General features: G+C 29.7%; 3 protein-coding genes across 3 annotated transcripts in view; 2 read left to right on the plus strand and 1 right to left on the minus strand.

Annotated features, from left to right (window-relative positions):
- LOC111037164 (platelet-activating factor acetylhydrolase-like) overlaps positions 1 to 2363 on the minus strand; it is a 2921-nt gene extending 558 nt beyond the window's left edge. The window contains exons 1-6 of the mRNA XM_022319553.1: positions 1920 to 2363; positions 1488 to 1620; positions 1301 to 1414; positions 1023 to 1114; positions 84 to 397; positions 1 to 5 (exon numbers count right to left, since the gene is read on the minus strand). The exon at positions 1 to 5 is cut by the window's left edge and continues 558 nt beyond it. Of these exons, the coding sequence (XP_022175245.1) occupies positions 1 to 5; positions 84 to 397; positions 1023 to 1114; positions 1301 to 1414; positions 1488 to 1620; positions 1920 to 2170 (909 nt within the window). The 5' untranslated portion in view covers positions 2171 to 2363. The remainder of the gene's footprint in view (positions 6 to 83; positions 398 to 1022; positions 1115 to 1300; positions 1415 to 1487; positions 1621 to 1919) is intronic.
- Positions 2364 to 8382: 6019 nt separating this feature from the next.
- On the plus strand, positions 8383 to 16867 carry LOC111037158. Its single transcript, XM_022319540.1, has 8 exons — positions 8383 to 9300; positions 10434 to 10653; positions 10754 to 10973; positions 11038 to 11320; positions 13168 to 13992; positions 14437 to 14656; positions 14774 to 14993; positions 16047 to 16867. The coding sequence occupies exons 1-8, from the start codon at positions 8479 to 8481 to the stop codon at positions 16330 to 16332; spliced, it is 3096 nt and encodes a 1031-aa protein (XP_022175232.1). The 5' UTR covers positions 8383 to 8478; the 3' UTR covers positions 16333 to 16867.
- A 27966-nt stretch (positions 16868 to 44833) lies between these two features.
- Positions 44834 to 46968, plus strand: LOC111037159 (KRAB-A domain-containing protein 2-like). Its single transcript, XM_022319541.1, has 4 exons — positions 44834 to 45673; positions 45758 to 45964; positions 46312 to 46533; positions 46598 to 46968. Exons 1-4 carry the CDS (start codon positions 44932 to 44934, stop codon positions 46870 to 46872), a joined length of 1446 nt encoding a protein of 481 aa, XP_022175233.1. The 5' UTR covers positions 44834 to 44931; the 3' UTR covers positions 46873 to 46968.
- Positions 46969 to 72089: the final 25121 nt, after the last annotated feature.

Genomic DNA, 72089 nt, shown 5'->3' on the forward strand with positions numbered 1-72089 from the left:
ACAACCTGTACAAAACAAAATATATAGGCTAGTTAAATAAAAAAATAAAATCTTTAAATAGCTATGCACGTGGATACACGCACCTATCGTGTCTCGTAGAAATTGTACTACTAGACTACTCTGTAGATTTAATGCCGTCTGAGCATCCAACTTCTTCAGCATTTGCAAGTCTAACCAATAACCATGTATGAAAGGTGTATCTGTCGGACTTTCGTGAGTGGTATTCTTCAATGTGTACATTTTCCGAATACCTTTGGAACAGAAATACTGACGAATCAATCTTAGATTGGCTGGTATGTGGAATGTGTGAGTGTTGATGAACAACATTGGTTGTTGAATGTTCAAAAATGACTCTGATTTTATCGGAAACATCCAACCGTCGATAATTATAACAGCTCTAGATTTAAACAAATAATTTGTATTTATATTTTTAACACTAAAATAACATTTAATATATTATGAAATTAAGGAAGATATAGATTATAGGTGCATACCAACCTAATGTTGAGCTATGTTTAAAAAGTTGTGTATAAATTATAATTTAATTTACTTAATAATGGTATGTACTAGGTGTTTATGATATAATACTGATCATCATATTTTTTTTAAATGTAAATAAAATTTAAAAATAGTCATTATTTGCCTGAGTTATTTTAGTTGATACTATAATTTTGTAGAGAAGTTAAAGCTATTGAGAACTTATCACATTAATTAATATTTTTTTAAGTTGGTATACTCATACCTATCTTCCTAAAATGTTTTTTAAATTTTATATTGCACTAGTAGGTACTTATTAAGATCATATTTTTGGATTTAGAATATATTTTGTGAACCACCGTAAAATTTGTGGTCTTAGATAATTAATAGTTTAAGATAAAAATGATAGTTATAAATAATAATAATAATAATAATAATAATAATAATAATATAAATAAATAAATGAAATCGAATGATGACTTTCTTTGTGTAGTAATTTATATCTATATAATACTTAGGTAGGTATTACATAATAATACACTTACTGATAGCGAGAGTCATAACATGCATTATACATTGCGGTTGCGCCTCCAAATGAAAATCCAGATGTTATTATTTTGTTTACATTAATCTTACCCTAACACAAATGACAATCACACAATAAAATATAATACATTAAAAATTAAAATAATGATTTAAGCAAATTTGTGTTTGTAAATGCATAAATCTGTACTTAGATAGGTACTATATATTACTATAATAGGTATACCTACTGCAGTTACATCATCTATAAAACACTAATATATTGTAGTATAGTACTTACATTGAATTGATTCAAATCAAACGATGACTTGAGTACGTTCTTCACGTAACCACCTGCATTAATGTCTAAAAATGTATTCAGAAGTTTAGTGCATTCTCTATGCCGAACTTTCAACTAAATGAACATACCGACATGTTGGATTTTACATTATAGAACATATTTAAGATGATTTATAATATAATATTACTTGGCTATTTTTTAGGATATAATTATCCGTGTTGTAGGTTTTATGAAAAAGTCGATGTTTGACCCACGTGGGATTATCCTGCTCTGCGCTTTCTGGAGAATCATAGTAATAGGTAGCAGGCGATGATTTGTCTCTAACCCAAAATAAAATGTCACAGGGTGTTAAACACAATTTATTCCAACAAGATAATATTTTTGAAAAATGTAAACAAGATAGGTAGGTAAACTCGACTTTAATATGTTCAAAAACACAAAAGCTTACTTTGTAATAAGTGTTTACTGTTAAATTAATTGAAAAAATTGACATTTAAAATTTTGAAAGCGTTACTGGATGTTCCAATTGGACTTTTCCAAACTTTTTCCATATTTCCATACATTCATAAGTATTCAAAGTCTTAAAAATGGGTTACTTTAATTTTATTGAATAACTAACCTGTGTTCAATGGCAGCGACTATAAATCCGTGTGACGCCAAAGTGTTACAAAATTCCGAGCAAACGAATCTCGTCGCTGCATAACCGTGTGAAAAGATGAGAAAGGGATACGATTGTTCTTTATCCGATAACGGTGCATCACTAATAGTCGGTATGTAATAGGGTGCTGTAACGCCGAAATTAATAATATTATTTAAAAATAATTTTTTGACATAGCCGCCTTTGGCGCCTCTGTTATTCAATATATTCATACGACAGTGATAATTTGGTTTAGCCACTTCCCACCCATCATTATAATAAATTCAATGTTATAAAATTAAAAATGAATTTTCATTCGTGTTATAATGTTAAACGAATAATTAAGAACAATAAATTCAACAATTACTAATAAACATAATACATTATAAATAAACTTAAAAATCCTAGTTCCAGCACTGTCTACATATTAGTAATACCTAAACCTAAATATACTAAAATATATGAATATAATATAATTAATTAATATAAATAGTTATATTAAAAAATAAAAAGTCATTGCTGACAAGGTCATCATAATCCTATTAAAAAAGAAACTATTTAAAAGAAATTATTTTATTGCTCTTTTAAGTCACAGAAAATGTGAAATACACACTAGTGCTGAACTACTACTATACTCCTGCCCCTTCGAGAGCTCTACTTTGCGGCGACCAAAATTCGTCCAATCTCGTGCATTCCCATCGCTAAACCTGCCGGCTAGGTGGTAGAGTGGGAGAAATTTGAGAACGAAAACGCGGAGCTCTTTCATTTGGATGCGCGAACGAGTAGTGCTCTCTCAGTGGCACGAGTATACAAAAGTACCACCTACTTATATGTTCTAAACTTCTAAGCTCTAAAGCCTATATAATATATACATAGTCTATAGAACCCGAGATACCTATTAGACATATTGGTATTTATATTCAATACTATAACGATAATGTATTTTCGATCGCAAGAGGAGAGAGAACCCTTTTGACTTTATATTGGTGTTATATTGGTAGTAATTGTAAACTTTTAGATTCTGAGTGGTACAATAAATGTCAGCTGCGTGATACATGTTTGAAATATTCAGTTCAAAAGCCACATCACTAATTGTATTGTTATACAATTTGTAACCACAATTAAAAACGGCCATGAACTTGGCCCACCGACATAGGCATATCAATCTGAAATTGGTACAAAAATTTTGCGAGTAATTTGCGAGAATTTGCGAGTATACTCCTAGAATTTGCGAGTCACGTTTACACATACCAATGCCGAGTGGGCCAACTTCATGTGGCCCACCCACTTCGCCCGATTTACACCAAACCGGTGTCCAAAGCTTCGTTTTGATTTGCGAGAATTTGCGAGTTTGGTCCCCGAATTTGCGAGTTGCCCAAAGCTCAGATACGAGCTTTCAAAGTTCTGAAGTTGGCCCACCCACTTCGCCCGATTTACACCAAACCGGTGTCCAAAGCTTCGTTTTGATTTGCGAGAATTTGCGAGTTTGGTCCCCGAATTTGCGAGTTGCCCAAAGCTCAGATACGAGCTTTCAAAGTTCTGAAGTTGGCCCACCCACTTCGCCCGATTTACACCAAACCGGTGTCCAAAGCTTCGTTTTGATTTGCGAGAATCTGCGAGTGTGGTCATCGAATTAGCAAGTTTATATATATATTTATAAAACGATAATTTAAAAAAAATAAAAAATAAAAAATAAAAAAATAATAACAACACGTAGTCCACTACGCTGAATCCCGCAAAAATAAATTATATCCCCAACAAAAACATAACAGTGAAAAAAGGCCAAGTTCCAAACTCCCTCCCAAAAAAGTCGGCCTAGTCTGCTTTTTTTTAAATTCATAACCTCAATGCACTCCTACATTAAAGAGCAACACTTCTCTTTTATTTGTATTGTTTAACACTTGGTCAGTTTCTGAATAAACTTATGACTTACGAGGGTGATGGGGAGAAGAAGATTCAGAAAAAAGTAAAAGGTTTAGATTTCTTCTCAAAAAAGAAAGCAAATCATAGTAAGTAGTGGTATCTACATTGCGGCCAAGTCTAGTTTATTCCTCATTTAGATTTTTGATATTTTAATTTATTATACCAATTATTCACAAATCAAAAAAACAAAAGGTGGGCAGTGGATGTACAAATTAATTATTGAATTTGAAATTTGAAAAATTTTGTCAAAGTTTGAACTTTAAATGCTTATAAAAAAAATTTGTACCTATGTTTTTTTTATATTTTTCAACTGCTATTGTAACATTATATCAGGAGCCTTGCATTAAATTTTCATGCTTTTTTTATCCAACAAATAAAATTGCATTGATATTTATAGAAAAAAAAACTAAAAACATTGAAAACTGACAATGTTCTTAAACAGCTCAAAAAGTGTCAAATTATTTTCAAAATTTTATCGTGTATACAAAATGCTAATATAAAAATTCAGTCAAAATTTCATATACCTACGGTAATTTGTTAAGAGTTGCACCAAAAACCAAAATCGATTTTTTGAAAACAGATTTTGTGTGAAAATAACCGTTTTTCCTTAATTTTTCTTTTTTTTTCACGGCGCTTTTGAACATTACTGAAAAAATTTTACTTTTAACCTTTCAAAGTACCAACTAGATTCACTTTCCTATCAAAAAAGATACTGTTGAAGAAAACCCAAGCACTTTTACTGTTCTAAAAGGTGATGACAAACATAAAAAAAATAAAAAAACTCACATCATTGTAAAATCAACATTAAATAACCATGGATATTTTACTTATTAATTACTTTATTATTGTCTATATAAGAACTAACAATAGTGATAGTTGTAACATTTTCAAAATATTTTGAGTTTTTTTATGGGCGTTTTAAATTTATTAGTTTTTTTTTTTCTATTAGTGCCAATAAAATGTTATTCATTGGGTCAAAAAGCTTGAAAATGTAATACAAGGCTCTTTGTAAATTGTTACGATATCATGGCAGTTAAAAATATTAAAATACACATGCAAAATTTTTTTTTATATGCATTTAAAGTTTAAATTTTGATAAAATTTATCAAATTGAAAATTCACAAATTATTTTCAATTTTAATAGCTTAGAATTATAAAATTAAAACAAGATTCCACGTAAGTATTTAAAATGTTTATTGATATTATATGAATGTCATCAATGAATAATATAAATAATAATAAAATTGTAATAAATTCGAAAATATTGGTAAGTATAAAAATAAATACATAATAGGTATGTATCTATTGATATTTTTACAAACTAAATGTAAATCGTAAGTTATTGTACGTAAAATATTGTTAACTCGAATAGGTACTTAAAATGTTTGTACAACAATTAAAGGTACGATAAAAACTAGATTTCCTAGCCTACATAATATTGTTATATACAAATAGGTATACTATTGGGCAAACAGTGGCTTTAATTAAAAAATGGTTAGTGTATAGCGCTAGAAAATATTTAAAATATTATGGCGGCAATGCATTTATGTGTATGAATTTTATTTCGACGGAATACGTCACGGACGAACGTTCAAAAGATAATAAACAACGCTCCCGAACTCGACAACTCGTCGGTCGGTACACGGCTATGAGTAGTGGGCGCGGCTTAAACGTCGCGTGCTTGCGGACCGCGAAAACGCCTAACAGCGCATTCTCTTGGCCATTGCATGGTTTCATTTGCCCGTGTGGCGTCCTCTTAATACTGAAATTCTAGCATGCAAACGGTTATGCACCCATGCCGCTTTACAGGTCCGTGCCTGCATTATTTTTAAATGGTTCATTATACATATATATTTTCAATACTAATATTACGATACGAAAGATTTATAATTTACAATAGAGATATTATCCATATTGTTTAGTATTATTACTGTTTAGTGAGACATAATACGTCAGTGTTAAGCCGTTAAGCATTTTATTTTGATTACAGTTAGACGTTGGTGTTATAATTAACATCCATTTAAAATGGAGACTAATAAGGTAAGTTATTTATTATAATCTATATAGTTGCTCGACAATTTGTAACATTAATGTTTTGCATAGGTCATTCACCATCAAATACAATAGAGGTTTCTAGAGAAGAAGAAACTGTAGATTTGGATGATAACATATGTGATGGTGAATATGATGACGATGAAGAAGAAGGAAGCTGTTGTTTGGACGAGTTTTTTCAAGCAATTGAATTTGAAATTAGAATTCGTTCTTCAGTAGAAGGAGATCGTTTAAATGCTTATTATGTGCCCGATATTCACGTGCCATTAATGAGAATCTGTAAAAAATTTCCCATGTGGACAAATGTAATGGTAGGGTTTTTCAAGTCTCCGTATCTCACGGCTACTTCTGCTTCTGTAGAAGGTGAATTTTCACAGTTAAAAAATTCTATATTAAGACACGAATCTCGTCTATTATCAGTTGATCGATTTGTTGTCACACATTTACGAAGTTTAGAAAATACGATGAAATTCGCGAGAAGTGAACAACTGTTTCCTTCAAAGAAATTTAATATTGACAGTGACTCAGAAAATAATCGTTATCAGGTCAACTACTGCACTTCGTATGAGTCACCTAGCCGTAGAACAGAAGAAATATTAGAAAGATCCACTGAAGCTAGTCATATTATTAACAGCGGAATAATTTCTAGTCCTGGAAAGCTTTTGTCTATCAATTACTCTTCTTCAAGTAGTGATGATTCATTAAATAAAGTAGAAAGTTGGAGAGGCTTAAAGGATATAAGAACCGGGCCTCTTATAAACTCAGAAAATCGAGTGAGAACTTCTAAAAAATCATTAACAATAGATACAGGTATTTCAGGAGAACCCGTAAACAATACTAAAAAAAGAAGAACTAAATATTTAGAAGCATTTCCAGAAATTGAACGAGTTATAAGTAGAACATGTACAAGATCGTCGAAAACAGTACTTTTACGAAATGGAAATCTGACAACTCCATGCAGCCTGAAAAAAAAAAAATATATTATCAGCAACACGTGTGCATTTGATTCATTGGTGTTTGGAATCGCAATGGCTTCTACAGACTTTCCATCATATCATTCGTATATAAATTCAAAAAATATTGAATTTTTAAACTTTGTCGTTGACATTGCTAATCATGGAACTTCAACAAAAATGTACAATAGAAGATTGCAATTACTCAACACTATATTTACCTCAGATAGTTGTGTTGATAATGTCCATTTAATCAATGCAGAGTGCAATGTAAGCTTTATAATTCATGGTCTGTTGAAAGAAGCGCCTAGCTGTGTTGAAGATATAAGTTGCAGTAATCAAAAATGCCGAAATTATAAAAAAAGCCGATCATCGCCTACAATAATGATGAGTCCAACAGATGGTGTTCGAGTTATAGCTGAAGGTATATCTATTTTACCTCAAGTGATACAAAAATATGTAAAAAGTGGACCTGAAATATGTATGCTGCCTAACAATTCATTGCCTTGTGGTGGAGAAAAAAATATACAACGAAAACTTCAAGAGCATATATTTATTGAACTCGATTCATTGGTCTTCCAATCAGACAATATTTTATCATGCCAACTAACAGATATTCCACAGGAAATCAGTGTAGATAATAAACAGTAAGCAAACTAAATTAATTAAAAACTCATATTATATGATTAATTTTAAAACATAACATAATTGGATTTTATTATAGGTACATATTAGTTGCAGCAATAGCATACAGTAGTAACCATTATATGACGTTTATAAAGAGAGCAAACAATATTTGGGAATTACACAATGATCTAGAAAAACAAACTAAACGTGTATACCAACAAAAAATAACTCCACATATTTTAATGTACATACAAGAGTAAGGTTATAACTTGTACAAGTTTTTATTGTATATAATTATTTATAAAATCAAAAAATGGTAAGGATAACCTATTATGCAGTTGTGTGCTAATTAATTAACAAGGATATTTTTTTTGTTATAATTTCTTAAGTATTTTTTTTTTTAATATTTGAATTACATTTTTTTATCTGAACATATGTGTAAGTGTAATAATTTAATGCCTTCATACAACATAACATACAATATAATAAAAATAATCGTATAGGTGAGCCAAATTAAGAATTAGAAAGGTATATTTAATTTTTGGCTATAAATAACGACTACAATATGTAAGTACAATGTACATACAATATAATATATTAATATGTATATATGTATGTTGTGTTTTTAGATAATAAAATTAAGTGAAATAAAACATAACAATTTATGTGAATCTCACAAATTTTTAGGCTTATGATTTAGTGGACACTGATATAAAATATAAATAGTTCGTAAGTCACACATTATTATTCAATATTATAACAATCATTAATATAGGTACGTGAACAATTATTATTGTAGTTTGTATCTAGTATGCAAGTCAATGAAAACAAAATANAAAAGTTGTCCGTTTGAAATCCCCTTAAGATATTACGTTATGGAATATGTTATTCTTTGTAAATGTAGTTTTTTCCTCAGCAAATATTATTATTGACATATACCTAGTCAAAAATATATTATATCGTGTCACAGAAAATTGTGAAAAACCATGTCGAATTTCGTGGCGGTGTTGATTGCGTTTTCCACATTTTCCGCACTGATCCAGTGGACGCCGGTCGGTGCCGCGAACATCCTGGCGGTGCCCACGGTGCCGGACAAGAGTCACTGGAACGTGATGCGATTCGTGCTGCGAGCGTTGACGGACCGCGGCCACAACGTGACAGTGTTCACTTCGTCTCTGGACGGTGACCGGGAGGGTTACACGGAGGTGGACGTGTCTGCAGAGCAAAGGCCACCGCTCGTCGACGTGGATGCGACATACCTGATCGAAACGATCGGTAACACGTGGCAACTGTTGCCGATCATGGAGAACATCAGCCGAGTGGCCTGCGACGCGATTTACGGACACCCACTAATGGCGGACATCATGAACGGGGCGGCCCAACAATTCGACTTGGTCATCACCGAACCGTTCATGTCGAAGTGCGTGGCGTACGTGGCCACCGTTCTCCGCGTGCCAATGGTGTACGTGTTCCCACCGCCGATGGCCACGTTCCTTGAACGTCCGCTGACCGGTCACATCCCAAACCCGGCGGACGCGGGGCACGTGCTGTCCGGCCACGGAACTCCCAAAACGTTTTCCGAACGATTCGCCAATGCTGTGCTGACTGCGTACTGTTCGGCATTGACGTGGTACTCCGAGTGGAAGATGCAGCGCACCAACCCTCGACCTTACGACGCCGTGGATCTGGTCAAACCGTCGGTGATTTTCGCCAACTCACATTTTATCACCGAACCGTCTAGGCCTCTGACTCCGGACGTCGTCCAAATCGGCGGCATACATCTAACCCCACCCAAATCGATACCAAAGGTAATTAAGAAGACTCCACGCCCACATTGTTATCAAACTTAAAGGTAAGAACGTTATCAGTTTTTATTGATTTCTAGTAGTTGTACGAGTGTGTACATAATTCTTTACAGTATGCAATTATTCATAGTTCGTGAAAATATGTAAATATTCAAATGTACAAACACAGATAATAATGTTCTTAACTTTGAGTTGAATAATACTTGTAAATTCATAATGACATAAACAGATGTCTGCGGACTGTTATATTGTTTCCCCCCTCCGACCCAAGTGCAACAAAGGTAAAATAAATTTACTCAAAATCATTTTTTTTTTTTTTTTTGAGTAATTTCTGTTATCAAAAATATTGTGAATCATATTTTTGAGGGTAGACAATAGACATATATGGATATGACAAATATTGTTTTAAAACAATTTAAACATCATTAAAATGTACGACATTTTTTTCATTTTGAAAATCAAATAATAATAAAATACAAAACCGATATGTGAAACCTTCAAAAATATTTCCTTCTATAATTTTTATAATAGGCGATTTTACTCTAAGATTGCCTGCTCAAAAATCACAAAAACGATTTTATTTGAAAGGCGAAATTATCTGTCTTGTGCTTGGGCCTGAGAAAAAAAAATACTGCGCAGACATCATCTTAAAGTTAGCAAAATAATCACGGTATTGCAAATGCAGTGGTTCTCATAAGTGCTCCACGGAGCTACGTAAGAGTAACCCATGTGCCCGCGGACGTATCGGAATTAAATTGAAATAAAATAATATTTATTTTAACATATTTATTTCATAAATAATAATCCGATTATTTTGTTTCGTAGTCAAAGACTATATTAGATGCAAAATGGTTGAAACTTATAATGCTTTTATTATCTGTAATTATAATACAGAAACGAATTAATAACATATCATTCAAAAATCATTTTTATGAGTTATGTATATTTCATGAGCATTAAAAATTTTTGGGGTTCCGTATAATTTTTTTAGCAACATAAGGTCTTTATAATTTTGAGAACCATTGTGCTAATGTGTATAAATGCATCAATTTGTCATACTATAGTGTTGCATGTCTATAAGATGGAGAAAACTCATATAATTTTCCTTTTTTATACAAATAGCTTACTTGTTAAAGGATATTTTGGAATTCATCGAAGACTCGGCACACGGAGTGATTTACTTCACATTCGGATCTATAGTTTCAATGTCATCGTTTCCAGAACACATTCAAAGCGCATTCCGGGAGGCGCTCTCCAGGGTTCCGCAGAAGGTGTTGTGGAAATATGACGGTGAAATGAAAGACAAACCGAAGAACGTTATGACTCGTAAATGGTTTCCTCAACGTGACATACTTTGTAAGAGCGGAATTACTAAAATCAGGCCATATATATACAGCTACTATTAATATTGGACTATATAATAATATTATAATTTTAATGCGACCTTAATTTTTAGTGCATCCTAATGTAAAGCTGTTTATCAGTCATGGAGGAATATCTGGAGTGTACGAAGCAGTGGACGCGGGTGTGCCTGTACTTGGATTTCCGTTTTTTTACGATCAACCGAGAAATGTTGACAATTTGGTAGCCTCGGGGATGGCGATCAGGATGGACCTGTTATCCATCACCGAAAAGACATTGTTCAACGCTGTTTTTGAGATTATAAACAACGATAAGTAAGCATCTGTATGTCTTTTATTAAAACTTATAAACAATTCTCACTCAAGTCTATGTGTATAGGTTTCAAAAAAACGCCAAAATTGTTTCCACACGGTTCAAAGACCGACCCATGTCACCCGCAGAATCTGTGGTCTATTGGACGGAGTACGTCTTGCGTCATAAAGGAGCTCCACATTTAAAGTATCACGCTCTGAATCTGACATGGTATCAATACTTTTTGATTGATGTAATCAGCACATTTTTGTTTATTGGGTCTGTCCTATTTTTCATAATGTATTATGGCCTAAAAATGATTTGGAAGCACAGTTATACATTTTTCCAAGCTGTCAAAGCAAAACGTGAATAAAATAATATGACACAAATAATAAATGTTTTAATATTCTTCAAAATACTTCAAAGATACAGCAGTCATTGTAATCGTTTTATTGTCAAAGTTATTGGTTGTCATGCGTATTGAGTATAGTGAATACTATACTTAAGATTCATTGTACTGAGATTTTCTAAACTTAAATATTGAATAAAGAGTTAGGTATTTATGTAAATCTGTTATAGTAAGTTATTAATAAATTGCGGTACATCTTTTTAATATTTATTTATTTTTATTAATTAACTCGCTGAAACATAGTCTGTTGGTTGATTTTTTAGTAGATTTTTAACTGTAGGGGAGTGTATCGTGTATGGTTGGTTTTTAATCCGTATATATGTAGCAAGGATATATATAGCACATATAGCACACTCGAGTATTTACTACCTTCTTCGAGAATTTACTATTTAATTATATAATAAAATATAAATTATCTTACCCTAATTCATCTGGAGACTTGTCATATATTCGATGATCGAAGGATGAAGAAATAGTTTTAATATTGATCAATTTATAATTAAATAAAAGATAAGAATACAATTTGTACATTAGTCATATTTGAAAGAATGTATTTATCATTGGAAAATACAAAATATTGTACTGATTACTGAATATATAAAAGTATGACGTAATAAATATATTAAAATTACGAGTATAAAATACACATCTAAGTATACATACAATAATCATGATACCTCATACATATGTATAATGTACAATGTATAAAAATCAAGCATACAACTAGTTTACGTGTAATACACTCCAAAACTACTTAACCGATTTCGATAAGATTAAGCTCAATGTGAGTATTTTGATCCTACTTAAAATATAAAATATAGTTGTCATCTCAATAAGTGGCCATTATTTTTTTTATTGAACATTTAAGAAATGATTTTGAGATTTATGATGGCAATTTTAGTTTATAAATGGGTGTTATTGGTTACATATTTTATAATTTGTCATGGGAAGTTTGAACATCACAACGCAGGGTATTAAATGATGAATTGAACACAAATCTTGAATCATATTGAGATGGTATTTTAATGGGCAACGAAATGCACGGTATCAGCTAGTATATTATAACAAAGATTATGGTGATGCCACTTTATTGTTATCCGTTAATTATAAAGAGTGACTTACATTATCCATTACAGTACTTCTAAACAAATTATTTGTGAAAGATTAAAAAAATCAATTATCTTTTCATAAGTGGTCTAAAGTTTGCATGGTTATAATAAAGCGTAGTGGCTTGAATTTGTCATAGTTATATGCGGTTCATGAAATCGCTCTCATTATTGTGTTACTTTTATGTTTTGTATGTAAATTGTATGTGCTTACGATCATTTTTGCTTTAGTGCTCGAGTAAATAATATTCAATATTTTATAGGTGAGTAAAGAATCAATTACATTATATAGATAAAATCTGATGTCGTGCATATTTTAAATCACAACACACCAATACTACGGTAAAATATTATTGAAACAGTGGAAACAAGTAAAGAACAGTAAAAATAGTTTGAAAACTATTAAGAAACCTTTCTTAATAGTTTTCATAAACTTACATTACGACTTCAGAAAAATTATTAATGTCAGCGTACTAATCACAATTTCTTAGAAAAATCGATTTTGGATCTTATTTCATGATGACATTATTGTGTTATTTGAAATTTGAATCCAAAAATGTTAATCCGAAAGAGAGAAATTTCGAAATACCATTGTAAATATTAATCAAATCAAACCCGACACATTCACCGAATACCGATTACCCGGTCATTCCAGACACATTATCTATAGTTAAATAATTTTATATTGTACTTCAGAATTAACTGGAAAAAAACATGTCAAATTTCGTGGAGGTGTTGATTGCGTTTTTCACATTTTCGTCACTGATCCATTGGACGCCAGTTGGTGCCGCCAACATACTGGCAGTGGAGTCGGTCGCGGGCAAGAGCCACTGGAACGTGATGCGATCTGTGCTGCAGGCTCTGACGGATCGCGGCCACACGGTTACCGTGTTTACACAGTTTGTGGACGGTGACCGGGATGGTTACACGGAAATAGACGTGTCCGAGCAAATGGCACCGATTGTTAGCTTGGACGTGAGATACGTGATCGAAATATTCGGGAAAAAGGGTACATTGATACCGATTATGGTCAACGCTACTCGGTCGGGCTGTGACACGATTTACGGACACCGAATTATGGCGGACATCATGAATGGAGAAGTGGAGCGAAAATTCGACTTGGTCGTCACCGAACCGTTTATGTCAGAGTGCGTGGCTTACGTGGCCACTGTGCTCAGGGTGCCCTTAGTTTACGTGGTACCGACGCCAATCTCCACGTTCCTGGAACGTCCACTCACAGGACACATCCCAAACCCGTCGGCCACCAGCCACGTGCTGTCCCACCGAGGCATTCCCAAAACTTTTATCGAGCGTTTCGCCAACTCGATGCTGACAGTGTACTGTTCGATGCTGACCTGGTACGCTAACCTGATGCCCGACCCTCGACCGTACGATGCAGTGGCATTGGTAAAACCGTCGGTGATTTTCACCAACACGCACTTCATCACTGAACCGGCTCGGCCGCTGACGCCGGACGTTGTCGAAATCGGTGGCATACATCTGACCCCTCCCGAACCGATACCGAAGGTAATATTAGAAGGACCTCACTCTCGCATTACCGGCTCTGCAATAATGTTAGCTTCAACAGGCCAGTTACTAATATAAACATAAGAAAATGTTTGATTTACACAATATAAAAATGCTCGAGATTTTTAAAAAAAAAACCAACGTGCACACACACCCTGCAAAATGTTTTTACATTTGAGGTTTATAAATTATAATAGTTTCTAATTATTCACGGTTATACTTATTTAAGGTAACAACAAAATATTGCAGACTTTGGTATTGCAAAATTGCAATGGTTTACGTTTATAAGACGGAAAAAAACTCATAAATCTGTGATGACACAGCTTGATAAGTAGATCGAGAAGTCTTCTGATCACACTGCGTATATTCAAACTATGATGTTTATCATTGTTAATTAAACTTTCATTTTTGTACAACTTAGTGTATAGGTTTGATTGTTCCCAGGATATATTAGAATTTATCAACGACGCTCCTCACGGGGTGATTTACTTCACGTTCGGGTCGGTGGTTAAGATGTCGTCGTTACCGGAAAACGTACTGAGCGCGTTCCGAGAGGTGCTCGCTAGGGTTCCACAGAAGGTGTTGTGGAAATACGAAGGTGAAATGAAAAACAAACCGAACAATGTGATGACGAGGAAATGGTTTCCGCAGCGTGACATACTCTGTACGTGCCCAAATATTATTATAACTCTCTATTTATGACAAAACGTTTAACTTTTAAGTTGTACCATTTATGGTTAATCGATTTTAAAACTTAACGTAACCTTTCTCGGTTGTGTAGTGCACCCCAATGTGAAACTTTTCATCAGCCATGGAGGTATATCTGGAGTATACGAAGCTGTGGACGGAGGAGTACCGGTGATAGGATTTCCTATTTTTTTTGACCAACCGAGAAATATTGACAATCTAGTCGATGCTGGAATGGCGATATCTATGGACCTTTTTTCTGTTACTAAAGAAACGTTTTTAAACGCCATTTTGGACATTGTTAACAACGATAGGTGAGCAATTTTTTATCTTAAACAAAAAATAAAAATAACTATGTACAAGAACTGTAACCCGAAATGGTAGCTGCTAAATATTCATCTATTATTGATTTGTGGCCAGACCTCTGTTATGGTTGAATTCGTACGCTGTTAACTTTTCAAATTCATTCTTTGCTTCTAATCAAAGACGTCTCCGGACAATTGGTAGTAGGAAAATACTAAACTTATAGTTATGGTAGTCATAATTAACATTTTCTAAGATAAAATTCTTAATAGCAGGTGGTATTCGTAAAAGTACACCATAAGTCAAGACACGCGTTTTTGGTTTTATTGTAATAAATTAATTTGTCCTTCATTGATTTGAATGATAAAATATTTTAGATTTATATAAAGTATAATTTTAAAAATGATTAAATTCGTCTAACTACACAGAAATCTAAGGAAGTTAGATTCGAATTCAAATACGTTAATGAATACAATGGTTTTACATGGACCATACTCGGTGGGTGGGGCATTATTGTGCTGTTTTTGTAGTAATAAGTCGATTTTATTGAAACGATTAATTAGGTATCATTCTGCTAGGGATGGCTATTCTTAGTATCAAATATATGATCTTATAACATGGTCGAAGCATGATACTAATTTGTCAAAATTAACTGAAAAAAAGCATAGCAATTAATTGATATTAAGAACGGAGTGTATCTACCTAAATTATAATTCATTAATTATTTTTATATCAATTTTTTCTTCTTATGATATGCAATATGCATCATCAATAATAGTTTTATCATATGTATTATTTAATTATTTATAAATGTACGTAACTTGGATTTGATAAACAAGTAACTCGTTGCTTATTAAGTTTACACCAATTAAAACTAGTTATGTTTAAAATTAAGTTAATGAAAATTGAATTAAAAAAAGTTAATTAAAAGGTTAGAATTAACTTAAATTTAACATTTTAACCTGTTTATGTCCATGCTTGTCTATTTTTACAATTTGTTTAAGGGAACAATTTAAGTGCAACCAAAATATAATACACACCACTATATGTTTTCAATTTTGCAGGTATCAAAAAAATGCCAAAATAGTATCTAAACGGTTCAAAGACCGACCTATGTCACCCGCTGAATCGGTGGCTTACTGGACAGAGTATGTTTTACGTCACAACGGAGCGCCACATTTAAAATCTCACGCTTTGAAACTGCCGTGGTATAAATATTTTTTAGTCGATGTAATTAGCACATTTTTGTTCATTGCGTTTGTCCTTATTTTCATAATTTATTATTTCATAAATGCGATTTATAAACTCATATTTAAATATTTCCATATAGTTAAAGTAAAACAAGAATAAAATAAAATGATATTGTACGATTATAATTTATAAATAATAAATATTGTACTTATTATGAATAATAGTAGGGACAGAAAGACTTAGACTCAATTGTTATCAACTCCTACTCGATATGTTGTTTATTTTCGTTTAGTATGCACTTAAATCAGCATCAGTCTCGAATAAAAATACATTTTATGAGTTAAAAAACCAAAAAACTGTTGTATGATTATGAAATACATACACAATTTCATTACAATTTAGAAATGTACCTACCTAAAGTTAGCAGTGAGCACTAGTATCGAAAATGAACTCATTATGTGGCCTGGTGTTTGGCCTCAGCCAATAATTTGCTCTGAAATCAAGCATCAGCCTATGTCATTAGTCGCCGGATGGGTGACCACCAGGGTTTTTAGTGACAAACCCTCGGCCAATACACACGTGTTCTAAACAACGGTACCCTCCGTTACAGCATGAAACCTATTAAAATAACCCGGGTAATGACCCTAGATCAGTGGTTCTTAACCTTTCTCACACATGTCCTGATATTGAGGTACAGGAGTTAATGGTATAAATTCATCATTCACATAATAATACACCTGCCTCGTTTATTGTGCTGCTAACGTGGTTCCACTACCTTTCAAAGTGCTCAATGCTCAATTATGATTATTAAATCGTTTGAATTATATCGCAGCTCCACAATCCACATTCCAGAAAATCATACATACGTTCATGAATTGTGCTAGTTGCTCTATCTTGATGATATTCTTTCGTACATGTTATACGCATCGCGGGTCGAGAATGAAAAGGTTTATAGGCCACTATTGTCAAAAATAGTTTTTTTTTGCATAAATTTGTTTAATTTTCAACTGTGTATTTTTTTAATTAAAAAACGGTGTTTCTAATTAGTGAGATACAGAAAATGAAAAGGCTCCATTTCATGAAAAATTACTGAATTGTTATTATAGTTGTAGTTTGACAGAACTCTTTTATTCTGATAAGTTTACGTAAGTATGAGAAGGTTCTATCGTCATGTTATTTAATGTTGGTTAGTATTAAAAGGTTTTATCAATAATGCACGACGTTTAAAATGTATATAAAGATAACTAAGAAAAATGATTTAGCTCTAGTAAATATTTAATTCAACTATTTCAATTTTAAGTATTAATCTATTTACTTATATAGTTAATAAACTACTAACTAGTGAATCAAAATAGTTGATTTGACTATCAACATTTTCAGAAAAAAAGTTTTACTATAATCCATTAAAAATATAGTTTCATAAAAAGGTTGGTTAGTTGTTGAAAAAATAAAATTGATTCGGATATTGGTATAACTGCATGTTTACAAAATGTGTTTAAATTTTTCGAAAAAATTGCCTGTTAAAAATAAAGAAACTTCATCAAACATTCAAGAAAATCATATCATCGATCCATAATCGTTAAACAAAATACGAGTACAATGACCTAAGATGTACCCGATAATCGATATTATCTTTATAAGTACATATAATTCTACTGTACGTGTACATGTCACTGAACTCCTCCTCAACGACTTGACCGATTTGAATGAATTTTTTTGTATGCTTTTGGGTGACGCCCTGGATGATTTAGATTCACAATTGGACCCGATAGGTTGGACCCGGAGAGTTGCTCAAACAGGGATTTTAAGATTTACGAAGTAAATATTTGTTTATATACGGTTGCCATTGGTTACGTGAGAAATATAAATATATTTAGTAGAAATTGGTAGTTTTTTTTTTTGTTTTTTTGATTGCATACAGTGATTCATCGGGCAGATCAGGTATGAGCATGCGTACAGTTGAATTTTCGTACATTGCCTATTAAGGTGGCTGAGTTGCACTTATAGCCGCTCATCGGCTCGTCCTAAATCAAAATCAAAATAAAACATATTATTTATGTAAAATACTCATCAAGCGGGGTCCGCAATCCACAGCAGGTAGGCATAAATATACTGCTCGCATTACACCATCGATTCTTATATAGAGTTGGCATTTTTAACGGGCAACAAAGTGCACGGGATCAGCTAGTATTTTATATAATACATTAGCAATGTATATTATTAGCAACGTTCGGTACAGGATAAAATATTATTAATGTAACATTTATTTTAGTTTGAATTGTTATAATAGATATATTTATAATTATAATCAAGTCCATATACATAGTATAATATAATATTATGTTATACAATTTAATTCAATTAATATTTGTCTTAAAATGATTAAACAAAATAACTAAACAATTTTTGGTGGAAGTAGAAACAGTTCCTGGAGAAATTTCTTGTAATTACTATTCGAAGTTTTCGATTTGCAGAAATCTTCTATCAAATCAGTAGACTGATTATTCGAATTGCTGACTGCAAAATAAATTAGTATTAGGTTTGTTGAGTTTATACATTAGATTTCATTTCTACAAACGAGTACATAATTCGATTTATATACGCATATAAAGAGACATTTTTAGCCGACAATTGTATTCAACACTAACTGATTTAATTGTTATTATTTATACAATGTTGATATTGGAATATTCTTCTATTATAAACTAAAAAATACTCTTAAAACTTCCGGATTTCGATTAATCTTATCGCAATACTTCTAAGTACATTTAAAAATTCCAAAAATGAGAATTTGAATATAACATTCATATTTTAAGCATAAAAATAAGGTGAGCAGGCTTAAAAATCACTCTGTATAGTACATGGTTACTATATAACATTTTTTATTATCAATTTTAATTCACATTATAATATACACTTACTTAAGAAGACAAAATTTTTGTAAGCGTCCGCCACATCTGTAAAAACAGATTATGTAAGTAAATACTTTACTATGATGATTAAAATGTTAAATAATTCAATGAATTGATCATAAAATAAACAATTTTGATTGAATCTCAACATTTATTTGGATTAAATGTAAAGAGCTTATCTATTACTTAAAATGTTGCTGTACGAATATCGTATACTATTTTAGTAATCATGTATCAATAAAATTGTAAAAAAAACATATTAAAAATAATAATTTGGTTTCTATATTTCAACAACAAACTAAACATTAATATTTGTTTAGCTAGGTAAATTGTAAAAATAATTTATAAAACAATTAATAAAAATAGAAAATATCTCATTAACATTTGAAATTCAAATACACAGAAAAAATAATTGTGCCTGTGTATCATATACGGAAAATACTCATTTTTTGTTGTTAAAATTTTAAGTGTCTACGATTATAAGTTTTTGAGTAAAAAAAAAAGAATAAAATCGATGTTGTCTAAAATTGTATGCGTAAAAATTCCCATTATTCCTGTTTTTCCCAAAGCTTTAAAAAACTAGTGGATATTTTCAATTTTGAATTCCTGAATGCACCAACTACAGATTCACTTTTCCATCAAAAAATACGATGCAATAAAATTTAAGCATTTTAACTACCTATCCCAAATGTTGATGATAAACAGAAAAAAAACCCACATTGCATTCAAAATCTTAATTCAGAGACGATGACGATGTACACTATACAGTCAAAACATTTTATATATCAATCCAACTTCACCAGTATTTATGAATAGATAGGTACATAAATAATTAAGTGCTTAAACCAAAAGTTAAAATTATTACAGAAAGATTACATTTATTATTAAAAGAAATTCCCAAACTTTTGAGGGTCGTAACTTATAAGTAGAGCTCGTGTTTTTATTTAATGGCATGTTTTTCCTTTTCACATTTTGAGATTTTTGTCATACATTTTTATTCGTAATACTTTAAAACTAATAGCACATTTTCTTGCATATGACTACATATTTCATATTTTTCTTTGTGCAAGAAAATTCAATGACCTTATATTTTGATAATGTTCAGGAATACAAAAAAACTAATTGATAGTAAAAAGTAAAAAATTAAATTTAAAAATAAGACCATCAAAACAGTTTCAGAAAAATAAGTATTAGATGCCGGATCTAATTAAAGAATTACTTCTCAAGATTTAGAAATGTTGCTGATATTGTATCTTTGAAAAAACTATTAATAGATTTTTAATTATTTAAAAATATATAAAATTTCTTTTACAAGTTTGATATTTTGATCCTTATATACAAGAACATGAATGTTTAATAAATATATATATTTATTATACTAGATTAGTGGGCTCAAACTCAAATTAGGTTCTTATTTACTACTTTTCATAAATGTCTCCGTTAAAGATTCGAGGCAAAACACCAAAGGGGGAATAATAAACGTTATACAATTTTTTTTATATTATTCAAAATAGTAGAATACAAATATTATTTCTTGTATGTTAAATTCTTTATAAGAATCAAAATATTACATTGTTTGATTCATTTTAACTTAAATAAAAAATAAGCACATAATAAATATATTATACGTACTGAATGCTACTCTAACTAAAAAAAAAAAAAAAAAATAATAATAATAATACAAATTTGAATTAATGTGACATTATATTTGGACCTTAAATGAAATTAAAACTACTTCTAATTATACACGCACCGACTGTAAGATATAAGATGCAGAAGAATAAAAAAATACGAACGCTGTCGAAATGTTAAGTTAAATAGAGCAACAATTTGAAATTGACTGAAATATATGATACAATATTGATGAAAATTTTAAAGCTAATTAATTTTAACGGTTTAAGAACCATAGTCAACATTTTACAGAAAGTGCAGTACCTATAGGTCTATCTAGATAAAGTGTGTCAGCTAAAAGTGCTATCCATAGCTAAATGCTACTCTGTGAGTAAGGATTAATTTGATGATGTTCATCATTATATGAGTTATGAAACACTTAATTAATAAAATATACATGCAATATGTAGGTACGTACGTCTTAACTCTAGAAATAGAATAATAAAAATGATATTTAATTAATGATATAATTATACCTTATGATTCAGAATCTAAGAATTGTGGGGAATACCTAAATATTGTCTTTTCACAAGATAAATCATCAAAAAAAAATTTTAAAACAATTTACCGATGGAAGTCAAGCGTTTGCATGAATGTTGAAATTAATGGTTAGATAGTTATTTATATTATTATTCCACTATCAGTCGTGATAAATTTGTTGATACACAATAATGTCCATTACTTATAAAGTACTCGCACTTGACATGGGGGTATGCCATTGTTTTTGGAAAAAAGAAGTAGAATATATTATATAGCTAAACTGCAATTAAACAATATATTCAACTATAAAGGTATAAATATTTTTGGTGATCTATTCTGACGACCTTTCCTTCAGATTTGTATTCCATAAGTGCACAACACTTATATTTAACACCTATCCATACAATTATAATTTATTATCATTGCATTCAGAGGAATTTAAGCACGAACAAAGTAGTTTTGCAACCAGCGTAATATAAAATACAGAGTTGGATTCGTGTGTCCACGCAGCATAGGGTGCAATAAGCTTAAGACTAAAATATGTAGGTACATATAATATAATTACGTACTTTTTGTGCCTGGAATAAAATAAAAACTGTAGTTACTAGTTATAAAATCTATGTAATTTTATTTTGTTCAACTATGGAATCAATTGCAAATTACAAACACATAATTTAGACCAATACTGTGATTTAATAATTAGTGGCTTTAAGTTTTTTTTCAGGAAAATGAAAACTCAATGTCATTACTTAAAACATATGCACTCAAACATGAATTTTATTAATATACTGGCAATATAAACATTGGAGTCTTAAAATATACTGGGTAATCCAACAAGTATGCTCACCCCCCTTTTTTATTTAATAATGAAGTTTTTCAAAATCTGGTTTTTGGAATCTTTAAATATACTCAAAACCTTATTTTCATATTCTTGAGATTTTTTTGGGCCACTTAAGGAATGTCCTGTGGCGATACGAACCTTTTTTCTTCAAACGAGAATCCCAGTTTTTTTCTTTAAATTATTTAGCAAATAATTTTTTTTGGGAATTTTGACGTATCGAAATCAAAATTTGAACTAGTGGTTTAGTGGTTTCATAGTTATTGGACAATTTATACTAAGGATAATAGTCCATAATAGGGATATGCTCATACAGTTCTAAGAATGGAATAAGAAAAATAACTAAATAAATTAAGAAAGATTTTACTTGCTATTTACCTAAATGTTTGACTAAATAAATATAAAATGACATATTATTTTATATTATGTGTATAGACCATAGATAACAACGTATACTGTACAAGCATATCCTTATTCCCCATTATAAACTATATTATCCTTAGCACAAAATGTGTAATAACTAGAAAACTACTAGTTCGAATTTTGATTTCAATACATCAAAATTCTCAAAAAAATTATCCGCTAAATAATTTACAAGAAAAAAGTGGGGTTCCCATTTGAAAAACAAAAGTTTATATCGCCACAGGAGTACAGGACACTCCTTAAGTGGTACAAAAAAATCTCAAGAATATGAAAATATGGTCTTTGAGTACATTTAAAGATTCCAAAAATCAGATTTTGAAAAACTTCATTGTTAAAGAAAAAAAGGGGGTGAGCATACTTGATGGATCACCCTGTATATAGTACCTTTGAACGAATGGAAAATTAAATTTAATAGTATACAGTACAATATAATAAAACTGTTAACAAAAACAGAAACAACTTACATACGGCAACTACAAAGAAAATAATTGGTGGTTATATAAAAATATAATTTATTATACATTTGGATTATAATATGATTATAGAAAAACATGTTGTAGTTTGTTTGAAAACACTTAATCAATCTTGAAAAATAGTCAAAAAGAAACTAATTTTGAAATTTAAAGGTTTTTGATAGAAATAGACAAAAAATATAAATTTTAATTCTTAGTAATTTCAAAGTATATTAATGCATTATTTATTTATTTACTATTTTTAATATATTCTTTGCTTCTTTGTAATATGCAACTAGGTATCATAATAATAACTCTATAATTCATAAAAATCAAATGTTAACATATTTTGGGACTCCGTCCATTATGTTCCAATGTGACTAAACGAATGTAGACCTCACAAAAAGCTTTTTAAACAGGTATGGTTAGGTTAAATTAGGAAAATGTTTGCACTTATCAAACCAAACTGAAATCGTCATGAAAAACGTTATTGAAAAATGTTATTAACATTCATGTTATGTAATATACTTCCTACTTTTTACTAAGAATTTAAATATATGTATTCAAAAGGCATCACCCGTTAATTATTACTAATAAATAATTAATAAATATTTAACATACATTATTATCATCAAAAATAACACAAATTTCAATTTTTTTATATTATTAGGAACGGAAATTTGCTTTCGTAAATAAGAACTCATTCCTATATTTTAAAATATTGTATTTTTGTAAATTTACCAAGAATCTTTCAAACAAAAATTCATTATAAAATGAAATTAACAACTAAAAAATGCATCTTACCCTCCTCCGTAGATCCTGAAAAATAGTTATGAAAACAATAAGTATATTATTTGGCAAAAAAATATTAAATTTAAAGTCCATTAAGAAAAAAGTATACTGTAAAATATATTTTCAAATCGATATAGTTGGCTTATTTTAAATTCAATTATCAAGAATCAACTATCATCGTGATGATAATAAACTGATAAAACATCAATCATGTTCAGTTTTATAGTAAAGTATATTATTAAATAGTCATTTTCAGGAAAAGTGGCTCTGGGCCGAGGTTGGCCTGGTTGACGTTTTGACACAGCAGTTCTAAAATACATGCCAACCAAAGCGTGGCAAATTTAAATGAGTAATTTAAAGCTACATATGGCTCTCTACCGGTCAATGTTAAGAACCACTGTATTTCAGAAACCGAGTCACCAGACGAGGGCCATTTGAACCATGAAAACGACTTTTTTTTACAGTACAATACTTCTAAGTCATCCGAGTATAAGGCAAAACGTAATATTGGAACGAAAAGATGCTATTTCAAAATGTTAAGTTCTTCGAGATACTGATTTACAACATCAAGTGTGTATTATACATTTGTAAAATAGTATTTTTGTCAAATGTTCGGTTTATTTTACAAGATGGAAAGAACCCTTGGGTTGTAACAGTATTACACTCTTGTACGGGCCGGGACATGATAGTCCGCGACGCCCGGTCACCAAAATACTACTCCGTACGCACCTTGTACGCACCGACTTGTGTAATAGGTGTGTATTAGCGACTCTGTAGAAGTGGACGGGATCGCCGATCAAGACTAGAGAGTGCTAGTGTGCGGTGGGTGTGTAAGTGTGTATGTGTGTGCTTATAATTAATAATAAAATGGTAACACGTTTGTGGTAAATCACAGCAACGCAATAATATAATAATAAAACAATCTAGATGGATAATAAATTGGCCGTTTGAGCTGTAGGCTCGTAAGAGTATAATATAAGCTACTGGCTCAACAATATAATATAATAATAATAAGGAGAGCTATTAGAGCTGCTAAAGATTATAATAATAAAAACTCACATATTCGGCGGAGCACTGCTGGCCAGCTGCTACCCTTCCCTAAATAATATTGACAGNAAAAATAACACAAATTTCAATTTTTTTTTTATTATTAGGAACGGAAATTTGTTTTCGTAAATAAGAACTCATTCCCGTTGTCATTCCTATATTTTAAAATATTGTAATTTTGTAAATTTACTAAGAATCTTTCAAACAAAAATACATTATAAAATGAAATTAACAACTAAAAAATGCATCTTACCCTCTACTGAATATCCTGAAAAATAATTATGAAAACATTAAATATATTATTTGTCAAAAAATATTAAATTTAAAGTCCAGGAAGGAAAAAGTGTACTGTAAAATATATACTCAATCGATATAGTTGGCTTATTTTAAATTCAATTATCAAGAATCAATCATCATGATGATGATAATCAACTTTATGGTACTAGGTAAAAAGAAAGGAAAATGAAATATAAGTTTCCTGAAATGCAGGAAACTGTTTTCAAAAATATCGAATGTGATCAGTCATCATTGTTTTAAATAGTATTTAAACTTAAACAAATATGAATGCTTTTCATAAAAATCACAAACATATACAAATTATTCATACTAAAGTGGCAATCTAAATATTTAAAAGGCAAGTTAAATGCGAAATGACATTTTTATGTATTTATTACACTTTAAAAATAAATAGTACGCACTTTGATATTGATCTGTAAATGATAGGTAATGTTCAATTAAAATAGTTATATTAATAGATAATACTATTAATCTGCATTCCACAATAATATAGTTTATGTTATAATTATTGCAAAAATTATTAAAATAAACCATTTTTTCGGAATCATGTACCAATTATTAGGTAAAAATCGTAATAATATTACATGACATACATAACTGATTACTATTATTCATTATTCTTTACCAAAACGGCCAATCGAACTTTTTATTTTATCATAGATGGGCGCCTACACACTTATAATGATGAAAATTAATCATATTATGCATTTACGTTTGTCATGTAAAATTTGAATTATAATACAGTCCACTTAAATATTATTACAAATCAAAAAATATATAAAAAATACAAATGATCATAAATTATAACTGGTCATATTTTTTGCATATCTATTTAAAGGTCAAACTAGTATGAAGTACATAAAAATCACAAGCATTTGAAAATTATGGTATAATACCTGTCAATCTTAATGTTTAATACAAGTTAAAGGTGAAAAAATATTACTATATAACTATTACATGTTAAAAAAAATCAATAATACGTACTGTAGTTTTGATCTAAATGATAATATTTAATTAATTAATTAATTTTAATAATTAAAGTTAAACAACTAGATTTTGAGTGAAAAAAATTCTTTCCGATTGGTATAAAATATAATTCTAAATTTAAGGAAATTTGATGCTGTGATTTTCGGAGAATAATGATTTAAATTGGTATAAAAATGTTATTCTAAACTTAAACAATTTATTTATTATATTGAATATGGCACAGTAAATAAAAAAAAAATTAACCCAAACTACACGAAACAAGCACAATATGTGGACACTTACAACTGCGGTTAGTACAACTAACTATTGTGCTTGTTGTGCTTGTGGACACTAACGAATAGTATAGCCACTCTTATTAAAACGATGGAAGGATATAGTATATTATTATTCTAATATTATGCTTTTATTATTATTTAACAACATATGAAACAGTGGATGTTATCCTTAATTTGTTAGTAAATTCGGTGTAACTCATGAGAATATTGAAGTTATGAATATTAAAAATTAAAATTAATTGTAGCCAATACATATATACAATAAAAAGATAGCAGACTATGCGGTAAAATCTTATAACACCTGTGAGGTCTGGCAGCCATACTCCAAGAAGGCAAAATATAACTGAATATTCCACGAGATATTTAAAAGAATATATAATACATATATAATTACGTAATTTGTTTTTGTTGTAATGTAAAAGTAATTATTTAAATATTTAATAGTTGATACTATTTTTTTTCGTAGTTATCATCTACAACTAATATCTGCTACTCTTATTGCTATACCTTAAAATCTTTTCTTTTTTTGTAGATCTATTTTGAAGAACTATTATTGTTATTAACATTCATGTTATGTAATATACTTCCTACTTTTTACTAAGAATTTAAATATATGTATTCAAAAGGCATCACCCGTTAATTATTACTAATAAATAATTAATAAATATTTAACATACATTATTATCATCAAAAATAACACAAATTTCAATTTTTTTATATTATTAGGAACGGAAATTTGCTTTCGTAAATAAGAACTCATTCCTATATTTTAAAATATTGTATTTTTGTAAATTTACCAAGAATCTTTCAAACAAAAATTCATTATAAAATGAAATTAACAACTAAAAAATGCATCTTACCCTCCTCCGTAGATCCTGAAAAATAGTTATGAAAACAATAAGTATATTATTTGGCAAAAAAATATTAAATTTAAAGTCCATTAAGAAAAAAGTATACTGTAAAATATATTTTCAAATCGATATAGTTGGCTTATTTTAAATTCAATTATCAAGAATCAACTATCATCGTGATGATAATAAACTGATAAAACATCAATCATGTTCAGTTTTATAGTAAAGTATATTATTAAATAGTCATTTTCAGGAAAAGTGGCTCTGGGCCGAGGTTGGCCTGGTTGACGTTTTGACACAGCAGTTCTAAAATACATGCCAACCAAAGCGTGGCAAATTTAAATGAGTAATTTAAAGCTACATATGGCTCTCTACCGGTCAATGTTAAGAACCACTGTATTTCAGAAACCGAGTCACCAGACGAGGGCCATTTTTCATGAAAACGACTTTTTTTTACAGTACAATACTTCTAAGTCATCCGAGTATAAGGCAAAACGTAATATTGGAACGAAAAGATGCTATTTCAAAATGTTAAGTTCTTCGAGATACTGATTTACAACATCAAGTGTGTATTATACATTTGTAAAATAGTATTTTTGTCAAATGTTCGGTTTATTTTACAAGATGGAAAGAACCCTTGGGTTGTAACAGTATTACACTCTTGTACGGGCCGGGACATGATAGTCCGCGACGCCCGGTCACCAAAATACTACTCCGTACGCACCTTGTACGCACCGACTTGTGTAATAGGTGTGTATTAGCGACTCTGTAGAAGTGGACGGGATCGCCGATCAAGACTAGAGAGTGCTAGTGTGCGGTGGGTGTGTAAGTGTGTATGTGTGTGCTTATAATTAATAATAAAATGGTAACACGTTTGTGGTAAATCACAGCAACGCAATAATATAATAATAAAACAATCTAGATGGATAATAAATTGGCCGTTTGAGCTGTAGGCTCGTAAGAGTACCTATAATATAAGCTACTGGCTCAACAATATAATATAATAATAATAAGGAGAGCTATTAGAGCTGCTAAAGATTATAATAATAAAAACTCACATATTCGGCGGAGCACTGCTGGCCAGCTGCTACCCTTCCCTAAATAATATTGACAGTCATGGGTACACGTAAAAAATAATAATACACAATTCTGTAAAGATCGCCTTTATGGCTCACAATAATAATAATAATACTAATAATATAGAAAAACTGGCGATATGCGCCTGGCAATAATACTATAAATTTAGTGGCGATTCGCGACCACGATACAATAATATACAACTTCGCGGCGACTCGCGCCTTGCAATTAAACAAAATATTATAACATCGGCGATTCGCGCCTACAGCAATATATTATAATATAAAAAACACGGCGATTTGCGCCTTAACACGATAATAATATGTATATTGGTGGCGATTCGCGCCCTAACACAATACAAATTTATATTATAAAAAGAAAAACGGCGATTCGCGCACGACAATTATTATTTTAATGATTACTCGTTAACAATACGGAACGAAAAACAGATTCCGGCGGCCCTTCCGGCGGATTCTTGACGTCGACGGCCGACCGGGCATTATCTACATATTATATAATTCACACCTGACACAATTATAACAAAAATAAACAATAATAATAAACCTAATACAAATAAGACAATGATCACGTATTATATAGTTCACACACGATAACTAAATACAAAAATAAGACAACATAAATAAACATTAAAATGTGTTGCGTGTGTGTGTGTGTGTGGTGGTCGGTGTGATGTACTAGTACCTACGTACCTATATGAGAGTGGCGGAGACGACGGCGCGAACAACTCTAAAATAGTTCTTTTGAAATATTCATTAAATAACAAACTTGAATTGAATGATTCTGCTGGTTTTCGTACGTTGGTTTCTTGGTATTGGGAAAGACAGTTTTAAAAATGAACAATACAAAATACTTCATAAAAAATGTAGAATAAAAAAAAATATAACCGATTTTGCACCATTTGGTTCCAAGCAATAACATTTTGTTAGTACAAATTTTAAATTTCAACCAAATAAATTTATGAAACTACTTATTCAGTCGAAAAATATAATATTCAAGTACGTTTAATTTCAAGAAAAATAAATTATTATAATTTAGTTGTTATAGTATTAAAAATAATAACATTTTATCTATATAATTCAGCAACTTGTTATTTTTTGATTTAAATATCAGATATCCAAGTAAAAATAAAAGAAAAATTATCTCCCGTCACAGTTGTTACTAGGTACTTTAAATTTCAATAAATTCAATATATGAAACTATTAATTTAGTCAAATAACATTATATTTATGTACCTGAAGAACTCTCTAAAAAAATTGATTATTAAATTGTTACAGTTACTGCGATTATTATAATTCATAAAATATGATAATTTAGTACTCATTATAAATTAATATATTTAAAAATATTCAATTGGAAATTTATTATATAATATCCACAAATTTATAATATAACCAATATTTTAATTCTAAATAGTGGATACATGTACAGTTTTTGGGATCAAACAGATATATTTATAGACATGTCGTTGCAAATGACTCGAACTACATTTTTCAGTATTCAGCAATAGTTAAAAAAAGTGTGTTGCGAGAAGTTAGGCATGCATGAGTTGAAACTTCTATTCAGAGATACGAATAAAAAGAATAGATTATTGCTAATCTTATTGGCATCGGGATTAAATTTCTAACGCAAAATATTATGAAACTACTAATTCAGTCAAACAACATAATATTTACATACCACCAAAGACTGGAAAAATAAATTATTATATTGTCATTGAAAGTAATACAATTTATAAAATATAATAACTTAGGATTCAATTTAAATTACCATGATTTAAAAATATTCAGTAGAAAATTATTTTTATAACTAGTCATTTTCTTATTTTTGATTGAACTTTAACATATTATGATTTTTATATAATGAATACAATAATACATATTAAGTTTCTGGGATCGCAAATGACTACATTTTCAAAATTTAGCGATAAATAAAAAAAAAACTAAAGTCACGCTAATAGTAGAGTAGATCATCTATGAAATCATTGAGTAAGTCAATAAATTATGTGTGCAATTCGAATTCAATGATCAATCAATTTGAACCAACATTGATTTTTTGAGTATACCAACTGTATAAATATAGTATTTCTATTATTCACCAGTGCTTTAATTTGTATTCCAAGTTGACTGTTGAGCAATGAATGTATTGATTTAAAATGATGTGTTTGTGTGTGTGTGTGTGTGTGTGTGTGTGTGTGTGTGTGTATGTGTGTTTTTAGTCTATAATGTATACGTTGTATATCAGAGAAATCTTTGATCTTCAACTTTAATGACTTTATGTTATAATAAGGTAAAAAGAATGGAGAATGTGATATAAGTTTCCTCAAATGCAGGAAACTGTTCATAAAAAAAATATCGAATATGATCAGTCATCATTGTTTTCAATAGTATTTAAACTTAAACAAATATTAATGATTTTCATACAAATCACAAACATATAAAAATTATATTATACTTATAAGTCACAATCTAAATATTTAAAAGGCAAGTTAAATGCGAAATGAAATTTTTATGTATTTATTACACTTTAAAAATAAATAGTACGCACTTTGAAATTGAACTGTAATAATTATAGGTAATGTTTAATTAAAATAGAGTTATATTAATAGATTATACTATTAATCTGCATTCTACCATAATATAGTTTATGTTATATGCATTGTAAAGATTATTAAAATAAACCAATTTTTTGGAATCATGTACCAATTATTAGGTAAAAATCGTAATAATATTACATGGTACATGGCCTGCATATCGTAAAAATTTAGTTATTTAAATAAAATGTATATTTATTGTATGATATTTATTTACTAATTTATCAATTGATACATATATGTACAAAAATGGAACTATAGTAATGTCTACATACAATATTCATTGGGTGCAAGTTTTAACAGTTACTAAAAGCTCAAATAAAGCACTACCTACTGACCCAAGTACATCCAAATACTCAAATAAAAAATCATAAAAATTGCAAATGCATTAATTAAAAATATTATTACATTTTATTTACAATGTAGAATGTATTTTGTATGTGATACAGAGAACTCCACTAGAGAAAAACAACAAGACACTTTCGCGAAGCAGTCTAAACTGATAACCATTTGACATATATGTTAAAATATACCATAATAAGGTACCCCTCGTTGAAATTATTGTACTAAATAATTGTACCAAATTGCACAGAATATTCACTTGAAATTAATGTTTACTTGGCTACCATTTAAAAATGTAAAAGTAATACTATCAAAAACAACAAAAATAAGTGGTCAATTTTTAATATTTTACATTAAAAACAATGTATTGACGATATGAAAAGTGGGCTTTGGGGGTATGGTGGCGCTACCTGCACGAGACATTTGTACTATACCAAACTGTCGTGAAAGTTAGAGACCGGAATGTGTACAAGCGGTGTCACCTAACCTTCTCTAAATCGTGTTATAATTATTTATAAACTATATTATTATAATTCGTTTACATTTTACGTGTAATTATATCACCATTTGTATTATTATCAAAAGCAGCATATATCGTATTATAATACTTTATTAATCATTATTATTGACCATAACGGCCAAACGAACTTTTTATTTTATCGTAGATGGGCGCCTACACGCTTATAATGATGAAAATAAATAATATTACGCATTTACGTTTGTCATGTAAAATTTGAATTATAATACAGTCCACTTAAATATTATTACAAATAAAAAAATATATAAAAATACAAATGATCATAAATTATAACTGGTCATAATTATTTAAAGTTCAAATTAGCATGAATTACATAAAATTCACAAGCATTTGAAAATTTGGTATAATACCTATCAATTTTAATGTTTAATACAAGTTAAAGGTGAAAAAATATTACTATATACCTATTACACAAAAATAAATCAATAATACGTACCTAAGTTTGGATCTAAATAATAATGTTTAATTTATTAATTTATTTTAATGATTAAAGTAAAACACCTTGATGTTGAGTGAAAAAAAGTCTTTCCGATTGGTATTCAGTGTAATCCTAAATTTAAGGGGATTTGACACCGTGATTTTCGGAAAATAATGTTTTCAATTGGAATAAAAATGTTATTCTAAACTTAAACAATTTATTTATTATATTGAATATGATACAGTAAATACTCAATGACTATATTTTCATATTCATGAGATTTTTTGTGCCACTTAAAGAGTGTCCTGTGGCGATATAAACTTTTGTTCTTCAAATGAGAACCCCACTTTTTTTCTTTAAATTTTTTAGCAAATAATTTTTTTGAGAATTTTGATGTATTGAAATCAAAATTCGAACGAGTGGTTTCCTAATTATTGGACAATTTGTACTAAGGATAATGGTCCATAATAGGGATATGCTCATACAGTATACGTTGTTATCTATAGTCTATACACATAATATAAAACATAATACAAAATAATATGTCATTTTATATTTATTTAGTCAAATTCTTAAGTAAATGGCAAGTAAAATCTTTTTTGATTTATTTAATTATTTTTCTTATTCCATTCGTAGAACTGTATGAGCATATCCCTATTATGGACTATTATCCTTAGTACAAATTGTCCAATAATTAGGAAACCACTAGTTCCAATTTTGATTTCGATACATCAAAATTCTCAAAAAAATTATTTGCTAAAAAATATAAAGAAAAAAAGTGGGGTTCTCATTTGAAAAACAAAAGTTTATATCGCCACAGGACACTCTTTAAGTGGCACAAAAAAATCTCGAAAATATTGTTTTTGAGTATATGTAAGATTCCAAAAATCAGATTTTGAAAAACTTGATTATTAAAGAAAAAAAGGGGGGTGAGTATACTTGTTGGATCACCTTGTATACTGTATGGTATTATATTTTTAGGTGAATAAAATATTATGGTTTATGAGAAACATTAACAATAGCGTATTATCAGCTCTTATAATATTTTCACACTAATACCAATATCTTATATTAAAATTATTAATTATTCTCTACTAGGGACTCACTAGGCACTAAGGGCCAGTTGTACAGTCTGCGATTAAAGTTAATCACAGTTTAACCGGCCGAATTTGACCGGTTAAATATCTGTTATCAGCTGATTAAGCGTAATCGGAGTTTAATCACAGACTGTACAACTGGCCCTAAAAGATACAATAATAATTTAAAATCGTAGTATTGTATAATATAATGTTATTATAACTTTTAATATGAGAAGAAAGACTATTTATAGATTCAAGATAAAAGCCAATCTAACCTGGTGGTTCATGTCCCCGTATGCTAAGGTATGTGGGAATGAGGGTCTGACGGGGATTTCAGTCATTCTGTTATCTGCTTGTATTTTGGCGATATCTTATCTTATATATTAATTCTCAGGAGTTAAAACACTTAAAACCATTATAATATCATATTTTAAAAATAAAATCTAAAGCAGTACAGTACGAAATATTGGAAATTCTGGTGTGACAACCAAAGAATAAAAACATTTTAAGGAAGATAGAGAAAATAATTCTAAATAGGTAAGGTTGGGTTAGGTTGAGAATATGTTTGTACTTATCATGATAAATCGTCATCGGAATCGCAATGAAAAACCAAGTGAGAAAATATAATTATTGCAACACACACAGTGGAGTTGAAAAAATAATCATACATTCGGATACTTCACAATATTCACAACAGTGTACTAGAATTAAAAAGTTTCTTCTATTTTTTCCAATTGATTAAAATACAATTTAGGGAAAGAAAAATATGACTTATGTAAATTTACCAACAATATTTAATACACACATAAAACAGAAATAACCTATAAAGATCAATGTAATAGAGAACTTATAATATGTTTATTACTTCCAACCATTTTCCCTGGAAAATAATTATAATATAATTTAATATTCATTGTTAATCATAATATAAATCAAAACAATATTAAATTGAAGGAATTCAGGAAAAAACAAGTATACTTTCAAATATTTACACAATTTTTATAATTGGTTTATATGTTAAATTTAAGAGTCACTAAAAAATTATCATCACAGTTTGATAATAATAAGATAAAACATCAATAGTTTATACCTATATAGTAAAAGATAGTAAGGTATTGTATAATATACATATTACATATGAACTTAAATGTAATCTATGCATAAATCATTTCGAAAGCTCGGAACCAAAAGATGTTATTTAAAAATAAAAAGTCTTGGCTATTTTATTGAGTGAGTGTTACATTATATATAATAAAATGTAAATTAAAAAAACAAATTGATTTGGTTCCAAACTCATGCATTTTGTTTATACTCATTTTAAATTCACACAATTAAAATTATGAATTATATACTAATACAGTCATAAAACATAATATTTACGTACTTAGTTCCTCTAGAAAAATAAATTATTTCAATGTTGTTGTTATTAATATAATTTATAAAAATCGAATATGTTAAGGTTTATTATGAATCATCATTTATCACGAATGAAAAATATTAAGTAGGATATAATTTTTATGATTTGGCTACTCATTGTTTTTTAATTAAATTTAATATATGAATTCTAAATCGAGGTACATGGACTATGGATACTAATATAGGTTGATGAAAGGTGTAGTCTCGTTTCCAACTTCGACTCATGTAATAATAGTATTGAAAATTCGTAATTTGTCATTTATAGTAATAATAACAAAAACTGTGATATATTTTATAATAACGATAATGAAAATATACAGACTATACTTTTAATGTCGGTAAGTGTTTTGTGTGTAATAAACAAATGGGCGAAAACTTTAGAAATGTATTTATGTATCTATTGCGCATTAAAAAAATAAATAAAAATAATACGTACTTTTATAATTTGCACCTAAATTATAATATTTTTTTTGAATTAAAATTTAGTTTGTTAATACATTTTACTATAATAATATACATATATAAATATATCATGTTTAAACCAAAAAATCTAAATTCTGAAAAAAAAGTCTTTGAGAATATTTTAGCATTCTTAATTAATTTACCACATTAAATATAGAACAATAAATCGAACAACTGATTAAAAATAATGTTTTAGCAAAATATGTGAAACTGTAAACATCAACACCATAAATACTGCTTGTCGAGGTGATTACAACTCTAATGAATATTTAGGATACGAGTTCTCGAATGAAAAACTCAAATAAACATCGCCTCAAGCACAGGTAATTCAATGGTCAACTCAAAAAAGTTCCGCGTGATTTATAGATATTTTAATATAATTTTAAAATAAAAAGTAAAATATTTTATTAAAGTGAAATAAAATGTATGTTATTAGGGAAAAAAATTAAAATTTAGTACAAGGTCCCTCTAAGTAGTTAACGTTTTTAAAAAATATCAAAAATACAAATAGTCATCATTTTTTTTGAATAATATTAATTTATATCTATACATGTTAAAAATAAATAATACGTACTCAATACTTGTGGAGCTAAATGATAATGTTTATTTTATTAATTAAAATATAGTTAACTTATAGATTGTATATACTTAAAGTAACACTACTATAGGAATATTTATATAATACTATTATTATTAAAATAAAAAATCTAGACGCTGATGGAAAAAGAGTATTTCAGATTGGTATTACCTATAATATGGCTATATGTTATCCTAAACTAAAAGAGATTCAATACAATTCATTAGTGATTTTCTATCTTTGTCTAACACGGGTTAGGTATAGAATTTTAGACGCGTTCTCTACCAAACGTTCCAATTCATCTAATGAAGCGATAAGAATTTTAAAAACATATTTGTAGCGAATTAGAATTATTGTATTAATAACACGAGCCAAGAAAAAAAGAAACATAGAGTCTTATGTCTCACTGACGAATTATTTATTTTAATCACAAAAAAAAACGACCCCGGGTTTCACTATGATAGGGGTACGATATAGTAAAAGTGCGCATGGCGGGGAGATGAAACCTACCGAACTATATGACAGTCGGTGCAATGCCAGAATACCAGATTATTACCGCATGAACTGCGACAGAGTTATAGATCAGTGCAATGCCGGATTTACTGACTATTGCACTAATGATCAATATAAATACCGTCCGATAGGTGTTGAGAGTGGAGACTTCTACCTGAAATGTGCAAGTCTGCCTGGGTGGGTCTTGCTACAGATCCGGTAAAAGAATGGTAGCTGGTCGACGGTCGTGCGGCCTTTTATATTATGCTGTTTATCGACGAATATTTCAGTCGGTCTCGTGTTCTGTGACAGACTGGTGAGTTACCGGTGCCGCGTTCTGTGACAGACTGGCGAGTTACCGGTGCTGCGTTCTGTGACAGAAACCCGAAACCGCAAAAGTGCAATCGCCGATAAACGCATAAATAACAATTATATAATTAAGAAAAGGACTAGATAATAATAATTATAATAACAATATGATATAGGGTAATGTAAGGTGAACGGGAGGGCAGTGGGGTGCGTTATCTTCGAGACTGTGATGTGAACAATATTTGAATTTGTCTTCAAGAATACTGGAGGTCGACATTCTCACTATTTTTATGTTATCCTCTCACTTCCTAAAAACGTTATTCTAAAGAAGCGTTATTAAAAAATTATCTTAATTTTTAGAGAAGTTAAAATCGAAAATGTGTAAAAGTCAATATCTCAAGTAGACTTAAAGACGAATTCAAATCTGTTTTAAGATTTCTTATAGCAGCTTTAGTGCTCCACTATATGAATCGGAAAGTTTGGCAAAGAACAGTCTAAAATCCTATGTCACGTGTGTGTTCGACTAAGGCAGAAAACCACGGCATCGAATCCCCTTAAACAATGTATTTATTGTATTTAATATGGTGCAGTAAATCAAACAAATAAACAAAAACTACACTTCTACAAAAGTATGAAATAATATGTTAATACGTCTTATGCAGGGCCGTATTTAGCGGGGAGCAATGGGGACATTTGCCCCGGGCGGCCAAATATTGATCTATTTAGGGGGTGGCCGGTCCCCCGCCGTAACTCGGTGTAGTATTTTATCAATAAATATTTTTTTTTTGGAAAGAATTTGCACTATGACTCGACTTGAACTTAACAGTGCAACAATAACGGATAAGTGCTAGCCCCTAGCATAGAATATAATTAATATTATCTTAACATGACCACGGTTGTAGAAAGACAACCATGACTTAACCATAAAAAATTATAACTAAAAATGTGTTAAAAAAAAATCAAAAAAGTGGATCTATTTTTTGGTTGGGGGGGGGGGGAGGGGGCGCACAATTATGGTTGACCCAAGGCGCAAAAATTGTGAATACGGCCCTGGTCTTATGGACAGGAACAAATAGTATATCCAATCTTATTAGTTATTAAGACGCGATCGAAAGATAATATGTTATTGTTTTGAAGTGATCAATAACAATTATAGTTAGGTGCACGTGGGGCCCTCACCTGAAACTAAAGCGTAAACAAGTCAACTCCAGGCTGCACCTCCTTAGACCTCTTTTAAAATCCAAACTATCCCTAACAAACAAGGTGACAATATATAAAGCGATAATCCGTCCGGCCTGGCTCTATGGCATTCAGGTATGGGGGTCCTCAAAGCCTTCAAACACTAGAACACTTCAAGCATTTCAATCAATATGCTTACGCCTAATCACCTCCTCCCCCTGGTACGTAACAAATAAAAATCTCCACAAAGATTTAAAACTACCCACTCTTAACGAATTGGCCAAATCCCACTATACCAAATTCTTTTCTAAACTACACACTCATTATAATCCTTTAATCCAAAAATTATCCTCTGCAACACATGTCCCTAAAAGACTAAAAAGGCTGTGGCCCCGAGACTTGCTCAAAGCATAAAATTAAAATGTTACGAGTCATAATATGACCTAACCAAACAATAACTTAATGTAATCTCTGGTCAGGTGACACTACTGAGGGTCTTCCTATTCGAATATTTCATAATGTCATATAAACTTTGTCATCATACTTACTGATTATTGTAAAATAGATTGTAAATATATGTTAAAAAAAAAAAAAAAAAAAAGGTACACGGAATAATGAAAACGCATTTTCTTTAAAAATACATTCACATAAGTTATAAATTTACAATTATGTAAAAACATGTGAATTTGTACTCTAAACCCAAAATTTGGAAAATAAGAGTTATTTATCATTAAAAATAAATACATTTACTAAATTTTTTTTTTTTAAATGTATGTATTTTTTCCTTCTTAACACCAGGATTACATAATGAATACTAATAAAATACAAATTCATGAAAAGTAATCAATTACTTTAATCATAATAAGTTTGATTGTATCATAATGTTCACTATTTATTAAGAAAAAATTCGTAACATTTAAAAAAAGAGTAGTAAATTTATTTATTTTTAAAAAACAAATTATATCTAGCTCTTATTTTGCAAATTTTGGGTTTCGAATACAGGTTCCTAGATCAAAATTACTTGAAAAAAAACAACCAATCCAAAGATGATATTCAAAATAGGGGTTACAATTAAAAAAAACACTAAGTTGAGTGGCGCATGAGAAAAATACATGAGTTAAAGTAATAAATTGTAAGTCATGGAAATGTATGATCCATTTGTCTAGTTGAATGTCCCGCAAACATAATTGAAAATTGTTAACAGGGTAATGAGTGATAATGTACTTATAACCTAACCTGGCACATGGTATACATTTATACAGATAGGTAATAGCTACATCGCGGACTTTACATTGAAATCTCATAACACCTATGAGATCGGCAGCCAGTGTAATATGTCAAGAAGGCTAAACACAACTGATTATTTCATTAGAGATTTACAAGAATAAATAATTTATAGTTAAACAGTAATTTGATTTTCGCTGTAGATTAAAATCCATTATTTAAATATTTAATAGAAATTACTAATTTTTATCATAGTTATTTGACACAATATTATATTTTATAGCATAGCATAGATGTCTTGGAATTAACAATAGTATTTTTCCATCTTGACATGGCTGCCCGAGTTCAATAAACTCATCAAGTCTGCTATTTAGTTGTTTTATGTATCAATATTTTAGTCATATCTGAGTTTAGCTTTAAAAATTCCATCACATTTTAAGAGTTGTACTAACTATAGCTTCAAAAGCAATGTGGAGCGATAAACTCAAGACACACTTTTTAGTAATAGTTGGTTCATCTATCAAATGAAAAATATTGAATGACCGTTTTCTTTTTCTATGTATTCAATTTTAAATTTTAAAGTTTAAAAATGGTTCACGATAACAGAAATTCAACAAATCAAGTCATTGATATGTAACTTGCCTTGAAATAATAATTTTAAATAATGTACCTAATATGGTTATAATTTGATTGACATAAAAAATTAATGGAACAGTTGAGGCAATTCAAAAGTCAATAACTTAATAAGCAAAAAGTAAAGAAAATGCAATATACATAAAATTTACTTACTCGAATGTGCTGCAATAATTATTTATAGTATACCAAAGTTAATAATTATAATTTATAAATTTAGACGCCTAAATACTGACGTCATACATACAATATAAATTATTAATAATTTATTATTTTCTACTTTGTAGTATACGATCACCATAGTATAAGTATTAGTAACTATATATACAACTCATAAAAATAAAAAGTTATAACATTTTAAGGTCCAGTTAATTATACTCTAATGCACAGACAATTATGACAAAATTAAAGCACGTTACAGGAACAAAGTAAATGTTTGTATTTTAATATGCAAAGTTAGGATAGAATAGGAAAAAGTATGCACTTATCAAACCAAACTGAAAACGTTATTGTAATTGCAATAAAAAACTGATTCGGGAAAATTTAATTATGGCAGCTAGCCACTTAACTGACCTAATATAATTATTATATATTCGGGAAAAATCGCACTCGCCCATAATGTAAGCATTTTTTTATGTCTAAACTTTAAAAAGTTCCAGATTCGAAAATGCTATTTTATTTTTAATAGATTAAAAAAAAACAATTTTGAGATAAAACCATATTTAGATCAATGAAATTAACAACAAAAAAGTGTTTCTCACCAGGCTCGTTAACTGGAAAATAATTGTAATAATTTATTATAATTTATAACACTAAATGTTTATTAAATTTGTTGTCAAACAATTATTAAATCGAACCAATCCAAGAAAAACGAGTATACTTTCCAATATTTTTTATATTATCATTATTATAAGTATTAATAATTATTATAATTGGCTTATTTTAAATCTAAGTACCTACACTAATCAATTATCATCATAGCATGAATGCATGATAATAAACTGATACAACATCATGTATGTAATATGTATACATAGTAAAATATACTAGAGGATAATATTATGCATATGAACTCCTATGTCATCTGAGCATAAATCATTTCGTAGGCTTGGAACCAAAAGATGCTATTTAAAAATATAAAAATTCCACAGGAACCGATTCTAACACTTCAAAATATATCATCTCCTTTGTAAACTATGATGTTTAATGATTGTCGCAATATTATACACTCTGTCCTTTCTAAGGCTCTAGCGTACAAACCAAGTCCCCCTAGCGCGCCTGTTTGGGCTACGCTATACCCGAACGAAGGTTGTGAACAGACGCTACTTGTTTGAGCAGGCCTGACTCAACTAATCCTCTCCTATTTTACTATATAACTGTAAATATTTAATATTCCTTTCATAATGTAAAAATGTTTACGGAGTCCACATTCATAGGGCCACCTGCGCCCGACGATATAACTTTATCCACAATCGTATGCTGTAAAGAATAACAACTTGAATAGAAATAAAAAGACAACGCAATTATAGCTTAAAACCAACGTGATCATATTTTTAATAGGCGGTGGAAAGCAATTACATTTGTATCGTTTCCATTTATTAAACAATAAGGTTTAAAACTGTACTCATTAAACACATTTTTGTAATTTATTAAAGATAAATTGAAAAATTAAAGAGTAAATTCTTTAATTAATGACCCTACTTAGTAGTTTGTGAAAAACGTTTTTTTAACTCATCTGAAAAAGAAGATTTAAGTTTAACAATACCTCGTGTGATATCCCGTTTGAAGCTCTTACATATTATCTTCCCAGTGTTCACATATTACTACTTTTTAAGGATTGCAAATACAATAGTGATGAAGTTAATATGCCAACATTCTCAGTTAATCACATCTTCAATGACTTTATAGAATTTAATTTTCATAATTTTTGTTTGGTTTATGCTGATGGCTCAGTGTCAACCAACTCAGCAGGCTTTTCATTCTTTATCTCTGAAAGAATGGTTAGTTATTACGATACATTACCTCATGTCACTTGTTCCTTTACGGCAGAGTGCTATGAGATTACGACAGTCTTTGAGTATATCAGATTTTTAAACATTTCTAAATGCTTGATAGTATCGGATTTCCAATCAGCTCTTAGTGCTACTAATTCTATCTCGATCTCTACAGCCACATCACCCCTTATTCTTAATATAAAAGCTTCACTTTTCGAATTGTATTCACGTGATATAATAGTCGAATTTTTGTGGGTCCCAGACTCCCAGGCCATTCTGGAATCGCAGGCAACGAAGTAGCTGATCACCTCGCTACATCTACCAAATATAAAACCTTCGGTTAGAAAAATCCCGTCTTCAGATCTCTTACATATTAAACAAACTAATTACAAACACGCTTGGCAGAATACGTAGGTGGTCATCAGTAGCACCTGGTTTTGCTAGGTGGTACAGATCCATGGCTCCCATAATTCCAAGGCATCCATGGTTCATTAAGCAGCCCCTAAACAGGTCGCACATCCTCTGTTTTACTAGGCTCAGATTTGGGCAATGTTTATTAGGGCTTGAAACCGATTGAAATAATTTCGGTTTCGAATTTACTTCCCACTCATACCTTTCAACTTGACTTAAATGACTCTCCTTTGTGTACTCGTCATGCAGAGGAAACAATTTGCGACTTCTCTCACATTCTCGCCAATTGATCATCACTCACTAGTTCCCGATCAAAATTACATAAGAATAATATTATGTCATTAAAACCAACAATTATTTTTAATTCCTTCTCAAGACCCACTATTATATGATATTGAAGTTTTTCGAAAATGCTGAATTTTTAATTTGATTATATTGTATTAAATTTATTCAAATGTTTGTTACTTTCCCTCCCCCCCTCCTATTTACAGCAACTCTACTAGTTATAATAATAATATGTTCTTTAAACTTATTAAGTACTGATTTGCTTATTTTTCATTTTTTTCTTTTTTTAAATTTATTTTTATTCTTTATTTTAGCTCTTGTCTCATACATAGACTTGTTATTTGTTATTGTACATTTTCTTATAACTGTTCAGCTGTAAACATTTTATACTGGTAGGTTTATTAAAAGAAAAAAAATACCTCGAATGGCTTCCAGATAGCTTATAACGATTTGTATAATATTAATCTAATTCCATTGATAAAATATTTATAAATTTGTCCTGGTGTTTTGGTTGGTACAACTACCAATGTATGCTGCTGTCAAGCATCGTCCTGCGTTTTTAATGACGGATTCTCGCCTCGCAGATTATTTACTATTTTTCAACTAAACGTAACCATACCACAAAATTCTAACGGCTATAGTTGCAATATTTAAGAACAATAAGTTATAATTTATATACCTATATATACCTATATATATAAATATATATATAAATAGATGTATTATATAATTTTAATTTAAGTAACGCAAAAGTAAAAACAAAAAATATATAAACAAGTCTTTGCTCTATAGGGTACCTAAGTGTTACCAACTTTTATTCCTGGTATCTGCGTTTCNATATAGTTGGTTCAATTTATGGTGATTGCACTATTTTGGATGGTACAAAATATTTAAATGTAACTACATCCAATAACCAATCAAATATTTTACAAAATAATGATAATTTAACGAATCATCATTATTTAGCGGATCATGATTATTTTGACATAGTTGACGTTGGGAATTTTATAGAAAATATTAGTTATTATAGCTGGATTCGTAGCTCGATCAATAGCTAAAAAAATTGAATGTATAAATTGCCTCTATGTGCTAATAGCTGATAAAAGATTAGGCACGGATTTTAATTCAATTTCTTGGTGCCTTAAAAAATGTAGATAACTTAGTAGCCGCGAGAATGTTTAAGAGGTGCATGTACCCTAAATATATACATAATAAAAGTAAATTTAAAAAAAATCGATTAACACCTTTTGGTTCCAAATTTTATACAAATTTTAAAATTCACACAGTTAAAATCATGAATATACTAATACAGTCATACAACATAATATTATTTACACGTACTTGTTTTCCCTAGAAAAATAAATAATTATAATGTTACTCGTATTGTTATTAATATAATTTTTTAAATATGATAAGTTAGGGTTTATTATGAATTATCACGAATGAAAAATATTAAGTAGGATATTATTTTTATCATTGGTTAGCACATAATTTTTAATTTAACTTTAATATTTGAATTTTAAATAGTGGATACATTAATGATAACTGAGATCAAACACATAAATTTATAAATATATCTTACATAAAACAAGGTATATATTTTAGATTTGTCGGTAATAATTAAAAAAGAAGTGTTTCATGTACACGAAGATGATGTAAGAATTATATAGATGCCTAATCTTTATTTTGTCATACTTGCTGTAAAAATGTTTCACTTCCAAAAAGCCGATAAGGTATTCTTCTAGTAAAGTTGCAGACTCTTTTCATTCATCATTGAATAAGTCAATTTGAATTCAATGATCAATAATTTTATAACGGGATTGATTATTATAGTCATAATTTTTTTTATAACCATTTAAAGTTCAAATTTGTATGAGTTTAAAAAAAAATCATAAACATTTATAATTTGTTTTTATAACTTTACTCAGAATCTAACCGACATCTAAGAGATAAATTACATCTACTTCGCTTTATTACGTTCTAATTACATATTAAAAAATAGCACGTACCTAAATAGTAGACTGTAAATGATAATGTTTGTTTGATTAAAATAGAAAAAATTGAATAAATTATTTTATTCATATTTATATAATATAATTGTTACAGTAAATGATGTTAAACATTAAAATAACGTTATTTTCTAGTAAATAACAATAATTACCTAACAAACTAGTGATTATCGTGGTTTATTATTTTTTGGGTTTGATTATCGATAATTTCTACATACGATGGAAAATAATGTTATATAATGTTATCTTAATGGTATTAGATACCTGCGCTAGATAGTATTACAGCCGCAGTAGATAGAACTTCGGACTATGGATTTCGGATTTATAAATAAAGCATAAATAAGCTTAGTGGGGCTTACTAGTGTAGGACTTTATTGTAAATATAATATTGTTGTCAGTTTTTCACGGTACGCATAGGATAGACGTCGCCATTATATCGTCATATTATTTTTGTATGTTAAAATATTCGTAAAACATTGTGTTAATTTTCTTTATTAATAAAATTCAATATGGATGAACTTGAAATGGAAAACAAATTTAACAACATTATATCTGATATAATTAAAAAAAAACGTAGTGATAATAACTCCTTTCTAACCATTGATGAGTACAATATTCGTATTGAACAATTAAAGCATTCAAAATTTGTGTTGAAAACGCCAGGAGAAAAAAAGTCTATGAAAGATTACCGAATGGTACGTAAATATGATATTTTAACAATAAATAATAAAGAGCGTCTTATTAAACCTGTAAATGACGATACTATACTGTATTACGTTACAATTGACGAGTTGTTCAATATTTTGCATTCGACTCATTCTACTATTGGCCATGGCGGAAGATGTAGAATGGATTCTGAGTTAAAATCAAAATATTGCAATATTACGAACGAAACTATTATGGCATATTTAAATTTATGCACACATTGCCAAAAAAAGTCATCGAATCCTAAAAGAGGCTTAGTTTCGAAACCTATTTTACATTCCACCTTCAATTCAAGAGCTCAAATCGATTTAATTGATATGCAATCACAAAATATTAATGGATTCCGCTTCATTTTAAATTACCAAGACCATCTTACGAAATTCGTGTTACTTAGAGCTTTATCGAGTAAACGTGCGGAAGAGATCGCACACAATATGTTGGATATTTATACAACTTTCGGAGCACCGGCCATTCTACATTCAGACAATGGCCGAGAATTTGTCAATTCAATAATTAATGAGCTTCATTCCATGTGGCCAGATGTAAAAATAGTACATGGCAAACCTAGACACAGCCAAAGCCAAGGGTCTGTAGAGAGAGCTAACCGCGACGTCGAAGACATGCTAGCAACATGGATGGCACAAAATAAAAGCAAAGATTGGCCTTCGGGGTTAAAGTTTATACAATTTCAAAAAAACCGTGCATTGCATTCAGGTATAAATATTATTTTGTAATATATTATATTAAATATTTAATATTGTTAAATAATATTTTTTTCTATCAAATTCAATATTAAAGGCATTGGAAGGTCTCATTACGAGGCAATGTTTGGTTGCAAAGCAAGAGTTGGATTAGCATCAGTTGGCATTCCAATAAAAGAAATTTGTAATTTAAATACGGAAGCGGATATTGAAAAAATAATGATACAGCCCGAAAACAATGAGGATAATGAGATCAAAGACGATAACATTGAAAACAATGAAATCAGGGACGAGAAATGTCTTGGTATGTTAATTTTTTTTAAATTTTAAATCTTTTATCATAAAACACTTATTATTTCAAAAAAATATTCATGTTTTTGAAAACATTTTTTTACAGTAGTTTTGAGTTGTTAAAAAACAACGTTTTTATTAAAAAATTATATTTTTAAATATTTTTTATCCTTATATTTTTTTAAGATTTTTACTTTTTTGAATGACAACATAGACTTTTAGTTTCATATTCCAAAGCAGAATAATTTTCTGAGTATTTTGATACATAGAAATCAAATTTAGGACAAGTAGTTTATGAGTTAAACGTAAAAAATATAAGGATAAAAATATTTAATTTTTAAATATTACGTTTTATTTTAGTTAACAAACGTCAAGAAAATATTACAAATGAAAGAAATAATTCAATTCAATGTTTAAAAAAGCAAGCTGAAAGGATGATGACCCAATCAAACAATAAATATCAAGAGTTGGAAGTTGGAACAACTGTTCGTATTTCCATACCTGACGTAGACAGAGCCCGTGGATCCCCTCGTAATTTATTAGCAGTTATTGCTAATGTTGACAACGGCTTTTATAAATTATGTAAGTAAAATAAAATACAAAATTGAAATGTATAGGTATTATAATGTATTTATATTTTAATTAGGTACCGAAAATGGTTTTCTTAAACACAAGTATACGAGATCTCAACTTGTGCCATGCAAAGAAATTTCGCTTGATCTCAAAACCCTGCTTGAATCATCTAAAGATAAAGAGATAACACTTCGAGAAGCAGCAGGATGTAGTAGTCTTATGGGCACACAAGGCTATCAAAGATGTCACTGTAAAATGAAGTGCAAAACCAATAAATGCACCTGTCGAGTGGTTGGGAAATTATGCAATTCTAAATGTCATAGCTCATTATCATGTGAAAATAAATAATAATAATGTAACAGTTTAAATACAAATAACATGATTAACTAATATTGTTTGAAATTATCGTAAATCCTTAGTAATTAACGTTATAAACCTTGTAAAATATTCAATAATATCCAATAACGTTAATTGCTAGTTAATAACGTTAATATAAATTTAACATCATTTACTGTAACATAATCATGATAGAAGTAAGAAATGTAGATTTTCGGAGAAAAATGTATTTCAGATTGGTTTAATGATTCATGATCAATGTCATGGAATAAACAATAATATTTGTTCATCTTAACTTAGCTGCCAGAGTCCAATAAACTCTGAAACTCATTGAGGCGTCTTTCAGCTGGTTAGGTTAGGTTATACTACCTGCAATCTACTCTTCTACAACTATATTTTTGATTTATTTCAGTGTTGGTCCCAAGTAGATGTAATTTACATTGACTTCAAGAAAACTTTTGACTCGGTGAGCCATAAAACGCTTATCCAAATTATTAATGAGTCTGGGTTTGGTGAACCTCTTCTGCCTTGGCTTAAGTCCTATCTCAATAATAGAAATCAATGAGTTAAGGTGTTTGCCGTTTGGTGTTAAGTCTAAAACTCTTCTCTGCACTATCTGATGTTCTTCTAGGGGGCCATCTCTCACTTTTATTTTTATTTATCAACAGTATCTAGAGTGTTTCGCTCTACTGTTGTATTCTTTATTTTGCTGATGACATCAAACTATTTATGCGAGTACACACTATCTAAGATTGCCTTAAGCTACAATTATCTTCTAAAAAAAATTAAAAATAAATGTAACCCTATTATATACCCCATCTTTGTAGCTAACCATCACAAATCAGAACTTTCTTGAAACTAATTGCCTTTGTTGTCGTTTTTTTTTTAGATCAATAAAAAAATATAAAATAATATATTTATTGATATAGGTTCAACATGATGGCTATATATTTATATCTGCGCCATAAAATAAATTATTCATATGTAAATGATTGAATTGTAATTGCACAACATTAGGTATTTTTATGATTACAACTGTATTTTGAATAATTAAGAACTTAAACCAGTTATAATAATTGTGTGTTATATCTTCGCCCATTTTGGTACAAGATAGAAGTGGTATATCAACACATTCAACTATTCAATAACAGTTTTTGAAAATACATCACTTACTGGTTATGAGTAAACAACAATTTTTTGATTTGTCATCTGGTCATTCGATATGAAGAGAAAGTAAAAATATAAAAATATAAATAAAATCAACTTACGCATCATGTCTGAAAGTAAAAAATATAATATATTAAAGTTAAAAATAATGCAACTAGATACTATATAAAATATTTTACAGTGGTGTTCAGCATGATGGGTTCTTTGGATTTTTCTACTGTTAATGAAAATGTAGGAATTCTTATGTGTGGTTACAAAAAATATTGACTAATGATAATATTAGGTATACTCTGTACATATTAATTTTGAGTAAATATTTAAAAATATCATTCTTGTTTTGCGTATTTTGCATTTGAACAGTAATTAATTTTTAGCTTATGAAATCCACTTTAAGTTATATTCTATATATATATAAAATATAAAAATAACAGTGATTTAAAATTTCATTTTGTACGAGACATTTTTGGAAAACATTTTGGATACTTAAATAAAGACTTAACAAACAACACCTACTTAAATGATTCTGATCTTCAATTTTATATTTATCTACACACGTGTAACCACTATTGAAGCTTATGGACGAAATAATTAATATTACCTATACATAACATATTTATCTCGAAATCTCGCAATGAATAATATAATAGATTTCAATACAATAAAATAAAATAAAAATATACGTACCAGCATCAGCTAGAGAAAATGATGTTAACAATTATTAAAAATTCATTAATAATATCTATGAACAACTTAATTCAACATTTTGAATAGAGTTACATTTATTTTAAAAATGAATAATTAATAGCATTTTTTAAATATGCTGCATGTAAAAAAAAGTGTAAGTCATTGACATACGAGGATGTAAAATCTGCGTTGTTAGTCGCTATAGGTTATTTCTATTATATAATTTGAAAATAAACATACTTGAAATAAATACAAAATAAGGGGATACGATTTTATTGTCACGATTGGAAATTAAATTATAAAAAAGATAATGACAAAAATACAACGGTCAACGCGAAGGTATGATAATTTTAATTTAATATAAGTATCCAGATTTGTATTATTTGACAATTATTATGAAAATAACAGTTATTATATGAGCCTTGTATCAAATAAAGTAATAATTTATTAATTCGTCATACAAATAAATAAAAAACAAATTAAATACATACGTTTAAAATAACCTGAATAAAAAGAACAAACGACGCAAGGTTGAATTGTATATTAAAGTAAATGAGTAAATCATAATTAGTATTTTATGAAAAAAAAATAAAGACATTTAAGTAATTTTTATCATCAACAGAACGTTAGAAATAATATTTAGTTGTCAACAAAATAAACATTTACAATTTAGAAAAACAAAAATATATGATACCTATAAAGATTATGATCTGATTGGTATTGATATCAATAAATATGATGAATTGGCAAATAAATTACTATTAATTATTACTTATCAGCATCATGTTACAAACATGATAAGTATACTTCTATATATAGTCACAGGTATCTAGAATAAACTAGATTGTTAACTGTGATACAGCGCCTGCGTAATTGATTGAAGCTACCGACCGCCAATTTAATCGAGGCTAATGTTCGTTATCACTTGTGTTTATTTGCCCCTTTTTAAATGGTGGATGGTAGCTTCAAGTATTCTCATTATTGTTCTGTGGTATTATCACGGACTAAGATATTATGAACTGGTATCCATAGATAATATATACTAAAAATTATATGACTTACTTGTTGACCTACAAAGCTTTCTCAAGATCACATAGAAACAACAATTAGTGCAATCCGTAGCAGAGGTGGTCATAATAACAATCAGACTTGTAGACAATTTGCAGCTGCTTGCAACCGTATATTAGTGTAATAGTGCATAACCATAATATAGTTGGTTCAATTTATGGTGATTGCACTATTTTGGATGGTACAAAATATTTAAATGTAACTACATCCAATAACCAATCCAATATTTTACAAAATAATGATAATTTAACGAATCATCATTATTTAGCGGATCATGATTATTTTGACATAGTTGACGTTGGAAATTTTATAGAAAATATTAGTTATTATAGCTGGATTCGTAGCTCAATCAATAGCTAAAAAAATTGAATGTATAAATTGCCTCTATATGCTAATAGCTGATAAAAGTTCAAAATCACATTACACAAGACTATTTGATTAAAAAAAATTGAGCTACGTTGACAAATCCAGGGGAAACTGTACAAAAAATATGTTTAGAAGCCGAAAGAGTGTTCAGAAGTTACCCAATCAATACTGATTATAAACAACATTCGGTATTTCTATGGAATAAAATTAAATATAGAATATTATTTAATGCAAATAGCTACGAAGAAAATTATTCCGTTTTAAATACTCATAGAGACCAATTGACAAATTTATTAATATATAAATACTTTGACATCAGAATGTTTCACGAAATAAAAAAAATGAATGAACAATTATAAATTAGATCTAAGTTCATCATATTAGTTTTATTTAAACACCAATAATGTACCTAATTGTTTTCATTAATTATTATTATTTTTAAGTTAAACATATCTGTAAACTTTTTTTTTACCACTGAGTTATTTAATATTATTTTGACCAATTAAATGTAAACGATCAAACATGCTATAAACTTATAAACAATTTAATGCGAATAATAAATAATCTCACTTTCCGTCCTTTCCTAATTTTTCCCTTCGATGTGCACCAAAAATTGCGTTTTTGTCATCACTTATGATTGATACCACACCTTAATTATTATTAACCACTTTGGTATCTAGTATGCTCTTCGATCACACTTGAATACATCGTATGTCCTGTCCATGTATATATTATCTATGCTGGTATCGACCACCTTATCAGCACAGACACTCGGTCAGCTGCGTGGGTTTACGTGTCCTTACGGTATGAAGAATTGAACTCTAAAAGTTATACCGTATCCGTAATCTGATAGAACGTTTGCAACGTTTTTCCCTCTTTGTTACGAACTTTTAAAAACGGATACAACACAATGGCCAATGGGCATATTGTATTATTATTCTGTGGACTGTGATAATATTGATATGATTCATTTAAATGATAACATATTCCCCGCCCCCCAGACCGTGCTCAAGGCCACAGTCACCCGATTTTTCCAATACACGCAGTGTCGTACCCCTGTTATCAGTGACCCTCAAATGTTTCTAAAGCCGCCGAAAGGTACAACTATGGGTAATAGCGCCATCTGTACATGTGTTATAAAAACACAATAATCAAAATAACTAATAACATTATTAATTATGAAAACATTAAAAATCAAAATAATATACTCATTGTATGGTATTAAAATTTAATATTCATAATATTCGTGAATTTCGGTGACCAACATTTGTTCAAAATAGTAAACATCTAAATATACAATATTAGTAACATTATTTGTTACTAGGATCGCTTTTACCCCTAGTTGTACCTTTCGGCAGCCTATTAGGATGCGGTGAGTGACGGTGTCGAAACATTTGAGGACCTTTCCTCTACTACCACCCAACCATGTCGATACCAGTCCAGTATATCTAAGTCCGTGGGTATTATCAAAGTTGGCAATCTAGTATATATAAATTCTTATCCAAACATGGCCCGTTTGCCGGGATAAGACCCTTACTAATTTTGTTTTGAGGACGCCGTATATATCATATATATTTATTACCGTTGTGTGATGTAAATTTTAATATACTGTGTCATCCTGTTATAAAGCTTTGATATAGTTACACAAAATCAAGGTAACCTTATTCCATATCCCCAACGCATCGCGAGTCGTGATCCGGTAACCGCGAGTTTGGTAAGTAGGACCAGACGATGTGTTAACATTCTAGTATTGTGAACACAAACATAATTTACTTTAATGCAATATCTAGAATTTAAACAGATGAATACTAAGCCATATCTCAGCTATGCCACTTCAAAAATCTTAGTTCCGAATAACTTAACAATGTTCTAATGAAGTGAACCCCTTGATAACTTTGTTTGTAACATATAACTAGACAACTAGTTATTAGGAAGTTTAGAGTTTCAATTTGTGATACCCTTCATAACTATTTTGAACTACATTCTTCATTCATAACACTCATCATAAAAGTTATAAATACTTACTATCATTTCTATCTATAGGAAAAAAGTATATTTAGATTAATAAATTGCTTCGTTTCTAGTAGACCTATCATTATTTATTAGAATTTTTTTTTTGTACATAATATCTTGTATTTTCCGATTTGAAAATTTAGTTGATGTTCGATTATATGGTTGTCGATTAGGTATTTTTAAATCTACAATAGGGTACACAACAACGCATTGATCTGCATTGACCCACTTAACTAGACTGATTGTGACGATACATGTATATACAAATCATACTTCTCGTCCCTACTAACATTTTTTGAGATATCCATTATGCGGTACCATCAAATAATCTAGTTTCGTAACTTACCTACATAGTTGTAAGTGCGTAACTAGTTACGGGTAGGTATAGTTAAGAGGTATTTGTTTCTATAGTTCATTCATACATAGTTATACTGAGTATGAACTATAGATAAATTTTAACAACTTCATGATATTAATTATGGAATCTGATGAATATTGGAGATTTATAATTCAATAAATAAAAGACAGAGAACTCGCTCTGCTGTAGGTACATAGATGTCGAATATTCCTGTAGGAGGGCTCACGAAAGTGAGTTCTATCATAACCTGCAGATTCCCATTACTGGTTGTCAAAATAATTTGTTCACAAACATATACAAATAATAATAAATGAACACTTAATGTTTATTCACATCAGCATTTTCTATAGGTAGACTGTGGTGATAAGGCGCATTATCAACAATAACATAACATAACGGAACAGAACAGTTAGAGGGGCTTGCGACGTCAACTATTTTTTTATATGTTTTTGTTATATTGTATTAGTTGTGTGAATTATGCAGTATACGACTTCTGTGGTTGTGATATTTATGTTCCAACTTTTAAAAAAATGGATCAAACAGGAAATTTACAAATTATAATAATATTATACTTACTATATTTTGGTAAACTATTTTTTTTTTTTAAATGACTTGTGTAGAGGTTTTAAAGTTAATATAATACCTATTACCTATGTAGTTCATTACTTTTGTACTGTTTGTTTCACCGCTGTAAAATATACATGCATATGGATTGTATCAATCCATAAAATATAGTTTAGCGAAGTTGCCCCTCCCCCCCCCCTCCCAATTGCTTTTTTGACTTCAAATTCATCAATATTTTACAACTGATTTGCAACAATTTGAAACACTAGTTTTGAAATGATCAACAATACCTATTTATATAAATAAAATCTGATTTTCCAAAGATAGATCAAAGGTCCACTACCACGGGAATATATTTTTTTAATTTTTTTAATTCAATAATATTATAAAATTGTTTTATTTGTTCATGAGTGATAAATAAAATTAATAAAATATTAACTGTCAACATTTTTTTTTGTGTTGCAAATTGTTGCAATTCATTTGCAAAAATATGGTACTAGTTTGGGGACGATACGACAAAGTCGGGTTGCAACGGTTCTACAATTAACTAACGTTTATATTTATCAGTCAAACAAGACACATTTGAATATGTATGTATGGAGAGAGAGTTTAGTAGAATAGGTACCTAAAAGTATAATATTAAAATACATCAGTAACTTACCAAGTAATTAATAAATATTTTTGTATATGGTTCTTGAATAACTATTATTTTTAATAATTAAAATAATTAAACAAATAAGTTAGTATGAATAACTATCTAAAAATTAAATCACAATTAGTAGTATTAATTTATAAACATGTAAATAATTAATAAAAATGTATATTATTATAGTTAATAAATAATAATCAATAATAATATTTTTTAATTTATGTTTTAACATATTTAACATAATACGAATATATGATTAAAATAATAAATCATAATATACGCTTGCCCCTTGGTTCATTTCTATAAAATATATCGATGAAAGACAACATTGTAAAACATAAAATTAAATGAAATTAGATCTATAATATATTCATACTACGAACTTTATATTTATTATTAACATTTCAATACAATTTTAAATATTAAATAGCTCATTTATGCATTACACATTTAAATAAAATGGGCCCCTGGGCTAATGGTGACGTACTTTGTTGAGAGATTTTCAAACTCCTGGACTGCCGTACATTTTGGCATCAATTTTGTTACATTTTGAGATAGGAAAGTGGTATTACCTGATCTTACCTACATAAAGGTTCCGGCACAAAGCATTTAAAATATTATTGGTTTATTTTGCACGCAAAGAGCATAATATTATAGTAGTATTGTCGTTATTAAACTCGAAAGTACTACGTTGAACATGAATGTTTTTACAGCTTCGTTTTTAGTAAGTTGAAGACCAACAGATATTTAAATTTTTTGGTTACAGAAACAACTACTTAACATTGATTTAAATTGAGTTTGGGGTGTACAAATGTTTATTTTAGGATTTAAAATGTGTACAAATGGTATAACAATCATTGATATACTTTTTTTTGGATTGTCGTATAAGGTGGTGCTAATGTAACGGACCTCACTGTACATCATCAATTCGTTAGTTGAGAGCAGTTAATTAGCCTGGAAATGCGTTATCGGTGGACGGCTATCTATACCACATATTAATATACCAATCTCAATACTCGATTTAAATATTTAATGAATATTTATAATTTGTTTAAGAACTAATCGCACACCTACGGTAATTTAGATTCATGATTACCTATGAATTATGATGCATAAACTATATTACGTAATCCTAAATTAATTTAATCTAAAAGTTGTTCCAATGTTCCATCTTTGGCCGATGATTGGTAGGGGAGTTTAACGTTTTCACTTCGTTTTAGTAACTCGGTTAAAATATTTCGGAGGTTTTGCACATTGCATGTAATTCTTCAATTGTTGTATGCTGTGTACCTTTTAAGTATTAAATAAATGTAATAACATGTGGTACACTACGTTGTACATGTGTTTTAGTCTTCAATTTATTATAAACAAAGCTGTGAAAACACTCGTGTTCGAAGCAGTATTTTTGAGTTTAATAACGACGTAACTGCTATAATATTATGCAGGTTGCTTGAAATATAAACTAACAATATTTTTAATGCTTTGTGCCGAAACTATGTAGTTTATCTAATTTAAAGTTTTGGTAGAAATTCCAAAACAGTTTCAGCATAAAATGTCAATTTCTCGTATTATGTAGACACGTATAGTGTACCACATGTTTTTTCATTTATTTAATATGTAAAAGGTACACACCATACAACAATTGAAGAATTTTGATATACATACAATGTACAAAAACGTTAAACTCCCCTACCAATAATCGGCTGTCGATGGAACAACTTATAGATGAAATTAATTTAGGATTATGTAACATAGTTTATAGGTACAGCATGAGTAATCATGAATCTAAATTACCATATGTGTGCGATTAGTTCTTAAACAAATTATAAATATTCATTAAATATTTAAATCGAGTATTGAGATTGGTATATTAATATGCGGTATAGATAGCCATCCACCGATAACGCATTTCCAGGTTAATTAACTGCGCTCAACTAACGAATTGACGACGTACAGTGAGGTTCGCTACATTAGCACCACCTTATACGACCATCCAAAAAAAAAATTATATCAACGATTGTTATCCCATCATTCGTACACATTTGTAATCCTATTAATAAACATTTGTGGTTGACTGAGTTTCCGAGTTGACTAAGGCGTTTGTTGCTACTTGCACCGTGGCCAGTTCGAAACTCGGTCAGGGGCGGCACTTTTCTCCGCGCAGACATCTGAAGAGAGGGCTGCCGTCCCCCAACCGGGCATGGCAGAAACCTACGGGTGCCCAATTCAAATTCTGCCAAACACGAAACACACACGTGTTAAAAACCTACAGTTCCTTCTCCTACAAACCCACAAAACAGCTAATGGCCATAGTAGTCGGGTTTAAGTTAAAAAAAAAAAAACATTTGTACACCCCAAATGCCTACTTTTTAAAAAAGCGTGAAAATGTAATACAAGTCTCCTAATATATTGTTTCAATATCAGTTGAAAAATATTAAAAATACATAGGCACAATTTTTTTACAAGCATTTAAAATTCAATTGTCGACAACATTTATCAAATTGAAAATTGAAATATGATTTTGTGGCTTAAAGCTTATAACATTTTTAATTTGTATAGCTAAGGATTGAAAATTTAAAAAAAGGTTCCACTTAAGCAGTATTTTCCATAACTAAAAATCTAAAAAATATATTAATACAGTTCTTTTTTATAAACATTTCAAGTTCAAATTTGGACAAAATTATATATTAACACAAAGAATAACGATTTTTGTCATTTTGTTGTAATTTGGTTCTAAAACAGCCCAATAGTACATAAGTACATTTAATATTTTTCCAGTATCACTACTCACTAGTAATTTAAGAATAATATTAATTTGACTTATACCGGCTATCGTATTAATAATAAGTAATAACAATATAAAATATTCTAGACTGACATACCGTCTGCGCTCAGAATCGTTTTTCGCATCACGTGATCACGGGTTTGGATGGCAATGAAATTCCTGGAGCAAGAATTTTAAAAAATTGTGTACGATATGGTGATTTTAAAAATATTTTTTTATGCAACTTATAAGTTTATTGACATCTTGAAAATTTGATATTATTTCTTCCGCAACTGTATGAACTGCATACGCTACACAGGTAACATGCACCATTTTCGAATACAGAGTGCAAATGGCTCTTCCTGCTTTCACCATGCATGGGGCAGCATCAGATACAAAAATGAGGACATTATCGTGTTTTATTCCTTCAGGCCATAATGTAAACATGGATTTATCGAACGCTTTTGCAATGGTCGAATGATTTGTTTTTTCCAAGACATCAGAATATAACAAAAATATTTTTTCTGAATTTTCTGCTTCCAGGGTACCAATAACGATATTTACTACAAACGGCCTTCAACAACTGTCGTTTCATCTACACTAACTCACATTTTTTTATCGCCTACATAGTGTCTAATATTTCGTATTGTATTTAAATAGCATTTTTTAACATAATTTTTTCGTAAGGTAGATTCGTCTGGGATTTTAAATTTTATATTGTTTTCTAAAAAATTTCTAAAATTTGTGTTATTTAATTTAGCAAGTGGAATATTGGCTGCTAATAATGTTTCACAAGGCTCTAAATTAAATGACGATTGATCACTATTATTTGTTAAATTAGACAATACTACTTGATTATTTTGTTTTATTTCATTCAGTTTTCGGTTGAATTCCACGAGCATGCTTATCTCGACTGATGTGTTGTTGAATAGTAAATTTCTTTTCGAAGGCAACTGCAACATTAAAAAAAAGCACCATACCGTCCTTAGAAAAAATATCGGCACCAAACTCGCTCACAAAACTACGTGAACGGCTTTCTGCTGTTGACTCAATTTTTGGCATTTTGTACAGTTAAGATCGGTTGAACCAAATAGGTACGTGTCGAATTCACTACTAAAGCTACTATTGTATACCTATTACCTAAATAGTTATGGGTTCGTTTGATATTTAATCTTATCGGATAAATCGACAATTAATTATAGGTGTCGGCACCGATGCGGTCAGGACATTTTTTCGTGTCATTTGCGGTCAATTTATTTCTATTTACCTGACTATACAATTTGGATGCTATATATAATATTTATATGAATGTATTGTATACTTAATTTGTGCTATAATAGGTAATATTTACTATTTTATTATATTTACACTTCCCTTCACACTTTTCAAGGTTAAGGACTGGTAGTATTTTTTACTGGCGTGTTTAAAAGCTTATTATTATTATTATAAATAACTCATATAATAATAATTTATATGTCGATCACATTACATATAAACATGTAATACTAATACTAACACACATTACTAATAAACATAAATGTACATAAACATAACCTTATTCAAATTTTTGAATAATAGTTATTTTTTAAGCATTTGACTAAATCATTATATATTTCATTCTCTATTAATGTTTTTTAATTCTTCCGTCCAATTGTACGTACATATTTTTTCTCCTTTTACTTTCCATATTTTTGGTTAGAATTGTATAACAGTAAGAGAAAAAAATGCAAAGTCACCAAAATCATAGATCTAAATAATAACATTACATTGTCTTCGCTCTTCCTAACCACATTTGGAACCAGAGCTGCTTGTTTTGTGAAATCCATAAATCTATAATAATAATAGCATTATAATGTTGTACTTCGGTGGTCTTTAGTTTTTAAAGTTAATGTATTCAAAAACATTGTTCAATCGAAGGTATAATAATATATGACTATTTTTTTTTTTGTTAAATATTATTAATATGTAATATAATATGTAAACAATTTAATTTTTAACTGCCTAATGATTAGGTATTGGAATTAGATTATATTTTAACAATAAAATGGTTAGACAAATTATAGGTACTTTCAAAATGTTTGTTCTGAGACTAAAATAATCTTTGTAGAATTTTAAGGTTTTGGTACGGTTTTGTTCACGTACTTTTGTATTCTACAATTTTAAATTAAAAAAAATAAAATAAACGCATAATTTTCTATATTTATATTTATATTTTATAACTATTTATATTATTCACCGTTTGAAACAATTAATAAACTAACAATGAACGATACGGACATTTTGAATTATATATGTATAAATAGGTAGTGTATACTGTGTAGTATAAATGTGTGAATGTTTGTGTGTGTGTGTGTGTGTTAAAATTCTGAGGATCTCTGGTTGTTTGCTTGTTTTTTAATTACAACAAACTAAGAAAATCAATCCTTGAAAAATCGAGTGAATAATTTGTGAATATCCAATGTTGTAAAAATTTGATCTTCAAAGGTTCATACAAATTCAATTTGATTTTTTGGTTGACTTTTTTTGACAAAAGTAGATTATTTTATGAGGAAATATGCTTATAAAAAATATTGTGGATTTAAGCTCAACTTTTTTTTTAAATTCCTAATGAAAACAAAACTTATGAAAAACCTTGTATTACATTTTCAAGTTTTTTGACTGTTTGAAAATTTTTTTATCGAAACTAGTTTGAAAAAAATTGATTTTAATCGAATATTTCACATGTCTATAAATAGTTCAACAGTAGTCAAAGTATTTTGAAAATTATGTAATGTATAAAATTAGTGTAAAACATTATTATAGCGCCCTCTATGTTGTAATGTTTGTATTGTTATATGTTATTTTTCATTCTAAGTTATGAGGTTACGTGTCATTTGTATTTTATTATTAATTGTTTTATTTATATTCAATTGTTAAATGCTAATATTTATTTATTATATACAACTGTTGGTCATAAATCATAATATAACCTGTAATTTAATTATTCTTTCAGGTAGCTGTATTTATATGTATTTTTATAAGCATTGTATTATTATGTATTTACTAGTATGTGTATTGTACTCCTATGATTCTTTCAGAATAATAAAATCAGTTCATAACTAAATTATAAACAAACTTACACGCGGTTATAAACATTCATTGAAAATTTCATTTATCTACCTTTTTTTTTTTTTAGAATTGCATCCAAAACCAATTGATTTTATTTGAAAACCGGTTTTCGGTAAAAGTTCAAGTTTTTCCTTAATGTTTTGATTGTTTCTCCTGCTGCTTTTGAAAACCATTGGGAATTTTTACTTTTAAATTAAATCTTTTTTCTTTTAAGTTCTGAACAGTATTCAACATTCACTTGATTTTTTACTTTCATACTTATAGCCTGACAATATTCTATGGTCTGTTGCACACATAATATAGAATGTATGATGTTATTAGAGTACCTATCGGCAATCACTATTGACTTTTTTTCGGTACGACTTTGCTGTGTATTATTTTGGGTTGACTTAACTATTCACATATTGTTATTGCCATTATACCCGCTCTTATAGAGCATTATTAGAAAATAAATGTTGTTTCCAGTTTCATAAATTCGAGATACGTCAGGCCGCCAGAAGTCGTCTGGAGGTTGTTTGATCATAAATTACACAAAATCAGTCACACGATCGTGAGACTTCCAGTGCACCTAGAAGACTGTCACAAGGTGTACTTTGCTCCTGGGCACGGGCATAAAACGCCGCACTATGGCTCAAACAAAATTCACGCGCTCAAACTTCTCAAATTCCAACGCATCCGTCGTCGAGGCCAGGCAGTAGTTGTACCTGTACCATGGCGTACCGGTACATTACACTGGGGACGCACAACGCAAACGTTGGAACCGAAGTCGCTACGAAGCCAACAGGGCACGGTGATAATGACCACGAGCACGGTCAAACCTAGACGCCGTTCACTTTGGTTCGGTACTAAAAAAAATTTTAGGCGTGTGTTGTGCTGCGACTGTGTGCCGAGAAATCGATGTTGTGCTCGCTGCTCTATGCAGTTTATATACCGTATAGGTACAATTTATTACAACTCTTAAAATGTTAAAATTAATGATATAGATGGGATGGTTGTCAGTTTATATAAAATAAATTAGGCTAATTAGTAATTAGGTGATGTAAATAATTATAATTATTAGCAAAAAAATATGTATGTGTTGAATAATTCAATTGGTTTCTATTTTATACGTAATATTAATAAATACCAAAACGATATTGTAAAATTGAATAAATTAAATATGAGGGTGAGAAATGAATATGTTTGTGAATGACCCCCTGTATATGTATTAAATATTATTTTAAAATAAAATCTATCATAGGTTTTTTATTTTCTATAGGTATCTATACTGGACAATTTTTATTTTATTTCACTAAACGGTAGATCATTAAATCGTTATCATGAAATACTGTTGTATATTTTGTTTGTTTGTAGGTAATTTTAGATTTAGAGTGGTGAATGTAATATGTGAATGTAATAATGTGTTTTTTATGACCAAAAATCAAGATACTATTTAAACAAAATTTTTTTTTAGTAGATATTGTGAGTCCAGATTTGGACAAAATTTGATATTTAAATCTTAAGCACAGAGAATAACGATTATTTTTTGTTATTTAAAAATATTATTATAATACCTATAGGCCGACAGGTGGTATTCGCTCAGAATCGTTTTTCCGTATCCAATGATTTTATATCATTGCATTCAAATTTAATACTTCCATTACAGTGACCAACACGATACCAAATAAACGGTTAACGGTACCCATAACGTACGTAAATTAACGGTACCCATTTTCCAACTTCTTTTTGTAACTAGAAACTGTAAATTTTTGTGAAAAGTAGCAAATTTTTAAAATTAAAAAAATATAGATCACCACCACACTTGTTATTCTACTCCAAAACAAAGCAATAAGTGCGTACCTAGTTAAAAAAATGTATTATATACTGTTTTAGTGTTCTCGTGTTGGCTTATTCAGTAATGCTGAAGGTGGGAGAAGAGCGGAGCCCCCGCTTAATGTGTTCGGAAAATTAACTGGGCCACCTCTGCGAAACCAATCCTAAATACGCTACTGTGATAAAACAGGTGGGTATATATTTTAAATAATCTATTGAATCATCGATTGGATTGTCATACGAAATATATACCTAACTATATCAATTGATTAGCAGAACTTAAGTGAAATACGTATAAGACGTTTGAACAAAAAATAATAATAAAATAATCTACAATAATAACGAATTCGATTTTATTCCGTCAAATTATTAACACATTTTACCCATACATAAAAAAAATAACAATTATGTACAGTTGAATACTTTAATCCGAATGAAAAAAAGAAAAAAAACATAAATATATATTATATATACCTATGTATAATAATTTATTTATTGTATTACAAAAAAAAAAGATAATTATATTTTTATACAAAAATAAGAGTACAAGCGTGCTGTAATAAAATAATAAAACGTTACGGCCACGGACAACGTTAAAATTCGTTATTATTATTATTGCTTTTATTACCTACCTACTATTGTGTTAAAACGGTAGGTACAAAATGAAGCAATAGATGGTATAGCTACTATCATTATTTTTGGACAATAACTTTAATATTTCCGTAACATGATTAATTGTTGCGACAAAAGAATGGATATCATAAAGGTATACTTCCGATATTGCAGTGGACATGATTTTATGCACTAGCAGTGATTTCCGGTCTGAAGGACATTTTATACATCCTAATTAAACACATATTTCTGCAGACGAATCTTGTAAAAACAATAAATTATTATGTCATATTACCTACGTAGACTGTTGAATTATTTATAACACAGCTTCGAAAGTTTGAACGTCAAACTTTATAACACAACACGTATATTATAATTATGTACCCCTATTTATAGGGTTTAATTTGTTTTTGTATGTCCGTAAAATGTTTAATGTACTTACCTATATATTGTAGAATAATAATATGCAAAAAAAGTGGTGCACTATTATTATTATTGAAATTGGAAAATAATGTTTTTGATTGAATAATGTTGTTTTTGCATTAATCGAATTGGATGATCGACATGTGACTATATATATGTTATATTATAATATTTTAATAACAACAATAATATAATATACATAATATATTATTCACCAAAGTCTGAAAACAACCAAACCTTATAAAGCGCGTAGGTATACCAAATCCATGATCAAAGTCAAACATAATATATTGTGGTGTTTGTAAAATTCAAAATAATAACTTTTGTAATGAAACTATATTTATATAGATATTTATTAATTTAAGTTCCTAAAAGGAAACGGAACAAGTTCAATTTTATACGTAGGTATAGAAAGACCAAATTTGCGCGAATTCGCTTTGATAGCAGTCCCTTTTTACAAGGTATAATATTATTAGCATGATTTTCAATTAATCGATCGGAGAGTGTGACGAAGTATTTTTTATCGTATAGCTGGTAGGTAGGTAGGTCGTAGGTATAGTTAAATATATTAATGAAAGTATGTTCGTACAGTAGCTACAACTTAAATATACAATTAAAAGTTTCAATTACATTATTGATGGATATTAATTCGTTCCTCTCAATATCGTAATTTCAGTTGCGATATTATAAAACATATTTCCAGACAAAAAGTTTAAGTCTACTGATGTGTGTCACGATAATATGTACCCTCGAAATAAGCTTAAAATGCTGCATAATATACCTATATTTTAAGTATCTTATTGATCATAAACCAGTATAGGACACTATACTATCTATGCTTTTGAAGTATTTGTAAATTATAACGCTTTTCTTATTAATGACATTATACAAATATAAACGCTACGACAGATAAAATATTAGCTTCTATATTGTGCAAACTATTGTCTCTACTAGGACTACAGACTGAGTGGTTCTATCCCGTGCAGAACAGTTTTTGATTTGTTGTACATTTGTAAGGATAGAGACAACATGGCCTTTATAAGTTGACAATAATGCATTTTACCCTGTAATTTCTAAAATTAGAGTGAAATGACCTCTTATAAAATTTAATAGTAATATTATTATCTATAGCGGCATCTAGTGGGCATTTTATTATATTTTAGTTTTAAAGTGAGTTGTGATGAGTGTACTTAAGAGTATATAAAGATTTACAAACCATTTACAATTTTTAAATACTCTTAACTCACTTAAAAATTAAAATATAATAAAAGCCTATGATATGTAATAGATAATAACCTTTTAATTTTATGAGAGGTTATTTAACTCAAATTTTTGAAATTACGGAGTAAAATGTATTATTGTGAACATATAATGTTGCTATTTTTTACGTTCATAAGACGAAGACACGAGTGGCTAACTTCACATATAAATAATAATATAGTTCTCGCATATTTATAGACATATCTATAGATGTGCGAAGGTAATCTTGGTTTTTTAAAATACCTATACGATTGTTAAAACAAATTATTTGTTTTCAAATTTGCATTACAGTCGTCCGTATTTATAATAATTACTAGTTTTCATGAACTATTATAATATTTTATTGACTGTTTAAAATATATTGATTAACAAGGCCGTTCAACCCCCCTCCCCCCATCCCACCAAAATTAATTTCCAGTTACGGCCTTGTTGATTAATTATATTATATAATAATTTATAATTTATAATTATGTTATATATATATATTATTTTCTTATTATAACTCCCATTATAAAATTTAATGAGCGTCATCTTGTGAATGTGAACATGTTCATTTGAAAAAAAACACAAACATGGACGTGAAGAAGTTCGTTTTTTAAAGACTGAATGTGAACAAATTCATTTTTTTAGTGAACATTTCGAACACTGTGAAAATGTTAGCATCAAAGACTTACACTTTTGAAAAAATTAAAATAATGGATGATTAAAGTGGTACTGTTTTAAATATGACAAAAATATTTAGATTGGACATAATGAACTGCGATACTGTTTATACGAAAACAAGCATTAGATTAGATTTTTTATTAACTGTAATGATGATGTAATAGAAAATAGAAAAGAGTTTGTTATGTATTAAATGTTTGAACAAAATAAAAATTTAAAAAAAGTTTTTAAATGTCGAACAGATTTAATTTTTTGTTATCTAAAATTCTAAACTTAACACTTTCAGTGGTTTTCAAAACTCTGCATGGAGTAAAATGTTCTAGAAGTTATAAGCGAAAGAAAAAAAAACATTAACATTTTCTTCCCTTAGGATTTAAGACGGAAAACACTCGTCCTTGTTTGTAAGTCACATCGTTTGTTTTCCTCCGAGACTATACCGATATAGTAAGTTATATATTGTTAGGCGGAATTTCAGATAATGATGTGATGGAGACAAAGCCGAGTATAGAGGTTATTATATTTGAGGAACGAGTTTTATTTTAGAACTTTATAATAATATTATATATAAGGTTTTTATTATCATGCATAAGAGTATACAACCTTACAACGTAATACTATAAAGTATACTATATTCCCATATAAAAGCGGCAGTGACTCGTGAACTTACCACTATCGTGGTATATAGGTATAATATAATAATATTTAAGTGTGGGCGGCCTAGTGCGTATTCGATTTTCGACAATACACCGTCGCCGATAACACACTATACCCATATATAAATGGTGATTCACCAAGCATACTCATTTCCTATTTTTCTCTAACAATAATAAGTTGCACTCTTTCTAAATCTGATTTTAGGAATTTTTAAATACAGTTGGTACTCGCTCGATTAAGACCATATTAAATTTTTAAATTCTTGAGATTTTATGTTCTATTTAAGGAGTGTCCTGCTGTGGAGATTAAAAATTTTGTTTGAAAACATTTAAAAAAAATTATCCACTTAATAATTAACAGTAAAAATGGGGGAGAGTCCGTTTGAAAAACAGAAATTTGTACCGCTATAGGACACTCTTTATATTATGTATACCTAGTACGAAAGAATTCAAGAAATTGAAAATGGGGTCTTTGAGTAGGTGTGTCAAAAAATTCCAAAAATCAGAATTCAAATAAATGATAATTATTAAAGGGAAAAATGGGGAAGAGCTTACCGGCCAATCACCCTTTATATGGATCCATTAAGCCCCGTCGCATATATATTCTGTACAATATTGTGTGCTGTGCAATTTAGCCCACACGGTGTACTATTATTATATTCACTTTACCTGTGTAGCGGCCGTCTATATATTATTGTTATGTACTGCAACAATACCAGCATATCAAAAGCCTTGTTTGCTGCCATCGGGGAGGGGGGGGCGTCGACGAGGGGGATAGGGGATCGTTAACATCGGATTTAGTCTCGGCGAAAACGCGTGGGTCAAATGCCAAAATCCCTTCGAGTGTGTGATAGTATATGACGTATATAGATAGAAATGTATAGGTACGCTGACGAGAGTCGAACAGAATTATTATTTTGAGGCTCAGATCGACTCGAGAAAAAGCACTCTTTGGTTGTTTACACTAGTGATCGGTAGTTATATAGGTATACGCTCATATGGGAACAAACGCGAACTAAAAAAATGTTAAATATGCGAGCAAAAAATGTTAACTTATAACTACTGAAGGAATTTTCATGTTTTTCAATAATGATTCGAGACATAGCTATAAGCGACATGAAAATATGTATCATATTATTATGAGATTGGGGTAAAAAAAATAGTTTTTCCTATTTTTTCACTTTTTAATTTATACATAATATTTAACTAACCTATTTATTTTTTTTTGTTATTCAGTTTATTATGTATTTAGGTTTATTTTGAAATTCATACTTGATGTCTTGTCTTTTGAATAATAAACATATAATATAACCGTTGAGATTTATCCAGCAATATTTAAATTGACGAAGAGGCGATTACAATTTTTGGTACTTTGAAACACCAATATTAATATCAGTAGTTGGGTGAGATGAGTGAGTCGGAAGTTTGTTGAATATTAACTGACCTCAATGTATTTAAAAATAGTTGAAATAATGAAATTCATTTAGTTCATCAGTCAGCAGACAAACTAAAATTCTACTGAAGGCGTTCAAGAGTTTTACGGTTCCTTCCTATTCGCATACCTACGCCAAGACTTGTTTACAGTTTGTATAAATTTATAATTTTTGTCACCTTAATTCCCTATTTCTTGGTTTATTATATTTAAACATGCGGGATGTAAAAGTCGAATTTTTCTTAGTTTTTTAAGTCCCCGTTTATATTGCAATTTGTTGTCCTTGGAACTCGTGAACATAGTAATACTGTGTTATATCCTAATATTAATACGTCGTTTAAAATTTTCGTAATTTTCATCTGCTTGTAGGTTCTTGAGTATACCACGGAATCCCGTGAAAAACTAAAAAGCGATCAGTAAATCAGGACGTTTTGAAAAAGGACATATTTGTCGTCCACCACCGCGTACTCGTTATGGTGATTGGTTTTTAATTTACGGTTTGTTTGTATTTTCTGGAATGATATTGTCTATGTATGAGTATCCACAATATCGTCGTATTTTCACATTTTATGTAGGTATAAAAAAATACATTAACATTGACCAACGATACCAACACTGGTTTCCTACAACTACCATAAATTAAAAAAAAAACAACCATTCCTTTAACCATCACTCGAATACTCTGATTCCCAAACTATCATCACTGACAATATCCGAAACGTCGTCTGTAACTCAAAAAGAGGCCACTTGATCTTGTAAATAATCGCATTTGGATAATGATAATGATAAAACCCGATTTGACGAGTTCACTACTGGAAGAAGTCTCGATGGACTCTCGCGTTGTCACATTGTCTATAGGTTTGATAATGTCATTGCAAAATATAATATTTACTTATGATATCGTCGCATTGCGCCTAAATTTATTCACGCCTCGCCACCGGGCATATACATACCTGTTGGCAGTTGGATTCGACGAAAAAAAAAAATCCTCTCCGGACCGATCGTCGACGAGAGCAGCAGAGCGGAGGCGCCTCACATATTACGCGGGCGCCGTCGGTGGCGGCGGCGGCGGCGGCGTCGACGACACATGAGTACACGACCGACACCTCGACGCGGCCGTTAGTAGTTTCCCGCGGACCGCCGACGCCGGACGACAATCGCTAACACGCAAGACGCGGACGCATCACACGACGACGACGCCAGTTGCGCCGCTCGCGTGTTTCGAAACAACCGTTTGAATCCGTCACGCTCACGTCTGCAGTCGCCGCGGCCGGTCTTCGCTCGTCGGTGTGTCTTGTCCGCGCGCGCGCGCGCTGTCCGTCCGTCCGTCCGCCCGCCCGCCCGTCGTTCAGTCGGTCAGTCCGTCAGTGCGTCAGTGCGTCAGTCCGTCCGCGGCGAAGTGTACCTGCAGTACGCACGATTTCGCCGGTTTATCGCCTTGACACGTGCGCGGGCGCGAGCGCCATCGCGATATCCGACTTCTCCCCGCGATAACAGTTTTATTATTATTATTATTGATATTCGACGACGATCGCTACGACACGATATTAATATTGCAATATAATAGTAATATCACTGATCGCGAGCTAACCGTTTACCGTCCGCACCGTTAATTTAAACAACGTACCGTCCGGTTTTCGGTCGTCAAGCTGTCGTCGTACAGGAGCGACTCGTCGGTGGCCGGCGGCGGCGGCGCGAGCAGCACCGGAAGCGGCTGCTATCCGCACAGCGAATACCACGGTGGCGGTAACAAAACGTACCGGCACAAGGGCCGGTCCAAGTCGGCCACGTGTAAGTACGTGGACGACAAGCCGAAGAAGAAGAAAAAGTCGTCCACCGCCGACTCGTCGTCGTCCTCCAACAGCGTGTCCTTAGCGTCCATACCCAACACCATCAAGCTGTCCATGCTCAACAGCGGTCTGTTGCCGTTATGTAAGTTGTGCGATGCGCACGAGTTTTCTTATCAATTTTCGTTTCCTTCGTCCTGTCAGCGTATAAAAGTATTGTATAATACATACAATTATTATTTCATAAAAGGATATAGTATGAACAGATAAATAGTCATAAAATAGTCATCATAATCGGTGCTAAAAGTTGCTTTTTCCCCTATGGGGATGAAAAAAGTGTAAATTAAAATATGTCATGCGTACCTGAATGTTTAAATGTCTTATTGATCAGAATATAATTGGGTACGCATAAATATTTCTTAAAAATAAGATGGACTGCCCACCCTCTTGTCTTCCCATCAATTCAAGCACTGTCAGTCATAAAATGATACAGGTGCCTATCCTGTCTATGGCTGATGGTGTATACAATATATAGTAATATACATATATAATATTATTTTTAGTCCATATTATAGTCATCGGCGAGTAAACCCCTAATCGAACAGGTTATAGATTAACTGTGGATACCTTATTAAGACCGCATTGAATAATTAAAACAGTTTCGGTGGGTACGTTCTGAGCAGATCATATTTGTATTTAACGAGGAACCTAATATTATTGTTATGGTTCTTGTATAGATACGCCCCATATAAAAAACTAAGAAAATGTACACTAAAAATGCCTTTCATCACTTCTGTTTTCACTTCAAAAAAATATATTATCAACAGACTACAAAACTGACAAATTGGATTTATTTTTGAGCTAAACCAGGGTAAACGACTATAACTTGTGTAGTTAAACTCCAGTCGGCATAATATTGTAAACCCTGATATTTTCCTCTATTTTTGAAGGCATACTTCGTAGTTTAATTTTTGCTTCTACGTTATACTTACTCTTATAGTTAAAACAACGATCATAATTTAAGAAAAACGGGGAACTCGCTCTACTGGGTAGTACCTCTCGAGTATGTAGGTACATAACATGGTCATTGAAAATAGTCGTCAACGTTGTAACGAATGTGCTAAATTTGAATGCAGTGATATACTGCTATATATTGCTCGAAATAACGATTCCGAAGATAAGGTGGATATCTAATTCAAACGATAGCGCATATCGATTAACATAATTGATACAATTAATAACGTTTTCTGAATACGGTTGAATTAATTTTTGCCAAAAATAAATCACTTATAAGTAATAAGTCAATACTGCAGATATCTAATGGTGTGAATAGATTCTTGGTATAAATAGCTAAAAAAAAGCAAGTCTAAATATTTTTATCATGTAGATATAGATAATAATTAAAATAATAATAAAATAATAAATAAATAATTAAATAAAATAATAATTTACGTAACCTTAGAAGTACCTACCAAGGCATTAAGATTTATGTTTTTTAATTACAACAAAATAATTTTTCGTTTGATTTAGTTTTAGTTTGAATGTACGATTTTGTCAAGATTTGAACTTCAAACGCTCATAAATAAATTGAGATTCTATTTTCGATATTTCCAAGCTGCTGAAAAAACTATTTATGAGGAACTTTATACTAGGTTTTTAAGAAACAGAAATTGTGTAAAAATAAATTTAAAAAAACAACTAAAAGAAGAAAATTTCAAATGTTTATATAAATAACTAAATAAAACCAAACATTTTATCACGTTTAGAAAATGCTAAAAATGTCTATCCTTCACTGTTACATAATATACCTTACCAAATAATAATTACAAGAACAAGGCCAAATTCAATCTTTTAGAAAACTGACTTCGCTTAAAAAATATATTTTCGTTTGCCCACTGTTTTTTCATTAGTTTTTCTCAATTAACAGTCCTGTGAATATCCTGCTTTCGACCAAAGTATTATAGGTTAAAATCAGAAAATTATGACTCATAGTATATAGGTACCTACTATACTATTTACTAATTACTTTGGTCCCATTTTCTACTTGAAACAACCCTTAATATTAAATATTGAAGCAAATCATGTTCTGCTCTGAAATACTAAGTCAAATTAAAAAAAAACCATATCAATATATTATTAGCTCCGTTCAGAATCTAAAATGCAAAATACAAATAAATACCTAAACCAAAAATCATTTTTGTGCTTTGTACGGTCTTCTTGACGTAAACAAGCTTTAACTATTTAACAAAATAATGTAATATAACACTCAGAAAAATTTTAACAGAAATTTTTTCTGAAATTCTTCACGGCTTTAAATATTTTTTAAATTAATACAGAAGGAAGCTGTTCGATATTATAAACTGGCTTAAACAATTTTTAATAGAAAAGTAATTACTTATTCTCGGGTTTACGGTGTATATACTGCAGTATTGTGCGTCTTTAATTCTGTATAAATTACGGTATGAATTATAATATTATAATAAGGAATATTATTCGGTTATTTATAAGAGGTATGTAAATCTACCAGAAATATTGCGAGTGCACTCGTATTGTTAAAATAAGTTGATAACCATACATGCCAAATATTTTAACACCCGTACAACATTTTCTGTTTTGATAAATTTAAGCATAATTGGTTTTAACAAGTTATAATAATATTTTTAGTAGTTATATAAAGTAGTAACTCAATAAATAAACTTCGGAAAATTTGCTTTTTTACGATCATTACTTACGGATGTCACGTGATTTGCATATTTAATTATTATATTATAATATCACGATTTTAATAGCACATTATAGTGAAGTTTACCCAAATCAATGGCGTGTCCCGCTTTTTATTGGTTGTCCCCATCCGACCATTACACAGAACCGCAATTGAGGTTTAAAATTGGATTGGAACATTATTCATTAGCACCGGCCAACGTAGTTATCCTTCGTTTTTTGTGTTTTGAAAGCGATACAGCTTTTTTTAATAGGAAACCATCACATTGTACCAACTAATGTATAAAACAAACTTTATCGAATAAAATCGGGCTTAAATCAACTTATCTCTTAACACTTTATTTAAAATAAATACATAATATGATCATAATAAGCCAAATAGTTATTTGTGCGAAGGTACATATTATGTTGCCATAAAATATTCTATTTTCACTAGTATTAAAAAACATAGCTCAGTCTTGTAGTCACACGTAATTCTAACAGGTATTAAAAAAACTTAAAAATATTTTTTGAAATAATAGAAGGAGTGAAAATATTTGCTCCATGGTTTTATTTTTTTATTATTTATTATCAAATATATATTGAACACATGGGGTTTTATTTTAATTTGCCATTAGGTATTTTTTAAATATAAATATTTACGTCCGGAATCAAGCTTAACGACTTTTAAAAAATGCAATTGGCCTTTGGCTTAACTAAAATTCTAAATCATATTTGTATTAATAAACATTTCAATTTCAATTAAAATCATTTGAAATTATCTTGTGTAAAAAACTATAGTTTTACTTTTACAAAAGCTATGCAAAACATTTATGTAATTTCTATAGTATGGGAGAATAAATTAACTGTTCCGCCTGTACAAAATTATAGAGATACACAATAAAAATGTACACTATTTAATACAATAAAAATTGTTAGGTCGAGGAAATTAAACAAGCATTATTAATTGTCTGTGTAATCTATTATGAATAGGCAGCCAGTTTGTTTGCTCAAACGTTGTGTTTAAACTCAAAACTATACAAAAAATGTACCTTTTACGGTTTTCAAAATTATAGAGTAAGTACTTAATAGAATTTTGTTATTTTATATTTTATAACTTGTAACAAATTAAGAAAATACTATTAA

The sequence above is a fragment of the Myzus persicae genome, unplaced genomic scaffold, assembly GCF_001856785.1.
Source record: "Myzus persicae strain clone G006 unplaced genomic scaffold, MPER_G0061.0, whole genome shotgun sequence".
Lineage (NCBI taxonomy): Eukaryota > Metazoa > Arthropoda > Insecta > Hemiptera > Aphididae > Myzus > Myzus persicae.

Excerpts from the sequence above, each read along its gene's own strand:
- LOC111037158 (XM_022319540.1), top strand. The coding sequence starts at position 8,479 with ATGTCGAATTTCGTGGCGGTGTTGATTGCGTTTTCCACATTTTCCGCA. Across the intron at positions 9,301-10,433 it reads CACCCAAATCGATACCAAAG|GATATTTTGGAATTCATCGA; the intron begins GTAATTAAGAAG and ends TACTTGTTAAAG. Across the intron at positions 10,974-11,037 it reads GAGATTATAAACAACGATAA|GTTTCAAAAAAACGCCAAAA; the intron begins GTAAGCATCTGT and ends CTATGTGTATAG.
- LOC111037159 (XM_022319541.1), top strand. The coding sequence starts at position 44,932 with ATGAAAGATTACCGAATGGTACGTAAATATGATATTTTAACAATAAAT. Across the intron at positions 45,965-46,311 it reads CAGGGACGAGAAATGTCTTG|TTAACAAACGTCAAGAAAAT; the intron begins GTATGTTAATTT and ends GTTTTATTTTAG. Across the intron at positions 46,534-46,597 it reads CAACGGCTTTTATAAATTAT|GTACCGAAAATGGTTTTCTT; the intron begins GTAAGTAAAATA and ends TATTTTAATTAG.